The sequence below is a fragment of the Vanessa atalanta genome, chromosome 4 (assembly GCF_905147765.1).
Source record: "Vanessa atalanta chromosome 4, ilVanAtal1.2, whole genome shotgun sequence".
In the NCBI taxonomy this organism is placed as follows: Eukaryota; Metazoa; Arthropoda; class Insecta; order Lepidoptera; family Nymphalidae; genus Vanessa; species Vanessa atalanta.
The window spans coordinates 472,683-544,771 of record NC_061874.1 but is presented as its reverse complement, the minus strand read 5'-3'; the positions used below and the strand labels follow the sequence as shown (position 1 = coordinate 544,771).

General features: G+C 32.9%; 4 protein-coding genes across 5 annotated transcripts in view; 3 read left to right on the top strand and 1 right to left on the bottom strand.

The window, feature by feature from the left end:
• Positions 1-23,224, top strand: part of LOC125077612 — a 40,849-nt gene extending 17,625 nt beyond the window's left edge. The window contains exons 3-8 of the mRNA XM_047689588.1: positions 5,587-5,857; positions 13,947-14,230; positions 14,640-14,996; positions 15,183-15,552; positions 16,515-16,706; positions 19,929-23,224. Coding sequence (XP_047545544.1) covers positions 5,587-5,857; positions 13,947-14,230; positions 14,640-14,996; positions 15,183-15,552; positions 16,515-16,706; positions 19,929-20,065 — 1,611 coding nt within the window. The 3' untranslated portion in view covers positions 20,066-23,224. The remainder of the gene's footprint in view (positions 1-5,586; positions 5,858-13,946; positions 14,231-14,639; positions 14,997-15,182; positions 15,553-16,514; positions 16,707-19,928) is intronic.
• An 8,627-nt stretch (positions 23,225-31,851) lies between these two features.
• On the top strand, positions 31,852-54,771 carry LOC125077725 (monocarboxylate transporter 14-like). The gene is made up of 9 exons (XM_047689739.1): positions 31,852-32,158; positions 46,623-46,746; positions 47,596-47,739; positions 48,382-48,654; positions 49,150-49,306; positions 51,554-51,701; positions 51,999-52,143; positions 53,041-53,229; positions 53,923-54,771. Exons 1-9 carry the CDS (start codon positions 32,042-32,044, stop codon positions 54,042-54,044), a joined length of 1,419 nt encoding a protein of 472 aa, XP_047545695.1. The 5' UTR covers positions 31,852-32,041; the 3' UTR covers positions 54,045-54,771.
• A 1,458-nt stretch (positions 54,772-56,229) lies between these two features.
• Positions 56,230-63,738, bottom strand: LOC125063865 (cytochrome P450 4g15-like). 2 transcript variants are annotated; one of them, XM_047670551.1, is made up of 11 exons: positions 63,718-63,738; positions 62,497-62,708; positions 61,895-62,092; positions 61,364-61,546; positions 59,466-59,535; positions 58,547-58,673; positions 58,275-58,461; positions 57,882-57,994; positions 57,450-57,687; positions 57,148-57,333; positions 56,230-56,603 (listed from the first exon to the last, which is right to left on the bottom strand). In XM_047670551.1, the coding sequence occupies exons 2-11, from the start codon at positions 62,702-62,704 to the stop codon at positions 56,425-56,427; spliced, it is 1,689 nt and encodes a 562-aa protein (XP_047526507.1). In that variant the 5' UTR covers positions 62,705-62,708; positions 63,718-63,738; the 3' UTR covers positions 56,230-56,424. The 2 variants fall into 2 exon arrangements, with proteins under 2 accessions (XP_047526507.1, XP_047526506.1); XM_047670550.1 differs by lacking the exon at positions 63,718-63,738 and adding an exon at positions 63,636-63,713 and having other exon boundaries at positions 56,231-56,603.
• Positions 63,739-69,159: 5,421 nt separating this feature from the next.
• Positions 69,160-72,089, top strand: part of LOC125077709 (facilitated trehalose transporter Tret1-like) — an 8,221-nt gene continuing 5,291 nt past the window's right edge. The window contains exon 1 of the mRNA XM_047689715.1: positions 69,160-69,316. Within this exon, the coding sequence (XP_047545671.1) occupies positions 69,176-69,316 (141 nt within the window). The 5' untranslated portion in view covers positions 69,160-69,175. The remainder of the gene's footprint in view (positions 69,317-72,089) is intronic.

The window sequence follows — 72,089 nt, the reverse complement described above, 5'->3', positions numbered from 1 at the left end:
TCAATGTTTCACTAACCTGGGAATGTAGAGTAGCTTTGTTCATTTTTATTTTGTAATATTATGTCGATTTAAAGTACTTATGTTTATTTAGATTTATTTAGATGTGTATAAAAATAAACAGTAAAGTTTATTTTTTAAGTTTATTGCTGCATTTTAAATATTTTTGTTAAAGTTACAAAGTTACCGATCTTATTAAGTTTCTGAGTGACGAATTTTACAGTAACAACATTTTTGGTCTTATATTGACGTAAAAATAAAAAAAAAGGTTTTAAATTAAAATTAATTTGTTGAAAACCCACACCTGACTCGCAACTTTTTTTTAATTTAAAGGTTTTATTTTTATTTTATTAAATTTTGGCTGTCAGTTTCGTAATTGGGTCACTCGAAGGTAAGCCACCGCCAATGACTACATTGGTTTTGCAATAAATATTAACCATCCTCCAACAACCTTGGAAGGTTAAAAGCCGAAGCCTTTGTGCCTGTTTGGAACACAACAGTATAAGTAGTGTTGTTTAGAGACAGAATATGACGTGATAAGTAGGTGGAACCTAGCTAGATAGCCCTACTATCTAGTAAATGCCAATAGTTCCCTAACTGAAAAACGACTCAACCAATATACATATAACTTTTACCAAAAGATGCAGAGCTTTTTGGAGGGTCTGGTTTATAAAACACGTAAGACAAGTCGCCGGTTTTCCTTTTTAATTTATACAAAATTAAGAACAAATGTCTATGAGTTCCAAACATTTCATATCCATAACTGACTTCATTTTATAGATAAAAAAGTTAACTACAAAAAAAGAGAAATATTTGATTCGTATGATTGTGTTGCCAATATATTATATAACTTGTATACCTATTGAATCGGCTTCGTTAATGTGACGTATAATATACATATAAAGAAACATCGGAATCTTCCACAAAATTCGATTCGACATGACGTCACTGCGCTTCTCTCAATAACTTGAAAATGAGTTAAGTATATTTTAGCCGACTTCAAATAGGAATGATGTTGTCAATTCGAATGACTTGTTTGCGTTTGTTTAGCAAATAATGTTGAATTTTATGTCTGGAGAGTAGCATACTTAAAATTTAAGTGAAGGTAAATCGATGTTTATTTTTTTATTGTGGCATTTTTTTGTGATTACCGGATAACATTTATTTATAAATTTGTTTATAATATATTAAAGAGTACTAATAGAATACTTATTCATCGATTAGTTAACATGTTCCTTTATTATTATTTTCGTTATAATGAAACTTGGCTTAAATCATCTTTTTAACTTGAACATGAATTAATTATTTGATTGGGTAGGTATCACCCACTCATCAAATAAACTACCGCCAACAGCAGGATTCAGTATTGTGTTTCTGTTTGAAGTGTGATTGAACTAGTGTATAACATCTTAGTTACCAAGGTTGGTGGCGTATTGCCGAAGTAAGATATTATGTTCCTATGTGTCCTACAGTGCCATTGTCTATGGGAAGACTACTTTCCATCAAGTTACATCATAAGAAAAATTACATAGATACGCGGACTAAATGTAAAATTAGTAAAATTATTGTATTCTGAATTGTGATTGGTTCTTAATAACATAGTACGTATACACTCCAAATAATTTGGAACTCCATAAGTAAATTAAATAGCAAGTATCCGTTAAATTAATTACTACATTGTGTTAATGAGCGTGGTAAAACAAGTCGATCCTAGATAATGGTCCGTGTAATCGTTGTCAATTTAGTTACTTTACGTATGTATTTTGTATTGAACTTCCTCGCGTGTCCGCTGTCTATCAAACTAATAATAATTACGGTTGCTTAACCGCTCGTCGGCTTGGAGTCATGTGTTCCTCAATGACACAATTATTACTTATACGCATCGCTGTTGAAGCATTTGTTTTGATGTTCACTGATTTTATCATTGATATCACGTGGACTTATCGATAGAGTGCTTGTTATTGTTTTAACTATCAATATACTGTATATATTTGACATGACCTAGTGGATAGATTGCGTTAATTTTAAAAGAACCGCGGGTTTGATATCCCGATTTTTGCTATGGATTATTTCATGCTTAAAGATGAAGGTAAACCATGATGAAACCTCCATGCGGATGATATTCTTACACACGTACTTATATCGTCTATCATCAGTCCGCTCCAAATCGTATTCGTAAGAGACCTTTGCTGTTACTTTTAGGTAATGCAAGAACATTCAATTCACGCTTGTTTCGCCTTGTAAACTAAAAGTTTCTCCGAAAACCGATGATTCTTCAGATATGGTTTATATGTATTTTTTTCTAGTCTTTACGTTTTCTTTGTAATGCCGTTTGGCATTACAAAGAAAACGTATTAATAAATAGTATAGATGTAGTAGAAACAATTTAATTGACTCGTACTGATTTGTAAAGTCATCGACGATGATAATTATATAAGATACCACCAGTATGTTTTATTCGCGTAATATTTTTTGTTCAGTAACAATTTATCGGATAATAAATAGTTTTTTTTTTTGGCAGCATCACCGTCGATTTAATCAGTTTTATTATTTTCAAACTCTTTCTTTTAAATGAAATAAAATAATCGATTATTTTTAACAATAATCGGCTTAAAGATTCATTACGTTAGTAACGAATCTTCCTCTAGTTCCTTTTAGAGTTGTCACATAATTAAACTGATTTACATAATAATAAGGATACGCAAATCGTTATCAGATAGTATTTAATCTTGAGGGATTTAATCAAATAATATTTGTAATATCTATAACATTATGCAACTGTGTAAAAGAGTAACTACTGACTTTAATGTCGGTTCTTCTGTACTTGGTGGCAGGGCTTTGCGCTAGTCCGTCTGGGTCATCAGTCATCAGATATTCTACCGCCAAATACCAGTACCCAGTGTTGTTGTGTTTCGGTTTGAAGGGTGAGTGAGCCAGCGTAACTATAACCACAAGGGACGTAACATCTTAGTTCCCAAGGTGGGTGGCGATGTAGGGATTGATTAATATTTCTCACAGCACCATTGTCTATGGGCGTTGGTAACCAATTACCATCAGGTGGAACATTTGCTCGTCCACTTAAATATATCATAAAAAAACTACATTGCGAATCGGTAGTAGATTTTTTATTAAAAATTATTATGTATATTAACGATTTAAAAACGGACTCGTACGAGTCTGTTTGAATAAAGTATATTTTGGTTTACTATACGAAAATCACCCATTGCTTACTCACTATGAGATGTTTCGTTACAAACATAAGTATTATCTATCCTATATCAAACATATCAATACAACTGAGTCAATTGAAATGTTTTATTGAATAAATCAATATCGAAGAAACAATAGTGATCTTTTTCCAATAGCTCTTTTCCTCCCAGCCATTGTTCCTATTGATTGCATTCGTCAAGCACAACCTTCTAGTTAATTAGTAGAAATTATTGTAATACAGTTTTAATTAATTCAAGACACTCGTTTGATCTTGAATTTCATCATTAAAATACAATCGATGAATTTATTAGTCTTGTCGGTAACCGATGATTCCGGTAACGGTAAGCAGCGGCCTGATTGTTTTATCGTTTGTCAACATCACTAAATGACAATTTAAGTAAATATGTATTATATGGGGGATATTTGCAAAAACATTAACTTTCTGTTGTTTAATAACCATATCTAATTAAAAACCGTTGTAGTCTAGTTTCCATACGTTTTTGGTAATATATATTAGTAACGACTCCTGTGAGGCGTTTCGAATTTATCATTGTAAGTGTACGTTAATTCAAACTTACACCAAGTATTTACATTGTGTGCTGGAATGTACAAATATGGTAGTATTTTGCTCCACTTGTACAAATATGGTAAATAATTCATACAATTTTAAAAATAGAATCTCCTGTTTTCTCTTTTTATAGGTATTTAATTGTTCATGTAATGAGTCCAGTAAAGCAAACATTTGCACTATTGTCTGTATATTTTGACATATTTAATTTATTTGCGAGTTTAGTCAATTTGGGGATGCGAGGACGTCCTATTTGCGAATACACCAAACATTTGATCTAACAATGCGACGCTATTATGCTAACTGACCTTTTACTCGAAATTAATGTCGTATTAAATCATTGTTATAATTTTAAACGACGTTTACATAGCTTGCATAAGACATTTGCTTTATTTATACTCCAGTTCGTAAATAATGCAATAGGTTATTGCTACGCCTTTTCCAAGGGCGTCCTCCCACGCCAGTGGAGAGTGAAGCAACGCAGCCGTGACAACAGATTTAAATAACGTAATCGTAGTCGTAACTTTATCACGAAATAAATATTTATTTTGGAGTCCATTGCCATTCTTTGGACATTCATATGTAACTATTGTATATACGAATGGTTATGTCTTTACCCAGTTGCACTCGAATGATTGGGCGAATTCAAATCAATTCAAATTATGCTGTATTTGAATAGGCTCTTAAAACCCTTGAATCGTCATTCTGTAGAATTGAGTTATGTGAGATATCAATTCGGATTGCAATTTCAAATAACCGTCAAGAAACTCAATAGTCACTCTTTTTTAGAAATAATATAACACAGTTCAGACTTATTATAAAATTTAATCTAAATACCTTGTGTGGAAATAGACAAACACTATTGCCCTTTTGTACTGGGTGTTTTCTTACCACCCACTCATCAGATATTTTACCGCCAAACAGCAATACTTGTTGTTTCGTTTTTATTGGTGAACTAGTGTACCTACAGGCACACTTGACATTACAGTACTTAGTTTCCAAGGTTGTTGGTGAATCAGCGGTATAGGAAATGTTAAATATTTCTTACGGTTCTAGTGTCTATGGGCGGGGGACACCACTTATCAGTAGGAGGCAGTTTTGCCGAGTACATAAAAAAAATATAATGTTAATTCGATAGAATAATGTCTGAAGAAAACGATCATTGTGAAAAAAAAAACTAAAAATATAAATAGAAGTGATTGAATCAGGTGCTGTGCATTCGGGTATTGTAAAGATAAATAGGGTATCTTTTATTGTACACTACGCACATAAAAGGATACTGTAAGGTATAAGGGTACAATAAGGTGACTTTATCCCTTAATTGCGATTTTTTCCAGACGAAGACAGAGGGTTAGAAATTTGCATAAAAAGAAATAGGCAGGTGGTGCAATAAAAAATATGAGTACTATCTATAAGTACATATAAAATAAATAAGTATACATGAAATTACATAATGTACAATATATATAACTGATATAACTATAATTTAACAAAATATTTCTATGAATATAGCAACTACAGGTGCCCTTGACTTGATATTTAGCATAGTTACTCCTTTCGCGCCGGAGACGCACGTGATCGGATAGGATCACTATGATAGGCTTTTCGGCGGACTTCAAGGGCGGAAACGGAGGGAGTGAATTTTGTATGAATTTTACTGTAGAAAATCAGAACGGGCAGCTAGTAATAATATATATTAAATGTTATTTTGAAGTATAACGCTGAATACAAAGATACAATTTATAAAGCGTTATTTAAGAAGACGCTGTTGTAGCGATGTAAACACAAGTGTCGTTTTGTATTTGTTTCAGTTTTCAACGCGTTCCCTCGAGCCGTCCTTCGGTTTATTATTTAAGGACCTGCTGGACGACCTCGGCGTCCACACGACGGGCGCGTCATTCATCGCCAGCACGCTCGACTCCGTCGTGAACTTCTCGGGTTTCTTCGTGGGCCCTGTGATAAAGACATTCTCGTATCGGAAAGTCTGTTTCGTTGGATCGACGATATGTGCACTGGGACTTCTCTTCACCGCTCCAGCCAACAGTATAGGACATATATTGGCCACGTACAGTATATTGGGAGGTAAAGTTTATTTTTATACATTATATTATACTTCACGTCATGTCAAGAAGTGTTAATGCGTTTTTCATTTGATTTCATATCAAAGAAACGGGTTTTAACCTGCGCCCCTTATACATAAATAAGAAATAGTGCGCAAGGTGTTATCGCTTGTTTTATAGCCGTTTTCATAAACAGTGTTCGGTGAGAAGTTTGGTTAAAAAACTGTTAGGAACATTAAAAAAAAATCATTTCTTGATATACGTTAGATTTAGTTAATTTCTATATTTAATCAAAATATACTTTATTCAAGTAGGATTTTGAATCGTCATTTAACAAACTATATTAAGTGAAGCTACGACCGGTTCGGAATGCAGATTCTACCGAGATGAACCGGCAAGAAACTCAGTAGTTACTATTTTTCAACATTTTACAAAATTACAAAGTCACGATAGTTAAATATAATTATATAGGTATGTATGTAATACATCCTGCCTGGAAGTCAACAAGTATTAGCTCCACGCTTTTTTATCATCTATGTAGTCTTGTATTGAATAATATACCGTATTTTTTTACAAATGATTTCAATTTATGAAACGGCAAAGTTAAAAATGTCTGAGGTATTTTATTATAGAAACGGATACCTTGACCCAAGAAAGATTTATTAACTTTGCGAAGTCGGCAACTTGGCGCCATAAGCTTATCCTTACTTCTCGTGCACATACAGTGATTATCACTGATTCTATCAAATTGATCAATGTTACTGTGAATATACATAATACTATTGTAAATATATTGTGACGCAACAGTGAGTTTTCCTACTTTGTTAAAAACTTTTATATGTAATATGTAAAATAAAAGGTTTCTGACGCTATGTTACTTCAGTAAACCATTTACGATATAATGTAAAAATCGATGACTTCTTAATACAGCAACAAGTATATTTAATATCGTACGAGAAATAGCTTTCAGTGAAATAGCCTCGAGGTAAACGTGATTCCCCGGAGCCTGATCGTCTGTCTGTTTGTTTCTAAGAATTTATCCTGAGTGTAATTTTAGGTATAGCAGTGAAGTCATGTGTTGAACTGTGGAAATATTGGATAGTTAATGATGACTAATGGTTTGCGATTACTTTGATAACTTATTATGACTTGATGTAAGAGTCTGAGCTACAAAGAAGTATTACAGTTATAAACGTGCAGGAAAATTAAAAATTAATTAAATCAAAACAATTGAAATATACAGCAAGGACACATGACAAGGCGTCCGTAGAGATTTGTTATTTTTTTTTTATAAAAATAAATAAAAGGAATAAGAATTATCAGAGTCAGTGAGAGTCGATGAGCGATATCTAGCAATTAACTTGTATAAGCCTTGGTTTTGTTATTCTAAAATGTACCTAAAAAGAGAGAAAACCTCTCCATTTGTTATAAAACCTCGTGAATATAATATTCGAGGTCAATGAACCCAAAAGAGACGAGAAAATAGCCGAGATGGTCCAGTGGTTAGAACGCGTACATCTTAACCGATGATTGCGGGTTCAAGCCCAGCCAAGCACCAATTCATTTTCATTTGCTTAATTTGTGTATATAATTCATCTTATGCTCGGCGCTGAAGGAGAACATCGTGAGGAAACCTGCACGTGTCTAATTTCAATGAAATTCTGCCACATATGAATCCACCAACCCGCATTGGAGCAGCGTGGTAAAATATGCTCCTGACCTTCTCCTCAAGGGAGAGGAGGCCTTAGCTGATGCTATATCTATGCTCTTACAAAACCAACCTTCAACAATACCATCCTGCTCGTAAGTCCGCTAAATCACGAAGAAGTTATTGCCGGAAAAAAATCAACAACTTTAATTGGTCCGGCTAATTCGAACTCCGGACCATGGAATCTGCAGCCGTTTATAAGCTTTCACGTGTCAGTGTGATGAAAACCTTTACTCAGGGTGCAGAGTCCAGTCGTAGTACGGGGACGAAATAAATCAAGCTATACGCGTGATTCATGCACAGACGAACAATATTTTTAATTGTATATTTGCAATCGGTATCGGTTTTTTTAATATCGATACCGATCGGTAATCGGATATTTTTAATATTATCTTTAGTTTTAAATTCTTTGTATTGTATGTATTTTGTATAGCTTTAAATCTGTTTAAATACCGGTTTATCAATTAAATTTTAATATCAAAGAAAACTATTAATATTATTTTTTTACATTTTGCTTATACTTATCTTAAATATCTTTCTAAAATTATAAAAATCGATCGGATCGAAGGTTAGTCATCCACGCCAGAACTCCTGAACCGAAAGAAATTCAGCAAAGAGATAGACTGTAGTCTGGAATACCACATGGGTCACTTTTTAATCTGTAACAGTACAAATGATCTGTAACCTCACATCACACGAGGACGGTATTTCGTACGAAAAATAAATTTGTAAGCATTAGGTATAATGTTACGCAATTTTTATATATAAATACACGATTCACATAAATTCCTCGAATACCACAATGCGTGCTCATCAGTTATCCTCATATTCCGGAAACTATTAATTTGTATACAAGTATTCATCAGCTTAGTATTTGAACTTCGAACATCGCATTGTAGTCCTCGGTTAGCCTCGAGTGAAACTCGGTGGCATCTAACTTCTAAGGCATAGGTTATCCGGATCACACGATAACATGAAAGTTATATTTGAATTTTAGTCATAACAATACTTGCACGATCAATTAATTTTCAATATCATTAAACCTGGTAAAGATATTTTTTTGTAGACCACTGTAGAAACAAAACAAGAGTTATTTTATCTTAATATATGTTAACAAGTTGCACATAGGCGCCCAGCTGTTGTGGCGTAATAACTAGTCCCAAGTTCGTAAACTGACTTCTGATTATTTTTTGTATAAAGTAGGTCGGGCGCGCCAAAGGAGCGCATTCTTTTTTTAAATAGTTCCTGCAACAAAGTTACGCTGTTCGAATATTATAAATTGAGTGTATTAATTATTATTGGACTGTTCTTTATTTTATAAAACCTACAAGTGTTAACAGATAGATTAGTTTGCCGTTACGGTAAACGGCAAGACGCTCTCTTATGCCCCCTTTCCCCAATCCCTCTCGACTCCCTTGTGCACGTGGCAGCGTAAGCCGATTTTTGTACCAGTGATTATGGGCCGATGGCTGCTTATAAAAAATCGGTTATTGTCTCGTTTTTAAGAGCTCCATAGATGTGCAATAAATTAAAGAGAATTATTGATTGCAATTTACTAAATTGTTAAGATATAATAAAGAATTCATTTTAAAGAGCGGATAAAAGTTACTGGCCGGCTAGAGAACGGTACTGCAGCTGTATTAGAAACAAAAAGGAAAAACGTAACCAAAATTTAAATAAACTGTTTTCAACATACTCTAATAAAATTATAACTGACTTTTTTATGGCATTTGTTGGCGGACGTGCATATGGGCCACCTGATGGTAAGTGGTCACCACCGCCAATAGACAAAGGCGCTGTAAGAAATATTAACCATTCCTTACACCTTGGGAACTAAGATGTTATGTCCCGTGTGCCTGTGATTACACTGGCTCACTCACCCTTCTAACCGGAACACAACAATACAGTTTACTGTTATTTGGCGGTAGAATATCTGATGAGTGGGTGGTACCTACCCACACGGGTATCTTTTATATAAACGCGAATTTTCGCGAGAGACCCACTAGTATAATATTATTGTAAAAATAAATGAAGTATATTTTCTAATATCGGTCAGAATTATCGTCTGTAAAATTTTACACATTATCGAAATAAAGAAAGTTTTAAATATCTTAAAGGTAAAATAGCATCAATGTTCTCACGTTACATTTTCCTTGATTTGATTTGCAGCGTCTATGTAGGAAAGAATGTCACAAAAGGGGTTTCATTAGTTGAACGTAATTAGCATGGTACGTTTTATTTGAGTCGACTGTTCTGTCTGTAAAGTAAAGGAAATTAAAAATGTTGAGTACTAAAAGATTTGGAAAAAAGTCTGTACAGACTGGGGCATTTGTGTTATTATTTCTGCCTGAGATTACAGGATTCTTGTTCAGGATTAAGGTACAAAATATTAAAATATTAATGAATAAAAATAGCGAACCTTAGTTACGGTAACCGAAAAATCTTCACCGTATATATTAATTTTCTCTTTTTATTAAATGAGTACAATTTCGCTTCGTCTGTTTTTTTTTTGTTCTGGACTTTTTTGCTTATCTGTTTTAGGCTAGCTTGATTGCGGAGACACACTGTACAATGGTTTATTTTTATTGATGTTATGTCAATATGAAATTTATATCTCATAAAATCAAATAAAGTATCTGCGTTATAGATATGTCCCTTACAATATTTAATAACAGCTATTATTGAGTATTGTTTTAGTATTTTGCATAATGGTCGCACTCCGCTATCAGCATGTAATATGATGTAATTGAGAATTGAGATGAAACAGGCCGATTTTAAAAAAAGGGTCCCTAATCACTCGCCCTATTTACTCTTGTTTATGTACAATTTACTTTTACATTGAATATTAGTTTCTGCCCGTGCCCCCTAGTTTCAGCACGAGCGTGGGGTAAGGGGTTAGGTGCCCCACGCCCGAGCTTTCTGTGTCCTTGAAAACGTGTATGCAAAGTTTATTGATGATGGATCGAGTAGTTAAGACTTAAAAGCGTATGAAACATATTTTCGCTTTTATAATATTCATAAGGATATTAAATAGCAACATGAAAAAAATGAATTATTGATTTTGATATATGTTGCATTTTAGGACTCTCGGTAAAATCTCGCCATCGTATTTAAAGCAGCGAAATTTGTTATTTTATTTTTGAATATTCGGAATCAATGCCATTTGATGTCTACTTGATTACATTTGGCTGTATGTCCGATTATGTATCATATAAGATTTTATCATTATATATTCTTTGTTATGCAACCTAAATTCATTTTATGATACCGTAACCCGTGATTCACTTACAATGACGTACGAAGTAAACACGGAGTGATCGCGAATCGTTCTTAATTGATTTTTATCAAAATCGTACTTCATAAATGTCTATTGACAATATCTTAGTCGTTGATATATTATGTTCGACTTCAGAGATAAACAATCAATACAGATAGTATCATATAATAAAGTAGTATTCTTGACACACAAAAACGTCCTCCTTTTTTATATATCACTCGATGGCTCCCGTGATTTCTTGCACGAGCTACACACGTGCCGATTAGATGACTTGCGAATATCGATATGTATTTTAATTTCTTTGAATTCAATATCAAACTGGATAACTAAGACGTCATACAATAGTGTGTAAATGACATGCCTTCTTAATACATAGGTACTTTAAACTGTTAGTTAATAAAGCTTCAGAATCCGAGGTCATGCGTGCATCCAAACTAGATTTTTGTCAAGAATTATATTTTACTTGTTGGTAGGGCTTTGTGCAAGACCGGTCTGTTTCGGATTTTGGTTCCGGCTTGAAGGATGAGCTAGTGTGTAACTACAGGCACAAGGGACATAACATTTTAGTTTCAAAAGTTGGTTGCGCATTGATGTTGTAAGAAATGGTTAATATTTTTTATATTTACGAAGTGATAATCAGGCGATAATGATGTGACACATTTGCTCGTCCGCCGACGTATACCAGAAAAAAAGGATTAGTAAGAAAGTACGTAAAGCTAGATTATAGATTGTTAGAATGAGGGAATAAAGAATGCATCTATGCTGCGTCGGTACTTTTGTTTAGTTAAAGAATATGTCTTTCGCACCTAGAGAGTCTAAGAGATTGGTCGTTGAAAGTTTGGGAAATTATAGGGTTCTCATAATCTGTAATTTACCTGTAAATGTCATAGTTTAATACTTAAGACTTCTAATCTTGGAGTTGATGAGAGAGAATGAAATAAAGAAAACTATGGTCGTAATTTTTAACATTAAATATCTTGACTTGACGAATGGGAACCGATTATAGATCTATTCAGTCATGAAGGTATGCACTTCCACGTTAAAATATTGGTGCTTAAATAAAATATACTTAGTAATATTATTGTAATTTTTATTTTTTGCCGTCTTTACTCTCAGTCAACTCACTCACACTAAGATATCTAGTTAGCATGAGCGTCACTCATACTAATGCACGTCGATAATTTAACATGGAGGGGCGCGCCTTCGCTACCAAATATATGCTAGTGTGTATGTGAAGTGAGTGACCAGGCGAATGGCGAGGCGAATAGCGACACGAATGTGTCAACGGTAAGCTCATCACTCGCCTCGCCACTTATCACGTCGTTTGTGACGCTTGCGTCGGGAGCGCTCTTTGGACGCGAGTCAAAGGGTGGAATGGCGAACTTTGACAGTGTATCCGTTGTGATTGTTCATTGGAGAATAATTGTTTGAAATAATCTAGATGTTTCTACGGTCTTGTCCTCGTGAATTGACTAATGTCTAATCTAGAATTTGTATCATTAATTTAAAGCTGATATAGTATAGTTACATTCGGAAATATACATAGATTAAATTATATTATTAAAGAAATACACCACGGATTAGGCTAAAAAGATGACGTTGTGCATTGTTTGTTTTGGGCACCAATTAATACACTGCTTTGTGTAAGCACTCACTCTTGTCTCCTTGAATGTCCATCGTACGTTTAATAGAGCGGCAAGCCGTATCGTGACCACAGGCGTATTAAGGGCTAACTAAGTGTATCAAAATAAATATCATAAGAGCAAGCGCATGACACTGATGATAACAAAATTGATACCAATAAAAGGTTTTTTTTTATTGCAACAATACAATGATTATATCTAACATAGTATATACTAATTGCAGACTTCGCACAATCCCGAAGATTTTGAGTTTAAAACAATTACTTCTGCTGCGTCACGAACACCTGATCCAAGTTTTGAAATGAAAGCCATTAAATTCCGTACAAAAATTTTACATGAATAACTCTGATTAAACTGGGCGAACTTAAATTATGAGACCGAAATTTAGTATTCCTTTCTATTTCGCCACTTATATAAATATATGTATCATAAATGTATGTATGTATTTGTAATGAATATATATATGTCTTTTTTTGTTTTTTTTTTTTTATATATAAATTCTAAAGATAATGAATATATAGCAAAGCGATATTGGTTATATTCTGCGTCACAATAAACAATAAATTTATCTGGACTGGATTCTTGGAAAAGTCTCAATTGCATCTCTGTGTTCAGCGACGCTAATAAAAAAATTCAAAGATATTGAATAAAAATACGGTTCAATAATAATCCATAGTATTTTCAAGCTTACGATAGGCTTATTATAATTAGGCTCACGTGGAGGATACTTTGTCATTATTAACCAAACAAAAAAAATATGTTTCATATTTAATATGTATATATGTGTATGTTAAACACACACAACACAACGCATATCAGTGTGTATATCGTTTGTATTAATTTAGTGTATAATATTTCCAATGCATCTTACAAAATAAAATTACCTTTCAATACTTCTCCACTGGACGCGTAATTTTAGTAAAAAGGGGGTGCAAAGTTATTGCTTCAAATATATAAAGATGTTTTAAATGTTCACAAAATATTTAAACAAAGATGCAATTGAATGACGTTTATATTAAAACACCAACAATTCGACTGTCGGCTTTAAAACGATTCTGTGCATGCATTGATAATTCATGGGATTAATTTGGAAATTAATCCCATGAATTTATATTAATTTATTGTATAAAAAAAAAGAGTAACTACTGAGTTTCTTGCCGGTTCTTCTTGTTATAATTTACATTCCGAACCGGTGGTAGCTTTACTTTAAATAGTTCGTTAAATGACGATTCAAAAGTTCTTGTAAAAGCCTACTTGAATAAAGTAGATTTTGATTTGGATATTGCTAGGATATTTAATGAATAAAAATAAGAGATGTTATTATTACTAATTAAGTACTGTTAGAATTAAAACAATGGTATTTTATTGACTGATAAGAAAATGACTCATGAAGATATTCGATTGAAATCGTTCCATAGCAATTTTTACATACATAGTTACAGTATTTCACAGTATATTTAATGTGAAACATGTTCTCTTCCAGGGTTCGGCGTTGGTTTGGCATCAGCGTCATCGTTTGTCTCACTCAATCATTATTTCTCGAAGAAGCGTGGGCAGGCTGTTGGCCTGTCTATGGCTGGTACAGGGTTCGGTCTGATGGTCATGCCTCAACTAGTCAAACTGCTACTGAGTGAATACGGGTTCAGATGGACTGTTATTATATTGGGCGCTCTGGCTTTCCATGCTGTACTTGGATCATGTTTACTTCAGCCTGTCAAAAGACATCTTATTGATGCGCCAGTCGACTGTGAGATGCAATTAGTAAAGGTTAGTTCTTTAGGTACTCTAAATTCTATCACCACTAGACTCATATCGTGTACAATAATTTTTATATTAAACTGGGTTTTTTAGTAATAATATTGCTAAAAAGGTCCTCATATAAAAAAGTAACAGTTAAAGTAAAAGTAACGTAAAAGTAATTTGAAAAAAAACCGTTCCATGAAATATCTTTATCAGATACTTTATACATAATAAGAATTTACATAAAAATTCATAGAATCAGTTCACGAATAACAGTTAAATCAGCGTATATCAAAATAAATTAAATATATAATAAATAACAATAACATATAAACTCCGATTATTTAAAGTTTGTTAATTAAATAAATAAATAACTAAGTATACATATTCTTAAATAAAACCAACAGTCGCTTTCATTATTATTATTTTTTCTTAGGAAATGGAGTGTATACACGAAAGTGACGAAGAGGCTGATGATAAATTCGAAATAAATCCGCTCGTCACGCATCCGATGCCGAAGTTGACCAAGCAGAGGTCCAACGTCAACATGAACCACCCCTCGGTCCGGACCGTGGGTCTCCCGCGGGCGAAGACTTGCGACAAGCCGCTCCAAGAGTTCGACGGCACGACCAACCCGATCGCGGGGCTGACGACCGCCGCGTCGGTGGCCGCCATGCAGCGCGTCACGTCCAGCAGCAGCATGACCGAGGCGGCCCGCAAGAGGAAGGTGTCCGTCATATCCAATATATCCAACATGGACTTCACCGGGAGCTACTTGCAGCTGTACCTCGATGTAAGTATTCACTTTTAAAACCAGTTTTTAATTGAGCTTGATAGCGAAATACTAGAGTAGGTTTCAATATAAATTCTTATCCACTATTAATCAATCCGGTGTTGCAATTAACCCAATAATGATTACTATATTACATGTTTTTTAGTATGACTATTGAAATTCGTAATTTTTATGTCTTTATTTCAGACAGTAGATGACGACACATTACAAATGAAAGCGTTCAAGAAAGTCGAGCAAGAAGTACAAAAGAAGCAAGGCTTCTTTAGGAAGTTTATCGCGTTGATGGACTTGGATTTGTTAAAAGATTGGTCCTTCTTAAACCTGCTGCTGGGCCTGTCGTTGTTCTGGAGCGGGGAACTACAGTTTAGGATGTTGACACCATTTTTTATTAGGAGCTTAGGATATAATATGAACGAAACCGCATTCTGTTTGTCCATGACGGCCATAACTGACATCGGAGTGCGCTTGGTATTGCCGCCCATATTCGACAGGCTCGCGATCACTAAGAAGATGATATTCTTTATTTCGGCTTTCTTCTTAGCTGCTACTAGATCAGGTGAGTTTTCTTTTTATTTATATAAGTAAGGCAAACTGGCATGGGCCGCCCGAACGACTGGCACTAAGAAATATTAATTATACCTCACAATGCCAACCAATGCGCCACCAACTTTGGAATTATGTGTTTTTTATACTATAGTTTGATATATTCCTAACACGACCTGGATATTTTACTCTTATCTCGTCCAAAGACATTTCACTTTAATAAATAAGTCCTATTTATTTAAAAGTAACTGTTAATGTGATTGGTATAACTACAGACACAAGGGATAACATGTCCGTTCCCAAGGTGGCGCGCAAGTGCGAGGTAAGGAATGGTCAATAATGTTTACGGCGCCAATGTCTAGGCTGTGGTGACCGCTTAGTGGCTCAGTTGCCCGTCCGCCTACCTGTGATATAAAAAAATATATATAAAAAACGAATTAATAATCGTGTTAATAATTCGGGTCAAATGTGAGATTATAATTTAGAGCGAAAGCGAAAGTTTATAATTTATGTGGCACTTAAATATGTTTTGGCGCAAGGATTCTCGCCCGTTACGGATGTTTCATTGCACGTTACTCAATTTCTATTAAAAGAGTAACGATAAGAAACATTATGCAAAACTAGTTTGCGCATGAGTCGATTTGGCGCAGTGGTTAGAACGCGTGCATCTTAACCGATGATTTCGGGCTCAAACCTAGGTAGGCACCACTGAATTTTGATGTGTTTAATTTGTGTTTAAAATTCATCTCGTGCTCGGCGATGAAGGAAGACATCGTGAGGAAACATGCATGTGTCTAATTTCAACGAAATTCTGCCAAATGTGTATTCCACCAACCCGCATTGGAGCAGCGTGATGGAATATGCTCCAAACCTAGGAGAGGAGGCCTTAGCCCAGCAGTGGGAAATTTACAGGCTGCTAATGTAATGTATGATAGTACCGCTGTATTTTAAAATACAGACTTCGTCTCGCTTCAGTTCTGGCCGAGCAGTCGGAATGGGTGCCGCTGATGGTGTGGCTGTCGATCTGCGGGTTCTTCCGAGGCATGTGCCTGAGCAACTTCACGCTGACGATATCGGAGTACTGCCCGCTGGAGAAGCTGCCGGCCGCCTTCGGCCTGCACATGGTCAGCAAGGGCGTCTTCGTCGTCATCATCGGGCCGCTCATTGGTGAGATACTAAATTTATAAATTAATTGTCATTTCAAACCAAAACCTCAGTTTCCGAAATCCACAAAACAACCGAAACCCCAAACCTCATCCCTGTCTATTAAATAGATACTCCTAGCAACTCTTCAAAGTGACCCAAACGACTTCAACATAAAGACCTTGAAGGAAGATAACGAGAAGTCCCTCAAACCTGCTATCCAGTCACTCCTTAAACCTTAAATGCAGCCATACAATGGGTTCCAACAACGACGGTCTCATCAACATTGGCGATCGAGAGTCTTTCAAGTGACCAAAAAGGTGTATACACCCAAACAATTACTGCGAGACCCAAAGCAGACATGGGACAAGTCAAAGCGCCGACATTCAAACAAGTAGTTAAACCTGTAGGTCACATAGTTGGCTATGTGTTGGCTACGTCTTCGTCGCGTATGTGGCAAGCAACAAAAGCAACAAAAAATCTCATAACAACATGTCATGGCATCTCATCTCATCTCAGGCGCATGACAACCAGCTAAAAGGGCTGTTAAAGGTGAAAATCGAAGAAACGGAAGTTATTATCTATAACAAGGACATCTCAGAGCTCATAAAAGGAAAAAAAAGATGATTTGTCATATGGCAGCCTTTAATGCGCCTGAACGCATCACAACCCTAGGCGAAGATGAAATAAGGCGCTCTGTAAATAAAATTCCACATGATTCCACAGATGAAAATGATTCAGGCTCGCTAAAACCTTATAAATGACGGATAGCGATCCTCCTAAGAACTGGTGGAAGTGCCAAAGATGACGCGGGTAAACGGAGTACCAGTTAAAAGCCCCCACCATAATAGAGGTGAGGAAAGACAAGAGATGAGAGAGAATAGCCTGGCGGGATCAGACGCGGCGAAGAAGATAAAATAGTGTTGATCCTCGCGAATAGCATAATAGAGCAAGAGCAAAAACAATGAAAACAGCTAATAGTCGACGAGGCACTAATGGACCACTTAGAAACCATCGTGCTCATATTGCGTATCTTCGAAATCCGTGAGATTTTATTAATGGGAAATGTCAATCTACTCCGCTAACATTAACGGAAACAATCTCTTTAATATGTATACAGCCAAATTTCTTGTCCACCATCTCACAAGAACTGTGGACACACAGATGCGCAATGGACGTCACGTACTGCGTAGTGAATTCTACGGAGGCATACATCCAGAAAAGTAATAATGTCCCTGCATCTAAGCCCATATAGTGGCGTTGCTATCCCCAAGTCTAAACTCTGAGCTGGACTTACATCCAACCAGAGAAAGCATACAAGTCCAAGGGTACGACAATGGACAAGGATAATAAATAAATATTGGACAACATCACATACATTACTCTGATCCCAATGTAAGTAGCTAAAGCACTTGGGTTATGGAAAATCAGAAGTAACGACGGTACCACATACACCTTGACCCAAGAAAACATAGAAAAACTAATTAACTTTTTCTACATCGACTCGGTCGGGAATCGAACCCGGGACCTCGGAGTGGCGTACCCATGAAAACCGATGTACACATTACTTGACCACGGTGGTCGTTAGATCCAACAGTCACGCAACACATGGGACACAAGGACTGGATTACGAGACAATTTGGCTAAAGATTCCGTGCTGCAGCAGATCCCATCCACAGAGATAGTACTTCTTGGCGATTTTAATGCCCACCATGTCAAATGGCTTGGATCACTCACTACCGATCATGTGGGTAGATCTGTTCTCGACTTCGCTTTAGCATATTATTACAACCGCTCAGACCTATAGCCATTACCTCCTTGTTCTCAAAAGTAATGGAGTCCATTATAAAGTGCCAGCTCCTGCTGTATCTAGAGGAGTACCAGGTGATTAGCGATCGCCAGTACGATTACCGTCAGTGTCTCTCAGCCGGTGATCTTCTGATTGCAGTTGAGAGCAAGGGGGAAGCATTAGAAGCCAGTTCAGACATAGCGAAAGCCTTCGATCGCGTGTGGCACAAAGCGCTTCTTTCGAAGCTTCCTTCATATGGGCTTCCAGGGAAATTATGCAATTGGATCACCAGCATTTTGGCAGATCGTAGCATCAAGTTGACGAAAACCAGAACAAATTTGTGTCTGAAATTGACTCTTCGTTAAACAAAGTTTCGGACTGGGGCCGGCTAAACCTAGTCCACTAATCAAAATCAATCAAATCCAAAAAGATGCAAGTGTGCGCGTTAACTGTTAAAAAAATCTCCATTTGTCGTATCTCCACGATTTGAGAACATGTCGATGGCCACCGCTGCTAGTATCGATATACTTGGCGTTGATGTTTCGAGCCTCATTCAATTCCGCGGTCAATTGGAAGGTAAAGCCAAATTGGCATCAAAAAGCTCGATGCGCTCAGCAAGGCGAGACCATGCAGTGGTTGCGATTTCGAGTCTCATCATAACATTCGTATTTAATACGAACACTGGTGAAGAGAGCGCAAATCTAAAATGGTCATCCACTGTAGAGATGATCCTATAATGAGTAGACTGGCCGAATGCTATCCTAAGGAATCCAGAATCCCACGAAGACTAATAACATCTCTTTACTTCTAATGCAGACAAATATTTACTTTATCCGATAATTTCAAAATCCCGGACTTTAAGATTTTTTTGTTTTTTTTTAAGGGTTCACCCCTTCACTTCCTTAAAATTATAAAAGTAAAAAACTTTTTTTAATAACAAGCTATTATTTAAACGCGAAAAAAAAAAACTTACGTACTTGTATTTACTGAGTATGAAAATTTTAATAGATATAATTATTCACATTAAATTAGAATTTGGAAGTAAATTTCGCGACAAGCTTTTATATCATATAAATTGTATCAAATGTGAAATGACGTTACAAGTTAACTGTAAAAGTATTTTTTTTTAAGCGATATTAAATAAAAGCTTGTTTTTAAAAAGGTTTTTTACTTTTAATTTATTTTTTAGTTTTTAGTAAATAAACTCGCATCCGTATCATCAGGGACACCTTTCACTCGATACCCATTTTGTAAGAGGGCACTAAAAATAATCTCGGGTGTGCCGCCATGCTGGGTTCAAAGTGACGTCACACAGCTAACCACGCACTGTCATCCCAACCGAACGGGTATACAGAATTACAGCTCGATCGGTTAAAGATATCTCCATTTTAAAACTCGACTGCCCGAACTCGAGCCCTAACGTCCCATAACAGTTAGGCCCCATTAAACCTGTGCAGGCTACGTGCGCGACTACACGGGCAGCTTCGCGACGTGCATCCACGTGCAGAACGCGCTCATCATGTCGTGCGTGCTGGTGTGGGGCGCCGAGTACGCGCTGGCCTTCACGCGCCGCCGCAAGCTCGTGCAGATCTAGCGCCCGCTGCTGATGCGGCTCCTGCCTCGTTAGCGTTAGGCTCGAGACTTCGCTTTTTTTAGTTCCACCGGCTCCTGTGGCAAGGTTTAAAACGGTTCGGTGTGATTCCATGACTCGTCGGATTGAGTAGGCATTTGTATCTCTCTTTTTAGAAACGTTTTAGATGACTTTTCTAGGTATTCATTTTACTATGATATTTTTAGACGACTGTACGTAGAAATTTAGATTACTCCTTGCGTAGACTCTTTGTCTGTTGTTCAAATAATTCGGCGCCAAGCGATTGTTTCAGTAAAAAAAGCGAGAGAAAATGTAGGATCCCATCCTATGAAATATTATTGACATTGGTAATTAAACGTCCTTTAAAGATTTAAAGAAACAGTCCATAAACGTTCGATTTAAAAAAAAAAAAGTTACAACTTTTTCATAGTACTTTCTTTTACAATCGTTTCCGTAGTCGACATACTTCCAACGAGTGACATTTATCAGTAGTGAACTTCTCTCTAATCGTTGACAATTGTTACGAGTAGTAAACTAAGACTGTAGAACGAATGAATGATAGGAGTGAAACCGCAGCGTTTCAATCCTGTAAAAACCTGACATAAAATATTATATTTTTTATCTTTATTAATAGAAGGCTATTCACAATCTGTGTTATTATTACCAGAATTAATTATTTTTTAATTGACTTTTTATGCGTTGTTTTATTATAAGATCTCATTAATTGCAAAATCATTAATTGTGTTAATAACACATTTATTTGACAAAATGATTTTAAATGATGCGTTATTATTAAGTTCAATTTTAGGCAGTTACTTTGTAGTTTAACGGGCGGACTAGTGTAAGATATCATATAAATAGTAAAGATTTATTTGTTTGTTATCGATAAACTATGAAACTACTGAACCGGTTTTCATAATTTCTTAACAATCGATTATTCCATTTCCACTTTATTCCACTGCGAATAAGATTTTTTTATTGTATAATATTTATACAACATAAACTGGATTTCACGCGGGCGAGGCCGTGGGCAGAGCTATATGTTAATATTGCGTCGAAGATTCTAGCATAGTACGATCAACGTACAAGAGCGAGTCGTATCGAATATTTGTATAAAAAAAAAACACATTTGAAGTGGCATTATAATGCCGCGCCTTTGCCGTTGATAACTTTTTTTGGGTGTTGCTTTGCAATTAATGATTTCTTGCAGTACGCCGCCAATTATATAAAATATAATAATTGTTTTCATACTGTTAATACATTGTTTAATTAATTGGAAAATGTATTCAAACAATGATTCTAATTAAATATAATTGCAAATTGAAATGTAATAATAATCTGCCAAATTTTTAAACTGTTTAGTTAAGTTCTTTATATTCATGTTATAAATATGTAAACAATATTTTATTGTTATATTTCAAACTTTCCGTCTTCCAAATTTTTTTAATATCGATGTATCGACGTGGGCTTTTCGACATGTGATTTTAGCGACCAAATAGTATACTAACTTTTGATAAATGCGTTATTGTACTTAGAATATAAAAATATTATATGCCATTTTGACATTTGATCTGTCATTTTAATATTAGGCATTATATGTAATCTGTACTTATTATAATCATGCAATCAATTAATGAAATGTGTGTGCCAATCTTTGTAAATAATAATACTTATATTCAAATGTAAACTATATATTTTAATATTTGTATGGTTATACATGACATCGTGAATGGGAAGGATTACATAAGTCATTGAATTATTATTTCAGTGACTTGTACGGTTATGCTGTTTGCTGATAATTCGTATTGTATTGAAATTTAGGTTTCGTTTCTGTATTAGTGTCAGTAAATATCCATATTTTTCTAATTCTAATGAACTTTTTAACACTTAAGCTTGTCACCTTGAGAAGTATATATAATTTTTTTTTTTTTAATTATTTTTTCTTAACGGACTTATAAGTCAGAAACATGTTAGTAGTAAATTAGAAAACATATCAAGTAAATAAATACATATGTTGTTTTTGTAAATATTAAAAATGTTTATCACATCAATTATGTAAACAACTTAACGTGTAGTTTATAACATTTTTGTTATATATTTCATCCATGAAGATGAAAAATTCGAGAATTATAACGACCAGTAACATGGAATGTTAAATTTTATTCTATTTTAAATCATAATAGTAAATTAAATGGCCATATCCTTAAACGGTAGTACGTTATTTCGAATTTTAAATAGTTGTTGTAAAATGACAACTAAATTATTGCCACTTAAAAAAAACTAAACAGTGATGTTATAACAGTTAGTAATAAAACGTATATTAATATGATTTTGTTTCTACTTCTTACAACATTATCAAGTAAAACTTCCGTTATTATTATTAAAAAATAAACTTAGTTGAATTAAGAATGTTATTATGTGGTTAGTGATATTTTAAATGTCGACATTGTTGGTGTATTTTGTATGAGGACGAGTTTTAAAAATCGAATAAATGAATGTTTTGTTTCATTAAAAAATATGCACTAATTGTTTAAGAGTGTTATTATTGCTATACATGATGTTATTTAGAACAGTCGATTTATTTTCTCCGAGTTTAGTAACCAAATCATATTACAACATCTATTTATTTTAGAAAAAGCGAATTTAAGAAATGTATGTAGTAACTGTCAACTGTCTCGAAACATATAAATACATTTCGGTTTACTGTGTGAATTCGAAATACAGTTTCGTAGTGATATCTCTTTGTCAAGGTTAAAATTCATTGGCGACATAATCTGTGCCCTGTCGGCACAACTAAAAACCACTAAACTAATTCACTGTCAAAATTTTATTATCCCATTTACGTGACATTGCCGAAAATCTGTGCCGTCACAACTACTAACCGTTAACTTAAAAAATTATATCTAATCGAATACAAGGGGTGGTGAAGCGATAGTGCAGTTTATTTAATTACATTAATCACATTCGATATCGTTGTCTCGAGACAGTTGCGGTTCAGTCACCTCAAAGGTTAATGAATTATAGAGATAACTTTACATTGGATGGTGCGTGCTGCGAAATTGTCTGTCTAGATATCCTACAAAATATATAACTGTACAACTCTTGTAAACTAGCAAGACTTTTATAAAGAATGACTTAATCTATTAAAGTACTTATTGGTTACCTTTAAATCTGTTTTATTTACCTAATTATATTAAGCGGTAAGTGGTTGAATCTATTATCTAATGTCTGTATGGTACAAGCATGTGAGTGCATGTGTGTGTGTGGGTAGAGGATTCTTATTATATAATATAACATATAGTTTAAGCCCGTCACTAATAAACTTCAAGAAAAAAACACGATTCTATGCATAAGAAGTGCTAATTAAATTAACCCTTATTGCAGGAACCGCTTTGCTTTTTTGTATACAAGGCTTTATTTAGTTTCACCTGTCCCGATGTTTTACCGATTGAGCTGAAATTTTGCATATGTCAAACGCTTGAGAATGCAATATTATGATGACATGGTGCTGATTTGATGATAGAGCTGGAAGGTGGCCATAGGTGAATTTCGCAATGAAACGACACAATCGCATCGAGCTTGGGCTCGTTTGAACCGAGTTTACGAGTATTTTGTCTTTCAATGGTAACCAGGGTTTGATGATGGGTCTGGAAGGTGGTCATAGGAACTCTGAATAAAACGACGCAACCACATGGAGTTTCGGCCTGTTTGATTCGTCTTGATACTTTGTTTTTAGATGGTTACCAGGGTCTGATCTGATGATGAGGCTGGAAGATGGTCATAGGAATTCAGTTAAGAAATGATGGAGCATCGAGTATGGGCTCGTTTGATTTTTGACGAATACATTGGATGTTAGGTGGTAACCAGGGCGTGATCATGGAGCTGAAAGGTGGTCATAATAACTCAGTTATTAAGCGATACAACCGGGTGGTGAGTGGTGGTAGTTTGGTGGACATGACTATGCGAACATCTTTTAGAATTAGTTCGTTCGTTCCGTTTGTTAAGATTGTGGATTCTGTCTTTGATTAGATGGATGAACCAATGCCAAGGAGAACACGTGCCGAAGGCTGTAAGGTATGAGGGTGTATAAACATATCATTTTATTAACTTTGCGCCTTAGGGTACAAGAGTGAACCCTGTTGTACTGAAGCCCTTATTCCCCTACCATGAACCACAAAGAAAGACACGTTTGGAAGAGTTAATGATAGCGATGTCCACATACGACAACGCTTGGAAATAACACGGTTACCAGCAGCTTTAGTATATATCGATAATTTCAATCGATAAAATAATTCACATCAAATCAAATTTTACTTATTTGTTTATCTACACAAGTAAATCTCGAAACAAGCTTTTATACCATATATTAAATGTGAAATGACGTTATAAGTTAAATTTTTAGTGTAAAAGTATTTTTTTTTTCTTTTTAGCGCAATTAAATAAAAACTTGTTTTTAATAAAGGCTTTTTACTTTTTAGTAATTAAACTCTCATTCGTATTCTCAGTTTGTATTGACTCCACGCTTTTTTATCATCTATATAATCTTGTATCGAATTATATGCGTTCTTTACCAATGCATTTTTTACAAATGATTGTATGAAACGAAATTACATTACTATTAAACGGTTACAGTAATATGAAACGAAATTACATTACTATTAAACGGAAGCTTGATATTGAAAAGTCACACGGCTGTTTCACTTGTGTGTGATATCTATTCCTAATAGACGTTGTTTAGAAATGACGAAGTTTGCTTTTTATATGCGTTGATAGTCAGTTTGTATTTATAACGTCGGGACATTGCCTTTTATTAATTACATGTATGATATTGTTGTATAATACAGCGGATTAGTCCGTCTCTTTCCGCCATTTGTTATCATAATTGGAATGAGAAAACAAGAAATAATCTTTACGACTGGATACGAAGTAATAATCGTATATGTATGTATTTCTAAAGTTGTAATGGTAGGATTTCTGAAACATTGTAAAACCTAGCAAACACAATTTATTTAATAATTCGTTTTATTTTAAATAAAAATTACGAAGGACGTAGCATAAACTAAATTTTACTTGGTGGTAGGGCTTTGTGCAAGCCCGTCTGGGTAGGTACCACCCACTCATCAGATATTCTACCGCCATATAACAGTACTCTGTATTGTTGTGTTCCAGGATGAGTGAGACAGTGTAATCACAGGCACAAGGGACATAACATCTTAGTTCCCAAGGTTGGTGGCGCATAGGTGATGTAAGGAATGGTTAATATTTTTCAAAGCGCCTTTGTCTATGGGCGGTTGCGACCACTTACCATCAGCTGCAAGCCCGCCAACCAATGCTATAAAATAAAAACAAAAAAAAAAAAACATTTATTTCTATACGTTATAACAAAAATCAGTATTTTAATAACTACACATTTTTTTTTTGTCTATGACAATTACTTGGAACGAAGCAAATATACTTAAACTAGCAATTACATTCTTGAAATAGTTATTTACAACCGAATTAGATTATATTATTCTCGCAGATAAGCTGAATTGTCAACGACTATGAAAAAAAAACATACTCATTAATTACAATTTAGATATCTTTGCAAACTGATAATTTTATCTTAATCTATTCATCATTAAAGACATATTTCATGCAACTTGTTGATACTTTGTAAATTCAATTATGGTGTAATCTTATGCAATAAGACTAATCATACGTCTTTAAAAATCGTTATCATTATCTTAACAAAGCTCCTCGTTAATTAATTTCGAAGACGGTGGTTAAATAAGCGGTAGACGTATTGGTGTGCAGTAGCATCCGAAGTTTAAAAAACTGACGCGTCAAAACACGCCTTTGGATATTTTTTCTTCCTATCGTCCTGTTAATATATGATCTTTTAGTATCCGATGATTTTGGATTATGATGGTACAGATCATCTTCATCTCATTCTAGTAATTGTTTTTGTCACACCACCTATCACCTGCTTTATTCAAGAAGTGAATTCCATAATGCGTAAACAACTTTCATTCACGGCCCCCAACTTACAGTTTTGTCTCTCATAGTGTTATCACTCTTTTAATGCAGTTTTCCTTCAGAAAAACTTGTTTAAATTATTAAAACGTGGCGTTTTGTTAAATTGCTATAGTACCACATAAATTGGGGTAGTCCTACGTCCAACAGTGGAATAACACAGGCGGGTCATGATGACCACATAGATATACTCCACGGAGCACCCCTTTCCATTCGCTGACTTTTTGAACCCCCTTCGTAAATCTTCTTACAATGTGTTTATTTTTAAATACCGTATTTTTTTACGAGTATTTTGGGTGATTAGTTTTCTGCTAGTAACTTAAATTTTAAATTAATTTTACTTGGTGGTAGGGTTTTCTGCAAGCCCGTTTGGGTAGGTACCACGCACTCATTATATATTCCTCCGCCTAACAGCAATACTTAGTATTATTGGGTCCCGGTTTGAAGGATGAGTGAGCCAGTGTTGCTACAGGCACAAGTGTCATAACATCTAAGCCCCCAAGGTTGGTGGTACATTGGTGTTGTAAGGTATGTTTAATATTTCCTACAGCACTAATGTCTATAGGCAGTGGTGGCCGCTTATCATCAGGTAGGCATTCGCCCATACCACGACAACCTATATCATAAATAACGTATTTTTAATGAAAAGGCGAGACAAAAATCTGAATCGTGTAAGATTTATTTTTTTTTGGACAAAGCGTGCTCATATCTCACATGAGAAGGTCGCCGAAAAATAAGTAACAGTTAATTATTATATGAGTCGTAAATGAATATTTTATAAAAAGAGATTATAATTTTCATATATTTTTATTAAAATATACTTACTATGCTGCCTGACTTCGGACGCATAAAGATTTTACCCATGATAGTTTTTTTCCAGGTTTAAGAGTTTATTCACTTACATGAGAACAATATGATAAATGTAACAATAAAATTCGCCTTATTGGTACTCAGTTAACGGAATAGAATATAATTAAATCGCTGTATTTATTTTAATCGCTAGAAAAGTGGGTATTCTCTAAAATATATTTTGAGAGTTGAGACTTAAACTCGTTAACTGAGTTTACATTTTTTATATAAGAAGGTAATTTGTTATAAAGTTGTGCTCCATCGAAAGCAATATTTTTTTTGCAAATTTCGTTCTATTTTTTTAAATGGTGATATATAAAATAAATAATTTGTTACATATTCTGAATTTAAATGCTCATTTGTATATAATCTTGTGCTCGTGCGGTAAAGGAAAAAATCGTGAGGAAACCTACAGGTATTGAATGGTAATCTAACACGTGTGACCACTACCCGCATTGGAGCAGCATGGTGGAGTAAGCCTAAAACCTTTTCCTCAAAAGGGAGAGGATAGGAGAGGAGGCCCAGCAGTGGGATGTTAACAGTTTGCTATTCCAATGAGCTAAGCGAACGTGCTAACATGAACTAGCAACACCCTATAAATCTTATATTATGCGACATTTTTTGTGTTTCTTATAGATTTCAGATTGTTCGATTGGGGAGTGCCTGGACCTATTTGTCAATGTGAACAAATACTATGCTAATTTTTTAAAAAAATATTCGCAATGAAACTAAACGGCCAATACAACTATTAAGTACATAAACATTAATATACATTAATCTTGTAGTTTTTACGTAAATTCGGAAAAAAAAAACAAATTGCAATACACACTAGTTTTTAAATGTTGCATATTATTTTAATATGTATTTAACAGCCGATTTAATTATTTTTTGGATTAAAAAAGTTCATTGCCATCTGAATCAGTTGTTTATATTTTTCGTTCACTTATATACCTACGATATTTTACTGAGTGTAGGTAATATATCAACAGCTCAACAAAAATCTTATAGGTCACTAGATTTTGTATGATTTGCAATAAATAAAAATGTTCCTCTTTTTATTTACTCAAGTACATAATTTGTAAACTAAACTATTATAATCTTTAATTATATTATATGCGAAAGTGAGTATGTTTATTTTTTGTTTTACGCTTTAATGTCGTAGATACACAATCGATTATTATGAATTTTGCAGATACGTTATCAGGGTTAAAGGAAAGAACAAGGTACGTAGCACTTCCCAGCTTCTTGTGGACGAAGCCGCGCGTGAAATACTTTTTTTAGTCCTGTCAAAGCTGAGTCAAAGAATGGCGCAGCAGTGATTATTAACAGTTTTTTTTTTGTTTCTTTCTTCTTAAGTATTATTTATTGTACTAACACTGGGATAAGATAATTGTTACTAACAAAATGGACATATGGTTTGAAATAAATGATTAATTATTATTATTATAAAGTTGTACTTGTGTGTTAAGCTATTGTATATTGCGGTTCAAGATATACACTATTATAATTTTGTGAGTTGTCGTAATCTATTCTAGAGAGTGGTCGAATTTTCTGATTTTGTTGACTCCAAAATAATATCAACCGATCGTGATTGCATAATGATGTTTGTCTAGAACAGAACTAATATTGCAAAATATATCTATTTGAAACTATTGCATAAAGACGGATAATGTCCTTCAGAGGACCACGGCAAACTAAACGTATAAAGTTTACAAGGGTAAACACAGGTGCACTATCAATTCTATCAATCTGCCATGACAGGAGAGAGTTCAATCCGACGCTTAGGACTAACCAATTTCAATTACCAATTCCTAAGCTTAGCAAAACTAGGTATTTGACGGAGACACGTATTTGGTTCGACATAGAAATAAAACCTAGGACACGGGATCTACTTATAAGCTAGCCATTAGAGCAATGAGACAGGTGAGTATTATTCCTAAGAGCGCAATAAGGATACCATCATCAGTCATAATGCTGTTAACAAATACTAGTAAATAGTGTTACGAATTTGCCATCCTTTGACAATCTTTGTCATGTCATGCTTTTTGTTAAGACCGTCTTCATTCGAGGTGGGGGATTGCAAAAACTCAAGCGCTGGGCTTCATCAAAGGTGGTCAAATCTTGGACCACGGGTGAGGCGGCCCAGAAAATCACTTAAAATTATTTATTGGGATGAGGGTATATTGCAAGAACTGCTTGCGCCCGAGCCCTTGTTGTGCTTAAGATGGGGTGGATTAGTACTAATAATATTCTATTTTGATCGCTAGATACTCTACTAGATCTCAATGTGAATATATTGTTTTGTTAATAAAATGTACTTAAATAAATTAATATTAATAAAATTACGATAATGTTTGTTTGTGATGATGTTTTTGTTTTAAAAGATTTAGATCTTTTCCTGTATAAAATGCCTGCAATGAGAAGAGCTGGTGTAAGAAACTTGTTCTTTTTTTAATCTTTCTATTTTTTAATTTTGAGTTTTTTTAAAGAAATATTATCGGTTTAACATATTATCTTATGTTTTATCATCCAAAATATAAGTTAGGTGAATGACTTGTATAAATGAGGAATAGTAATGGACTAAGAAGACATCCTTGCGGTATCCTGTTTACTAACAGGAGCCCTAGGAGTTCTCTAGCTTCAACATTAACATCAAATTTGACGTTTTTGAATTTAATCGCTCAGGTACGAAATTGAAAGATTGAGTGCGGTGACTTTAATGGCTTCTAGTGTTTCGTGTTGCATACAATCGAAGGTTTCAAGGAATTCATTCCAGGTCTAAAAAATATTTTTGTGAAGCTTTGCACCCGCATCGTCTGTGGAACGACTCTTGTAAAATGAAATTGTTTTTATATTAAAATGTACTGACATTTGAATTAATATATTTTTTTCAAATATCTTCCTAAGAGTTGATATCTATAATTATAGAGTCCACAATTAAGTTTCTCCGTTCTATTTTCAATAATATATAGGAACACACAAACTTTTTATTATATATTTTCTATCTTACCGGAATAAACCTTTAGCCGGTACCGGCTGTGAAAATCAAAAGTAAGAACATTGCCATTACCGTCACAGCTAGTATCGGAATACTTTTCACTTCCTCAGTTACTTGGAAGATAAAGTCAAATTGACATCTAAAAAGCTTGGTGTCCTCTGCTGAGCACACCAAGGTTTTTAGCATATTTCACGTTGATCCATCACCAAGGCTGAAATTAGGCTTCAAATGGCCTCACAGTACTACGCATAGAGATGTCTGGGCGGCAGCAGTACCAGTTCACCTAGTACCAGTTTCTTATATTTGACTGTATTTAACGCAGAGTGGCTTGAATTATCGACGATCAAAGCCTTTCTGACCTACTTGACAGTTTGGCTCTGCGTAGAGGTGTTGGATCACTCTGCATCTTTTAGCTCATTTTTTACGAGGAATTTAAATTGGATTTGGATTTGAAATTGAGTTGGATTAATTCCGGCTGTAAAATTTCACCTTACATCGCATCACAATTTGAATTTTTGTCTACATCACGTAGATGTCCGAAAGTTTACAACAGCGCGATTTTAAATGCATTTTCTGCCTCGGACAACCACACTGGAACCAGTTTTCGCCGTCTTCCGAATGGATACTACTTGGGAACCTTCAAGAAAAGACTCTAGATATTTCTAAAAGGCCGGCAACGCACCTACAAGCCCCCCGGTGTAGCAGATATCCATGGGCAATAGTTGTCACCTTCCATCAGGTGAGTCTCCTGTTCGTGTGCCACCTATATTATAAAGAGAAAAAACCTAATTTTCTAATCGTTATCTAGCACCGCATTTAAAGCGTGAAAAACAGTTGAAATTGAGAACAATTCATATGATATAAGTAAATGCTGGCATCTAGTAAAAGCCTTTTACGACCTAGATTAAATAAATTAACAAATGATACATGTAACATATACGCATACAGTAAGACGTGAAGGCCAGAGTTTTTTGAGTTGAGGAAGCGATGATAATTTTGTAAATAAAACGTAATTTTTTTATTGGCATATTTTTTTCTTAAATACGTTTTTTTTAAATATTTTAAGTTATAAGATATTTAAAACACCCTTCAAAATTCGCCATTTAAATACTAAACAGTCTATAAATCTATTAAGTATCGAAATATTCATGTGAATCTAAAAAAAACTTGTAGTTGTTGCGTAAATCCGGAAAACACATGTAAAATTTAACTTGACTTATATATGTTTTAAGTTATTAGAAGATATGAAGGATATTATTACTGAACTTTAAAAAACTAATATATTATTTTAAAATAATATTTTTTTTATTAAAATAAAATAAAAAACAGCTGTTTTAACATTTTGGATTAAAATAGTTTGTTTCCACCTGATTTCAGTTGATCACATTTTTCTTACACATATACTACCTCGGCTATTTTAATTCATGTAAAATATCAACACATAAATCTATAGGCATTATTTACATACATCGCTGGTTTTTTTAATAGTATTTAATAAAAGGCATTTTAAAAAACGTAATGAACGTTAATTTTTGGTTATCCAAACATCAGAATTTTGTCTAAAAATGGTTACTATTCTGGATATAAAGAGTGGAAAATTAATATCTACCTAAGGACATTTATGTAAATTGTAAGTTACATTCACATTTAATTCATCTATAAATGCGAAATGGTACAAGACGATTTAGTAATAAACGAATTTTATATAATCCTATGAATTTAAAAATTCTTATTTTTTTTTGGCAGTTAGAAAACGATTAAATCTTTTAATTCTAAGCCAGTCTCCAATCCAAAATATGAATAATACAAAAGGCTAGTTACAGACGCCGAATTAAATTTCTTCGGTATAAAAAATCCGCCTAACTGCCTCATTCCGCATCTCGCGGTATAGACTCGAGACTACAGAGAGGACAGAAGGAGGCTAGCTCTTACGCGTACGGGTTGTCTGCAAGCCTTGCGGACAAAATGCAACTTTCCAATAACCTAAAACTACGTATATAATTAAAGAAATTTTGATATAATTACGTTTACCAAATATGCGCATAGTCAGTTAATTATTGAAAATATATAATATATTTATTTGTGCAGTGAATTTTTTAAAAGATTATTTATTAAAAATGGATGAGGCGTTCGCACATCTCGAGGGAAATAACTTAAGGAACAATAAGAAAACCGAGATCCCCCCGGATGGCGGGTGGGGTTATATTGTTTGTATTGGAGTTGGATTTACTTTCGTGAGTATTGCAGTTTTCGCTAATATGTCGAATTATTATTATTTATAATAAAAAAATATTATACGAATTCAAGTATAAATTGCAATTTCATATGTAGCTTTCGCACGATGTTTCTTTATAAATGATTATTATCACTAATTGTGCCCGCGACTTCGCCCGCGTGCAATTTTCACTATAAGAGTTGATGCGTACATAAATAATAAAATACCGAAATATAATGTAGCTTATGTTACTTCTGGATAAACTGGCTTTCTAATGGTGAAAGCATTATTAAAATCAGTTTAGTGGTTATAAATTTAAATTTAAGATTATTTAGGAATTATTTTTGGTGTATATTAGTTGTATTAATTTTTTATATCAACTTAAAACCCTTAAACATAGTACATTTTTTATATTTAATTGTTTGTGATTACAGCCTCTTGGCGTGTATCTTAACGTACGGTACTTCTACTCATATATAATTAATTATTAATAAAGTTTGTCTTTATAATGTCATAAAAGGAATTGTTCTGTTGGGTTTTTATAATATCTCAAGTACTATTCGTTTCTTGCGGCTTCGTCTGAAGGGAATTATCTTTGCCCTACTTCCAGTAAGGTTTATGTAATGCGATGTAGACTACATAAAATGTATTTAAGTTCCATCAAAATTGGTCCATTTTTGAGATCGCTACAACAATAAAGGGACATTTAATTTATTATAATAAGCCTATTTAGCATATCGTAAATATTATAACAATAGCAATTTATTACCAATATAAAAATATAACCTGTTGAATTAATGTCTCACGATTCCGTTATTATATTTATATACTATAAGTTTGTATATAACATATATATATATATATATATCCGTATCGGGCGTTGACATTAGTACTGTATATATGTAAATCATTGGATCAAATGGATTTTATTAAAAATATATATCTTAAAATTAATCTATTTTCAAAAGAAGTATTATATAAATTACATTTTTATTGCATTTTTTTTCTATATAACTCCCAAAGTAAAATTCATAAAACATCATTTATATTCAGACTTAGTAATTATATTTTTGAGAATTTAATTTAAATATTACATTAAGGAAGATGTTAAATTCTTTTTAATTATACTATTTAATGTGGAGCCGAGATGGCCCAGTGGTTTGAACGCGTGCATCTTAACCGATGATTTCGGGTTCAAACCCAGGCAGGCACCACTGAATTTTCATGTGCTTAATTTGTGTTTATAATTCATCTCGTGCTCGGCGGTGAAGGAAAACATCGTGAGGAAACCTGCATGTGTCTAATTTCAACGAAATTCTGCCACATGTGTATTCCGCCAACCCGCATTGGAGCAGCGTGGTGGAATATGCTCCAAACCTTCTCCTCAAAGATGAGGATGCCTTTATCACAGCAGTGGGACATTTACGGGCTGCTAATGCTAATTTAATGTATGATAACTGAATATCTATAGGTATAATATTGAATGTTCGTTTCTTCAAGCGTTGGTAGACAACACAAACATAATACATATTATTCTTCAGTATTGAAGATCTACCGCTAGCCGGTGTAGGATTTGAACTCGAACACTATTAATCTGTATCCGTACAAGTTGAGGTAGAAGATTTCACAATTATAAACTGATTTAAGGCAAAAAACAAATAACATTGATACTCGTATGTTTTGTAAAGAAACTCCGACATAAGCGTCCCCGCGTACCGGCAGTTGTAAATAAATCGCCTTATTCTGAAGATTAAGGTTACCACAACTTACTGGTGAGTGGTTCTAATGTCAATAGACAAAGGTAAACGTATTATCCGAAGGCATATTATATTTTATTGGCGACATTTCTCCATTTAAATTGGTATTGTGGCATGTATCCTAAAATGTTTGATGCGATAGGCCGGTTTGGATTTATTGTAATACATGAAATTACAGTTTCGCAGATGAATAAATAAAAATGCCTCATTTCTCTTTGAAGAAAAGGTGAAATAATTGGTGATTAGGTGTTAAGTTGGTGTTTAATCCTTTTTATTGGCAACACTTTATCTTGTTTTCTTATTTCTAAGGAAGCGTTTCCTTCGCGGTGGGTCGAGACCCGGCGCCGGCCGACGAAAATAAAACACCAGGACAGCGTACTTGCTGCTTGATCATACTCGCATAACTATGATTGAATAGCGTCGCACGACGTTATAGACAACCTTTGAGTATTACATTATTGTTAGCTAACGCTTCAATTGTATTATGTACTTGTATAAGAACATTCCAATGTTCATTTTGCCTATTTATAAAATTACTAAAAGTTTTAGAAAGGCTTTTGTTCTAAAACAGGGTTGATCCATGATTGTTCACCATTGTCGACCGCGATCATACGGTTGTTTATGGATTGTATACCTCTTGGGTTTGGTTGCTAGTTTATGAGTTGGATTTGAATCCTGGATGTCAAGACACTCTCAATAACTTGAAAATTGCTAGTATTTATACATCCGTAATTTGTAGAGCACTTAAGGTTATTATGGCGCCTGAAAATTCCTCGCATCTGTCGGATTAGCGTCTTTATCTGAATACAAGGATACGGGAATGAAGATTGCATATGTGTTCGTGCACAAACTATATTTTGAAAGTTGCCAGTTCTCTATTTCACGTTAAATGTAAATAGTAGATCACAATTATCAAAACATTATAAAGAGCAGAAAATACGTTACATGCACTTTCGATGTCGATAGTAAACGCGCGCAATTGCTATTAATTATTGAACGTGATTGTCGTCTTTGTCATAGCATTGAAATGTTGTAGAGTTAATTTGCTGACGATTATTTTATTCACAAAATCATAAACATTCATTTTAAACGTTTGATTGCAATTTTAAAGCTGTTTCATTAATCTTTGTTGCCTTAGATGAAAATCGTCGTTTCGACGTTCGCGGTCGTTCAACTAGCGATTAACGGCTGTCAATATGCCGAGCAATCATGACGGTCATTGCCTTAATGTTTAATGGATGCATGTCATATAAATATATATTCTCGCACTTGTGACGTTAATAATTAAAATCGTGACTTAAGATTCTACAATTCTCTAGAATCATCTTTAAGATTTCCTTTTCAAAGTCAGATATAAATACATTTAAAAAAACCGGTTAAGTGCGATGCGAGTCGGACTCGTATGGAGAGGGCCCTCTACTTATATCTTGGGAATTTTAGCACAGGAAGCTAAGGCTACTTTTTATGTTGTTTCTAGTTGTTTCCCAATTTACTAAAATTAAGCTCCAAATCACAATCGGCTTATGAAAGTCAAACGTCCGTGATTCAGTTTCAAATCCTTCTCAGGCTAACTGACATACTAGTAGATCCTGAATAACATATGCTGTAACAGACGGACAGATAAGATAAATGCAGTTTAAAAAGTGACGCTACGAAGATTCTGTTTTGTCATACGGAACCCTATAAATGCAACAAATGTCGTTTGCATTTTTATTATAAAGAAGCTGCTTCACCCTAAAAGGGCTTATAATATATGCAGCCTTCGTATCTGAAAAAAAACCGACGTTAATAATTTTTCTTAAACTATTATATGAATATTCGTAAAATATTTGAAATGCAGAAGTTCGTAGTCACGTGCGCGATCGAGCGACGCGGATCCGATTGCGACACCGTCGTGTGTCGTGTGGTATCAGCATTAGTGCTTCATAGCAGACGATAGCAAGTTTAATTCAGATGTAGTTTCAGTTTATTGAACTTACAGCGCAGGTGCTTCGTGCTCTTTTCAAGATGAATGAGTTAAATACTAAACGATTGCATTCAGTGGGACTTCGTTTCGCGTTGAACTTTCCAGTGACCCGCATAGTTTTAAAATTCAATTATAAATAAAGTTAAATTGTTGTATAATGATATTGTAATTTATCGTAGAACATGTTTTTTTATGCTCAGCAACACGTGACCGATGCGAGACCAAAGAGCTTGCAAAACGCGTCAAACACGATGTAGTTACGGCTTTTTATTTTTTTATTTAACTAACTCCCTCCCTATTGATCTTGTATGTCTGTTCTGCACTCAGTGCGTCTCATCACCTAAATATCATATAATTTACCAAATTTTTTATTCGAATTGCTACTGTTTTTATCAAAGGGTTGAAGTTTGAAGTCATATACACAAAGTCCTACTACTCAGTAAGTCAAGCCACTGATCACCACCACTCAGATACCGCCAGAACACAGTTCGGGGTTAAAGGGTGAGTGAACCAGTGAAACTACAAGCACAAGGGAACAGCTTACTTCCCAAAGTTAGAGGAACATTGCCGATGTAAGGAATTGTAAATATTTCTTACAAACCGGAATTGTAGTTTCGGAGATGCGAGCTAACTTTTAGCTTGAATCTTTCTTTTAATTTATTTTATTAAGGCTATTTTTATTATGCTTGACGTATCGACTGATTTGCTTCTGCCCTGCTCGCAAATCGTCGCTCGTAAGTGTAATTGGGCTGATTTTGGGTATTAAGTTTTATACCTACTCCTCTTGGTTCTTTATAATATGCGGTATACGATCTAACGGCAGTAATATATTTATCATTGCCATGCAATTTGACGAGACGAAAATACATGCGCCACTTATAAGGATTCAAGAATATTTACAATATTTAATAACATTAACTCTTCATTTATATATAAATAAAAGTTTGAATATTACAAATGTACATCCATGTCACGAACAGGTATACACCTCAAGGTCGTTCACTTTGATATAAATATAATAAATACATAATAAAATAATGGCATCTAGTGATGCGATTATATTATTCAAAACAATAAATTACAACAAACATTTATATGTTTGTATAAACTAATACTTGGTGATAGGGCTTTGTGCAAGCCCGTCTTGGTAGGTACCACCCACTCGTCAGATATTCTACCGCCAAATAACAGTAAACTGTATTGTTGTGTTCCGGTTAGAAGGGTGAGTGAGCCAGTGTAATCACAGGCACAAGGGACATAACATCTTAGTTCCCAAGGTTGGTGGCGCATAGGTGATGTAAGGAATGGTTAATATTTCTTACAGCGCCTTTGTCTATGGTCCCATATGCTCGTCCGCCAACAAATGCCATAAAAAAAAAACTTATCGATATTAAAAGTGCAAGTCAAGTTTTATTGCAAGTTCATGTTCCACTTTTGGGCTAAGGCCAGTGGCCACCTCTCGTGTTGTTTTGAGGAGAAGCTTTGGAGTTTATTCTACCACGCTGTTCCCATGCGGGTTTTTACAGACAAAAGCAGGTTATCTACCTGAGTTCGAAGTCGAAATCATATTCATGATTCACATCTTCTATCTACTGGGCCATCAGGACTTTTATACTGATATTATTTAATAGGTAATATTACCATTATGAACATTTTCCATGTTGTTCGTTTTCGGATTAAATTGGTAAAATCAAATGTCATGTAGTTACGTTAATTTAATCATATCATAGTTGAGGTTGGGGTATCTTAAAATTACCTTTAATCTTCGGTTTGGAATGACATTTATATTTATACTAAATACGATATTAAAATCAACGAAGGACACAGATAACTAAAGTTTTAAAGATAAAGATAACATAAAGATTAATCTGTATAAAAAAAGTAAAACACGTGTCCTTAATATCGTCATCAAAGAGGTCCAATCGTTTTTTGTTATGTTATCGGTCAAATAAAAAAAAAAAAGCTACTTTATTCGGCATAAAATAAATTAACTTATTAGACTAAAACATTGAAATAAATCATAAAACAAAGTGTCCGTAAGAAATTATATTTTTTAATATAATATTGTGCAAATATATCACCTTACTATAGCTATCTGATATGTTTACCGAAGGTTACGTTCCCACAAGAGTCAGAACATAGTGTTACTATGGCGGAAGTTACTTCATCTGTTATTACGTTAGAAAACAAATTCTTTTACAAATATTTTTTAATATACATATATCTAACCTCTTTGGTCTTGTATCTCGACTATAAGGCTGCTGATAGCTGGTAACTTCAAATCAAATCAAATTAAAAATCAAAGCGAATTATATGAAATAAAGTGATCTTCAATCGTCAACATTTCAACACTTAATAATAATAGTTTATTATTTCAATAATATTTTTTTTTTCTGTTAAGAAATAGTCTGAAGCATACCGGTGCCTGCACGTGGGTGCTAAGTATACAGATGTTTAGTACATAGATACGCTCCTGTGCTTTTAATTCGTCTTCCCTGATTTCAATTCGTTTTTGTGTTGCCGTTCTTCCGGGAAATTAACGTGAATTGACTCGTGGACTGCATATCTCCTAGATTTGCGGTTGTGACTGAAATAGCGTCAGAAGGACAATATTATTTATATATAATAGAGATTTTACGAAAGAATACATTATCTTTAGCAAAACTTTTGTAATTGTGTAAGTGAGCAATTGTCAATATTATCATTTGAAAATTGAAAGGTTGACAAATGATAAAATACGATAAATCCGATTTACGTAACCTTTCATGAACGATTAACTTATTCTTCACTTATTTTTACTTCGTATCAGAAAGTTCATGAGAATCTTTTCTTATAAACGAGTAACTTACAATGCATAATAAGTACTTTAATTAGTGAGTACATTTGAAACTTCGTAAAATATAAAATAACCGATTGTTCCCAAGGCATAAAACTGTACGAGTCGTAATTAATAATGCATTATTGATTGCAGTTATTAATAAAAATAAAGAATACCTTTCAATCGTTTTATCAATTCTTCAATCGAAATAATATAACATTTTAAATTAACATGGTTATTTTTATTACTATTTTTTATTAGTATTTAAAACACTGAACCAAATAAAAATAAAAAGCATGGTAAATATCCCGTTTTAAATACTGTTAGTAATATAAAATTAATCCGACATCAGATATTAGTAAAACCAAATCGATCGTTTCATAATTTGCTTGAATATAAGGACTCATCCATTTCACCGATGTCTTACGATGTCCTTAGCAATATTAGATAGCCGGTACAAGTACACGGTCATTGACCTATCCTAATATAAAGCTCACTTCACAATAATATATATATTATATAATTTTTCTCGAATTAAATGGCAGAAATTGAATGCGTAGCGTTGTGAACGACCTTCGCGACATTTCAATATAACTAGTTGTAAATATTTGTTACATAAAATCTGTGACATACAATGACGAATGCGCGTAATTGAGATAGATTTTGATTTCTCCCGAGTATCGGATGACTGTTTCGTAAGGTGTGTAATATTTACAGAATTATGCATTAATACAAATATATCTTTTGTTATCTTCGGGGCAGTGTGCACGGTGGTTTATAATTGGAATAACGAACGTGGAATGCGAATTTAGTTGTCTCATTTTTTTTTTTTTTTGAAAACTAGTTCCTACCTCGCTTTCGTATAGTTTTAAATGAATCCATATTTTAGATTCACAAATTAGAACAGAAAGAAGAACTTGATAATTTAGTTCTTTATATCAAGTTTTTTAAATAACCTCTAAATTCTGTAGAAAAAACCAATTCCATTTACGATCTTTTCGCCTTATAATTCAACAATAGTTTCTTGATTATTATTGTGACGTTTATAACACGGGAATTGTTAAATATGTTTGTCTCTTTCAGTCATCAGTAACGTCATATTTGAATAAAGAAGGCGAATCATCGCGACCCTTTTAGTAACCGTTGTATAGGGGTTACTAAAAAGGTAGTAAGTGTTTGCATAAAGTAACCATCATGATAATTAACATTGTAAAATATAAGTAATAAATTCGCGTTCAAAATTACCGGTTCCGTCGAGTCTAATTTATAATTGAAAACCAATTAATATTGAGATACACATTCATGCATTTATAATTGAAGTGCAGTCGTGTTAAATTGGTCGTCATATTGTTTCCTTTATTTTATGAATACTAAGAAGGTGTAGTAAATTACGTTAAACTTGCACTTGAAAACGTCGAAGTTGATTATAAAACATTTGTATTAATCGGGTTACATTAACTATGAACCGAAAAAAAATATTGCCTTAATATTGGAGATCAGCTGTGTCCATGAAGCTATAACACTCGGCGCTTCAACAACAAATATAAAAATCACAATAAAAATACAACCGACTTCAAATTTCAATAGGACCAAACAGGAAGTGTGTCCCAAACGAAAAATAATAATCCCAAAATAGGCCCAATCAGTAGATTAATAGTTAGCAGTAATTCCTTATATAGGCAATGCGTCACCAACCTTGGGAACTGAATTACCTCCTTGTCTATTGGCATCAGTCATATTAAGTATAGAGCTGTTCAGCAGTCGAATAGGTGATGAGAGAGAGACCTACCCAAACGGGCACAAAACGGTAATACACACGGGCATATCTTCAAATGCTTAGCCTAAGAACGTCGAAGAAGAAAATATTACAATTCCTTAGACAATCGGTTCATGACCCTGTTCCATTAAAAATATAATCTTTTCTTTCACGTTACCAACACATTATTCCACAAATGGTATTTAAAAATGTAAATTGAGAAGTGTGATACAGTTACGGGAAATACGCAATAATTGGGTTAAGCCGACTAAAACAGTTAAATAATCCACTTTGGAGCTGTTAAGGTCGAATTCACTAATCTTATTTTGGCTTCTTATGGTAATGTGGTAATTACTTTATTCTAACTTAATTTTGCCAAGATGGCCCAGTGGTAGAACACGTGTGTCTTCGATTTCGAAATTAGTGGATTCAAAATCGTGATTTGCGGATTTATTACTTGGTTTAGCCTCCAGTTTGAAGGCTGATGTAAGGTAGATGAAGGATGGTAGTGTAATTACGGACACAAGGAACGAAAGGAAGTGGACAGCTCTTACAGCTTGATATATATGTCATGAAATCGATAATTTATATATTTACCAAGTTTATGTTCGTTAATTAATTGTATATATCTTCCGTAAGCTTGTTTAATTATACATTTTAACAATAAATTGTTTATAATATAAAAAGTCAAAATTTTATACAATTTTTCTGTATTTTGCTAAAATAATAAAAACGAAACGGATGGAACACGAGGTTTTATTTCGTCTCAGGTTCAAAACCGAGTATAAATTTGGCCATTGATTTTTACATAATAATATATGTATATTTGATTATATTAATTAGGTTTACAAATACACGAGCAATATGTTACTCAATAAAATAACTTATTCGTATTATATATTTTAATTGACTTTACAAAAATCCTATCAAGCGCGAGACACTAATTAGACCGATTTATTGTTTACTAGGGTTTTGAAAGCCGCAGCCGCATCAAATGGCAAGTCTATTATACAAATTCAAATATTTTATTATGATACATACATCAATGAGGCCCTGTACCCCTAAACTAGGAGACACCGCATATTAAGGTCATCCTAGCATTTTCTTACATTTGTTAGAGTTATTATTAAGTTTACGTTTTATGTGGAAAATAAAGAATACAAAAATATGTATGGGAATAAATTTAATCTTACTTTCATTTTTAAATTCATAATCCAAAAAATCTTGCCTTGTAATTTCTTTAAATCGGTCAATGTAATCTGTATGGTGATGTGTTGCTGTTTTTAAGTTATTTAAAGGGCCTTCTAAGTGTTCTAGCAAAAAACGCGTCGTTTATCATTTATAAATGATCAACAACATGTCTTTGCGATGGTATATCATATAACCATTTTAATTACGCATGTTGAGTGTGAAATATTATATACGTATTAAATATACATAATTTTACATTTACCTTTAACTGTGTGTTTAAATATTATAGTTAGCTTCCGCGTTTTGTTTTTCTTTGGCATATGTAATGTTCAGTCGGCTTCGACATTAATTAATGGCTATACCTAATAACGTACTCATCGAAACGAGTCACCATAGTACCACCAGAGTATACAGAGGATGTAAGAAACGAATTTGAAACGACAGAAACAGTTATTAAAATGGTTTTGTTTCAATTTTATACATACTTTGAGCTAGATTTTATAATATTACTATTACTGTTTCTACCCGCGGCTTCGCTTGCAAGGGTTTTTTGTACATTTTTTCGGGGTTATAATATATCTTAGTGCAAAATTACATTCAGTTGTGTTTCGCCGTTTTGGCGTATTAGAGTAACTAATATCCATACATCCAAACTTTGGCATACTAACTATAATATTGGTAAGATTTTCCAAGAAGATTAGTCAACGTTCGTGCAATCTTCGATCAAAAGTGGTATTATTAATTGAAGGCGCCCTTTTAATATGTATATATTTTTTCTTATAATGGTAGGCAGACTAGAAGTCGTCTTCACCCACAAAGACTGGCAAGAAATACAAAGAATGGTTTTCAATGAATGTCGTGTTCCTTGTCTGTAATTCTCGTTCACCATTCAAACTGTAATACTGTACATAGTATTAATGTTTGACAAGGTTATGTATAATCTCTAAAATGGTGTCTTCGCTTAGTAACTACTTCTAAAAACTTTGTTGTACAGGTGTAGAAATAACAGCCTGTCTCGTTGTTGGGCAAAGCCCTTCTCTCGAAGAGATGGTTTGGATCTTATTTCACGCCATTCAAAAGCGAGTTTTTTCGTTTACAAGTATAATATGTTATATTTTATCTACGAAGCAGGTTTCCTCACGACGTTCTTTTTTATAGCTGAGCACGCGATGAATTAATGGCACGAAATATAGAATACTAAAATTCAGTAATATTCACGTGTTATAACAACTTAGCCACCTCGACTCTGAAGGTGTACGATTAATTATTATTATAATATAATTGTATATACTGTGGGCTCATTAATTCCCTTCCTAAGACATAATGCCGTGGCTAACTTAACTGATTTATTAATTGAAATCTTTTCTAAAACTATGGTAGATGTTACAGTGACTTGCAATCTTAATATTCATATAACGACTTTGTCAATCAGTAAATAAAAAACATAAAAAAAACATTTTGCTTTTATAATTGACTAGCTGTGCCAGCGACTTCGGGCGCGTTAGAATTTAATAAAAAAGCGTGACTTTTTTACATATCATTCTAAAATAAAAGTATCCTAAGTTAGTCCTTATTACATAAGCTATCTGCCAGTGAAAGTCCCGTCAAAATCGGTTCAGCCGTTCCAGAGATTAGCCGGAACAAACAGACAGACAGACAGATGGTGGCGCAATGATAATGGAAGGAATAGTTAAAATTTCTTACAGCGCCATTGTATATGGTCGGTGGTGACCACTTACCATCATGTGGCCCATTTGTTAGTCCGCCTACCGATATCATAAAAAAAACTCTGGAACCTGTTCTAACAAATGATACTTTCCTAAAGTGTAGTCAAACAGATATGAAGGAAGATAATGAAGACGATGAAGCTTATAATTTAAGCAAATGATAAGTTACATTCCCTCCTTTTTAAGTTACTTGGTTTGTAAGGTCCTCGTCCTCGAATAACTTAAATTTCTAGTAAAAGCAATAAAAAGGCGATTTTCGTAACTTTATCAAGTAAATCTCTTCAGAAGTTAAAACCTAAGAAAAGCACGTAAAGCATTGGTCACTCGGCATGATCTCTAAAATCAAGAATCTATATATTCGTAGTAGTTACTATTTCCACCATTTAAATTACAGAATTTATGTCAGTCATATATTTACAATTAAATTTATAAATGCTGCTAGGTAAACAACAAATACTAAATCCACGTTTTGTATCATTTTTTTTTTTCAATTTTTTTTCGGATGAGATTTAAATGTGTATTAACACATTAACCAATTTAAAATCTCGGATTGCCGTATCACCGGCTTATGAGGAAAGATAACAAAACTTATCTCTTGTCTAGACTAAGCATATGAATAAACTTTTATGTTATACAAATTATATTCATAGTCTTCTGCGTTTTTGACTGCGTTTTTGATTTTAGAGAAAATGAATCCTTTGAAATTAACTGTCATAGTTGTTATTTGTGCAGGAAGCTTTCTCTACAGTTATTTTGATTAACCATTAGTTTTATTATTACTGTTAATAACTGCTTTTAGTATCTTCATGTTATCTTATATAAATATTTCTTCAATCATTTGTAATCTTAAACAAGTAAGTGATCTAGCTAAATCAGCTGAGAGGATTACACAGAGATAAAAAGAGGATTGTGATTTTATATAGTGTAATGTTGTATAATTGTTTATTTGTATGCAAATAATATCTCAGCTGTTTTAATTTTTATACATAATTACGTGACGCAGAACGTGACATTGCCTTATCATTGACATTGACTATGAAGTAAAAAAAATTGTGTATTTTTTCGTGATACTAGATGTACTCTATCAGAACTCGTTTTCTTTTGACTTTTTTCTTTATGTTTGATTTAATATCTATACAAATGAAATAAATTGCTTTTATTGTTTGCTACAAATAAAACCTCTTTTTTAACAGAAAATATAACTTTTACAAACCTAAAGCCTAGAAGAAACTGTCACTTGTTGACATATTATGCTTTTCGAGCAATTATTTTTTACTTGTGTGGTTATATAATATCTCAGTGTTGCCGTATTTGAACAATGATAATGAATTGATTATGAGGTTACTTCTAGTAATCTATGAACCTGAAGTCTGATTCCATCTGAACCGCATGCAGTAGGTATAGGTAGGTATAGCACCAAACAAATTGTTTTCTCGTAAATGAATTCCTTTGAGTTCCTTTTAATGTTGTACTATCTTGGTTCCAAAAGTTATCATATGAGCACAAGCTAAAGATATGACACAAAACATATTATTAGTAATAATGTTTTTATTGTTCAAAACTTGGGCCGATATAAAGGGATTGAGTTTTTCTGTCAACAAAATTCTGAGCAACAGCCCGGAATCCGGAAGTTAAAAGTGTATATACTCCCGTGCCACAGAGAGCACGTATCTGCGCCGGAACTGAGAGAGTGGAGAGTTGAACTGAAGTATTTTATAATTAACTGGTGATAATAATGGATCACTAAAATTATACAAATGCGCTGCAAACCTAAAAGAGAGCAATCATTAATCTAAGCTAGCAATCAAGAGTTTAAGTGACCGAATTAAATACTTAAGTGGGGTGGGGGGGTCTATATTGAGAGTAAATATATTAGCAAGTGAGCTGAAGAGCAAATGGGCCACCTGATGGTAAGTGGTCACCACCGTCCATAGACAATGGTGTTGTAAGAAATATTAACCATTCCTTACATCAGCAATGTACCACCAACCTTGGGAAAATTCGCTCACTTTTCAGACCTGAATACAACAATACCAAGTATTACTGCTTGGAGGTAGAATGAATGATGAGTGGGTGGTACCTACCTAGGCGGGCTTGCACAAAACCTCACCACCAGATTCAGTATACCAAATTCAATATTTTTTACATCTTAACCTTGAATTTATATTCGCCCGTTCAAATACCACCCCTTCTTTAATTGTAATAAATAATGCCACAACAACCCGTTTATATTCGTATGTTAATAAAACACAACATGACAAACCGATTCTCAACACACAATCGATTACATCACACAACTAAATACTTGTTTGTAAATACGAGAATGGGAATCTAATTATCATAATTATAGAAAATATTACGCAATAAATAAAAGTAATCACACTACACAATAAACAGAAAATGTTCGTAACATTATGTTAATTAAAAGTTTAATTTAATTTACAAAAAAAAAGAAGTTCGTCTTCCCGAGTCACGTTGAGGATACCTTGATAAATAGTGGACTCGCAAATGAAACAGAGTTACTCAATAAAAATTAGATGGTTTTGCTTGAAAGCATAGTTTGGTTGGCAAACCTTAGCTACGCTTCGTTATTGATAAATATTTTATTTGATATACGAAGAAATAAAAATATAAAGTTACCAGCAAACATCTCATTTCACCTTGGAATAAGTTCTACACGTTCTCAAGAGGGAAAGGAGGCAAAGGATAAATGTTTCTTTCTCGAAGAAATATTATTTTAATTATTGTTTATATCTGAAAGTACCTACTATTTTAGTTTTTAATAAAATTTTGCATTATTTATGTGCACTACAAAATAAAGTGACCTAAATTTATTCGAATAATAATTTGTTTAAATAAATACTAGAATCGAAAACAATTCCGTGATAAATATTAATATGAAAGAATTAGTTTTTCTGATTAATTAAATCATTTAATTAATAAGGTTAAATGGCGATTTATTCAGCTTCAACAATAAGAAAAATGAGATTATTTAATTAATGACACCAGCAAAAAGATAAGAGATTAATTAATTTCATTCATTTTTAATGAAAAAAAAATAATTGTTACCAATTCAATTTAATTAGGTTTTTGTTCGATTAGCGGAAAATAATTCAACAAATTGTGTCTTTAATGTTGTAAATAAAATTATTTGTCCGCGTGTTAGCTATAGCGAGACCATTTTTTTGTTATGTTGTATCTAAACATGATAAACATATCTATTTTACGATGGAACAAGTTTTAATACACATCCGTATATTTTTTGCAGATGCTAGGCTTTGGGTCGTCTAACGCGTTCGGTATTTTGTTCAACAATTTCTTCCTTGAGCAGGATGGTGCCAGCGGGCTTCCGCTTGTCATAGGTGTTTATAACGGAGCGTTATCGATTGCAGGTAATTTAATATAAATATATTTTTAATTTACCTTTCTATACCATAACCAGTATATTTAAATCAATCTATTGGTTTAGTTTTAATAAAAAATACTGCAGTTGTCCTTTGTAAAAAATTACATTCGTTGTTTAACGGTTTTATTAAAACATGTCTAGGTAAGTAGATTCTGTTATCAATCAGATCGTCTTAATTATTGAAGCGAAGAGTTAATTCCGAGAAATTAATAAAATCAGGTCAAAAGTCAAATTTCAAGGCTCGTGTTACCAACTCCAATTGATGGAAGACTACACACATTTCATTTTAAGCCGTTAATCTAAATGTGAAGTCTTATTTATGATTGTCAATGACGTATCCATTCAGCTGTCCTACTCATTGATTTGACCGATATTTAAATGGAAACAGAGCCAAGTCCAATTTCCAAGTAAGGTGAAATGTCATCGTTATTTTATGTGAATTACGTATTACTCCACGGATTTTGATCGGTGACAAAGTGCCTTGCATATATATGAATAAATATAATATGATTACCTAATCCAATGGGATTTTCTTTCCTAAGCACGGGAATGTCTAGACTGTATACATATACGGAATAGAATAAAATAATAATTAATTTAAAAAGGAACTCGATAATTGCGCCGAATCAAAGTTTGAATGAAATCACAGGGACACGGGGTCTACATTATAAGCAAGAAACACTTGAAGTAAATGTCTAGATGTCTAGACTGAATTGTTACATCAACTTAAAACCTGTTAATATCGCGTCACAAAAAACATATGTATAAGTGATTCCTATATTTTTAATTTCTTAAAAATCTGATGCAACATTAAATAATGTCAATTTATTTTTAGGGTTCCTGAGCGGAATAGCCTTGAAGAAATATTCGTTTCGTCAAGTTGGCTTAGTTGGAGCTGGCCTGTTCGTTTTAGGGGATATATTAACTATATTTGTTCAAAGAACTTACCAACTTGTGTTTACGTTTGGAGTTATACGAGGTATCTATCTTATTGTTATCAAATATAATACATATTTGAGTATTTGTGTTACCTGATGGTTTTCTTCAAATAATATTGAAAATATTTATAAATAATAATAAATATTAAAGTAGTGTTGAGTCTGAATATTATAAACGGTTTGTTACGTTTTCAAAACAGTTAGTATAATGTTTCTTATAATTTCCAATCATTTACATTAATAAAGTTAATGACGCTATTCTATTAAGGGTTAACTTGTTTTAATATCTTTGTCTTGGAGTTGTTTTTAAAGATTTCCTCAGCCGTTATAAGAGAGATACATAAATTAAGCATGTATTTTAACTGTTTAATGTTAATATTTGGATTGGTTTATTGGTATGAACATGTAAGGAGCAGAGAGGAGACACATGTAACTAAATGTGTGATAAGCATGGGAGTAGAGGGATGGAGGGAAAGAGGACAACGTAAGGAGACATGGATGAAGTGTGTCAGGAGGAATATGGGAGAGATGAATGTGAACGATCAGATGACGAATAATAAATAGAAGGACAGTTCGACAAATAATTTGGGTCAAGGGCAGGGAAAAGAAGGAGAAGATTTGGATTGGTTTATCTTTTTTGCAAGATTATCTCCTATACTAAAATTAAATTATGTATTTTTTAGGTGCAGGCTTCGGCGTGATGATACCAGTTAGTTTTACAGCATTCAATTGCTATTTTACCAAAAAACGCACTGCAATGATGAGTGCCAATCAAACAATGAGTAGTATGGCGTCAATAACTTTTCCCATTCTCGTGACATACCTTCTGTCAGAGTACGGGTTCAGGTGGACCTTAGCCCTTGTCATGGCGGTCGACTTACATTTAATATTCGCCATGATTGTAATGCATCCTGTGGAATGGCATATGATCAAGACGGCTGATTGTCCTGAAATAGGTAAGCATATAATACGTATCATATCATCGCTTATTGTTGCGTCCAGTGTATTTCACATAACACTTATTTATAACAAGTACTTCAAAATTACAATTATAAACAGTTTTTCTTGGTGGTGCTGTTTTCCTGTTTTAAGGATGAGTAAGTCAGTCACAGACAAGAAATACCGACATCTCATGCCTTGATAAAAATTGTATTTTACTGCCCTTACTATCAGGAGACAAATTTTGTCGACCACCTCTAAAATTGAATAAAAAAAAACTATTTACGGGATAGACCATAGACCTGATTTTGATTTGGCTTGTGATATTCAAGCCAGTCGATAATAGTTTTAAACGTTGCATGATTATAAACAGGTAAAAACGAATTGAATGACAACTATAAAAAAGTTTACGATTCCGTTTATATTTAATTTAATTGCATGTTGTGTTTTTATATGTACATTTTGTGATCCTGTTTTGTCTGCTCTTCATTTTAAACATTTCACCTTTCTAGAATTATCAGCGACATCCGATGTTAAACGTTCGTCTAAAATAAAATGCAATAAATCGGAGGCCTTTGATGAATCTATTGTAAAAATGTTACCAGGTGAAGACAATGTCGTCGGAACTAAATCTACTAATCGTCATGAGTCCATACAAAAAAGCATAATGTAAGTGACCTGTGTAAACATTCACGAAAAATTTTATCTTTATGATTTGACATTCATTTATTTCACATTTAGTTTAATTTTATGATTATATAATTTAAATTATAATACAAGATTTTTTTTCTATAAATGAAAACTTAAGGTTTTTGATGTTTGATTATTTAAATAAGGTTGCATCAAAGTTTGTAATTAATTTAGGTCAGAATTTTTTACGTCTTTGAAAATATAAGGAGATATTTAAATCTGAGGTGGCTCAATGTATTTACGTACATCTTATTCATTACTGATGAACGCAAGTACAAACTCGGGCAAGCTATACTGATTCATTTTACTTGTTGGCTACCAACTTACACGTCAAATATTCTACCGTCGAACAGCAATATTTAGTATTGTTGTGTTTCGGTTCGAAAGGTGAGTGAGCCAGAGTAACTACAGTAACCAAGGATGTCTTATTTCCCAAGATTGGCACATTAGTGATATAAGAAATTGTGCTAACATCTACGGGCGTTGTTAACGTTGTTAATAAAAAGAGGTTTGACGTGCTAACTTGTGTATTTAATTCACCTCGTGCTCTGCGGTGAAGGAATATACAATGAAGAAACCTGCTTCCCCATCAATCCGCAATGGAGCAACGTGTGCAATAACTTTCAAGGTTACTCCTTGAGACGAGAAGAGGCCATTGCTATATGTCGCAATAATATTTTGAATTGTTAAACTATATATTCGAATTAATTAATAAAAGCTAGCGATTTTCATATTAATATTCTGTATTTTTTTTAAATAACATTTACGTAATATAGTAACCATGCGATTTGTTACATTTATACATAAAATATTCAAAATGAAATAAACTATTGAATAATTTATAACGATATAAACCATCTGGTTTATATCAAAACCAAGTATCTACTTGGTAGTTGAATATTTTTGTTTAAAATCAAATTGTTCTTCAGTCAATAATTATGTTGACATAAAAGCTGCCACCGGTTCCGAATGTAGATTCTACCGACTAGAATCGGCAAGAAACTACCTAACGAACGAATCATCATTATCACCGTCGCCGTTCGCTTGTCTTTAACCAATTTATATCCTATTCCAACCCTAGATTACCTCATTCCCTTCATAAAATTGAGTACTACTTTGGTTTACAAAGCTGTAGGTCCTGAAATTTTGGGTTTAAATCAAGGGCCACGCGAACACTCGCGAGCTGAGTACGTAACGTAAGGATTCCAAAACTGTCGCGAATATATTATAACACACGACCATACATCAGCTGTCCAGAATATCCCAGGATACACAAAATCAAGACGTGTCTTGGGAAACAGGACGGTTGGTAGCTCTAGATTATGAAAGTTCCTTCGCGCTGTATTATTTCCTGCGTCAACGACGAGTTCTTCGTTGACAAAAGCCGCCATCATTGAACTTGTTATATGACATTTATCCTTAAATTAATTCAATATTATTAATGTATTTAAATCTTATGTTAAAAATAAAAACACTTATTGTTTATTACACAATAGAAAAACGTATAAATGAATAAAATATCGAATTCATATTCGTTAAATCCCAATAAACAAACATAAATAAATTTGTTGTTAAAATAAGTAAATAATAAGAACATATGGATCAAAAAATTATCACGTATCTCTGTATCTCGTGTACCTACAGTTTAAGTAGGTCTGTGTCGTTTATAGATATTCATATATTTATCATTAAAAAAAAAAAAACGGTATCCATCTTTCATGCCGGTTCTTCTTGAGAAAATCCACATTCCGAACCGGCGGTAACGCTTACGATTCAACATTACCTTAAGCCTACACGAATAAATAATATTTTGAACGCAATTTATTACAGATCCTTTAATTATGATATCATTAATCATTTATTAATAATATGTATTTATATTTTGTATATATTTCAGTAAGTATTTATTAATTATCGTATTTGAATAATCCACGAAGTTAAGTGTCCTTTACTAAATTCAAGTGATCGTCTAATGCTAGGATAGATTCTGATCAGTAAACGATCGTTTCTATAAGTTTTTATGTCATATACTTTGAAACTTACTCAAAGTTTTTTATTGAAACGCTTTTGATTTACGTCTGGTATTCTACTATCTTTAATCAAAACGAATAGTTTCTTGAATTTAGCTGGACCTTATGAATGACTTATTTTAAGTTTTGGTGTACCTTTAGCAATATTTTTTCTTCTTTATGAAATATTAATTTAGTGGTATTGTGAATATTTTAGCAAAGTAATATATGAAAACGTCGAATTGGACTTACTGAAGGATCCTCGTTTTGTGAGCACTTTGATCGGACTCGGGTTCGCCTTTGTTTCTGATGTTACATACTTAGCTATGGAGCCAATGTTGCTATTCTCATATGGATACTCACAGGTTAGCAGATAGATATGTATATATTATACGTTCTTTTTTTTAATAAACGTGCAACAATCATGAAATATCTTAAGCCTCATGGTGAGCGAAGCAATAACGATTCAAACGTCTGTAAATTGTAGTTCTGTGGGGGTGTAAGTGATCACCTATCAATAGGAAAAATAAAACAAAGAAACGTCGACGAGGTCAATACCCAGCAGCGAAATACATTATAGATTGATGCATTTAGTGCTATGAATGTGATGTGCGTGTGTTTTTGTGTTAATATGTATTTTAATATTAATTTAACTTTTTCAGATGCAAGTAGCGACGTGTGTAATGATTGGGGCTATAGCCGATCTGGCGGCAAGATTCTGCCTCGCAGTGTTTACATATTTTTATAATGTAGATAGTAAAAAACTCTTCTTCGCTGGTACTTGTGTGACCATGGTTCTACGAGTAGGTAGGTCTCATTAAACTTATACCGATAAACAGATGCAAATAAAATAATCATAATGTTTACAATATTGACGAAGCCTTCCGAGTGAATTGATTTATTTGTTTGGATGAGAGAACGGAGGATAGACAATTGCGCAGGAGTGCATAAGTGTATTCTCTATTTTCTCAATCAATTGAAATAACCCGATCGGCCCGCAATGCGACACGCCCTCAGTTCAAGCATACGAAGAAAACTTGAGTTGGATTGTTAACACTTCCAACTTCTAAACTTCGAAATGTCCATGAGAATTTTTTGACGAAAACAAAACGTAATAACTATGTATCGGTTTGAGTTGGATCTCTGGATTTGCAGCCCTATAAGCTAGCCACTAGAACGAGAAAGTTACTTCATTTACTAAAGAATATCTCTATTCCGTAGTTGAACGATTTAATCCAATGATCCTAAGAACGAAACTAGAGCGATAGAAGTATATTATATAGCTATAAACGATTCATTAATACAGTCATAACAAAAAAATAATTGATTATTTATACATGCTTGTGACGGTGCATATTCAAATCGTTAGTTAACAAAAGAATGTTCATTAAATCATTTCTTATATAAAATATACTTTAAATTGATTGTTTCAAATCGATTATACTGACAGGGATATTTAATGTAAAGAGGTGAATGTCATATTGCATGAAGTGAGAATGTGGACAATAAAGCAAGAGAAACACTGGATAAAGGAGCGATGGACTCTGTGAGGAACGATATGTGCAGGATAGGAGTTTCTGAAGATGAGGCTTAGGCTTAGGTCAAAAATAGGGTCGAAAGCAACGAACTCAGATAATTGGTAGAATAACAAATTCCTGATGTGAAATAAAATTGTCTTAATACAAATATTTTCTCCTATTTCAGCTCTCGTATCGTCTGACAATCTGAACTTCGTGATCGCGATCACGGCAGTTTCTGGCCTGGTCAGGTGTTCAGTACAAGTCCTGTTTCCGCTGGTCTTGGTCAGCGCGGCGCCAGACCGTTTCCCGGCTGCTTTGGCGCTGCATATACTGTTTTCAGGATTTTTAATGTTGATGGCTGATCCGTTAATAGGTAAGAACACCGACTCGGGTCTTTTCCATTTTCAAAATTACCAAGCGTTTAAGCGGGTAGCATTTTTCACACAATGTCGAGGCAATACTTATTACCATCACATATTTTAGATATTACTTTCTTAAGAAAGCGCGATCGAGGGTTCCCAACCAGACTAAACAATAGCGTATTGTAATAACTTTAATTGACTTCAAAGAAAAACAGGTTATATGCACTCGATTGTATTTATTTTTAAAAAAATATATCAGCTACTTCAGAGCTCCGACATTTATGAACCGATTAAGATGTTTTATTTGTTTGAACATTTATATTTGATGAAAAAATTAGAAGTCGGTTATTTTTGGTTAAGATGTTAATATTTCATTAAAAACTAAACTTTTTATTTTTATTATAAAAGAAGATACGTTGTTTTTCTCAATAAAAATTAGCAAGAGTAGCATAAGCGTAAGTTGCACTATTTGGCGCGGCACGGCGCATTTACGAGTAGTGCGCAGTGACGCAAATTTGCGTTCTGGCTTAAGCGTGTATAATAAAATTGTATATGCAAAGTGTGCGCCGTCGCAGAAACCTTGCGTGATCAATATAGTCTGCGCTATGCTTTGCCAGATAAAAAACATTTTGAATACATTTGTAATTATGTAGTTTAGTAAGTTCGTGATCGTATAGAAACTAACTTTCTTTTTTCCGTTCCAGGTGTAATTTACGAAACAACGGGCAGTTATGTCAATTGTTTTCTAGCTATGAGTTTCTGTTGTCTAGTTTGTATAGTGCTTTGGACGGTAGAATATTTCGTTAGCCGTAAGCATAGCTCCTAAACTTATATTAGGTAATTGTTATAGATTAAGTCTGAAGGATGTTCAAATATCGAAATAATTATAAGCACAATAGTCCAGACGAGTTACATCAATAGTGAGGTTGTTTAAACATCGTATTATAATAATCGTTTCTTTCATTCCGCGAGCGTCAGCCGCCATCTTGAAAATACGTTACTGCCAATATTTCATAAAAATAGTATCATTCTTGTAATTAGAGCGCCCAGAAATTAAAACTCGGTTGACACTCAATTACGTAGTCCAAAAATATCGTTACTATTAGTGCAAATAATCGTATCTTTGAGTATATTGTCTTTATACAATTGATGTCTTAAAGCACGTTATAAATGAGTTACGATGTAAGTAATAGCGAGTATGACATGGATATTAATTATATAAAATTAAATATGCTCTCCTGTAAACTACACAATTTTGAGATACGACGTTTTACAATTAAGACGATATTCTAAATTAAAATAAGCTTCTTAGGATTTTTAATTTTGTACGAGTCTGTCGTTCTTAGAATTCAAAAGACATCATATCTTCATCAAAAAACATCATTCTTCATTCAATCTAAGGATCTGTAAACGGGGGTCAAGTTCACTATTTCTAATTAATTTCGTATCATAGTATTATTTTTACTCTATGACGACTTTACTTCACTTATAAAATTAAAATAAATAATTAATAATAGAGTTAAGACTAAATTTTAATTAGATATATGTTTGTTTACAAAAGATATTACGATTTTTAAACATTTTTAGCAAAGTTTTAGCCGACATAAATGTTAACATAATTTTGTATTTTTGTTGTTGAAACAATTTATTGTTCACTAAAAATATATCAAAGCTTTAATGATAACTATACAACTTAATTTATCTGATTATAACCTTGTTATTTTAAGTTAAGTGACAATAACTAAGTAAGCAAAATTCACGTACATTTGTTTAAATAATCATTCGTTATATTTGAAATTTGGAAAAAAATCACAAAATAATTTTATTATTTTTGTTAAATTTAAATAAAAAAAAGCTCATTGTTTTTTTATGACACTGAGTATGTTTTTATTTCAATAATTATTTTTGTTTTAATTATTAATAATGACGTCACTAATAATGTATGTATGTTCAATAAATCTTTTCTTTTTTAAAAATTAATAAATGAAAGAGCTGATTTAATTCTGAGTGGTGATTCAAAAACACGCCGAGTGAGTGAATGAATGATAAAAAGCTGGATTATTATTATTCTGGATATTTTATCATTCACTTTGTTTTAATAAATATATAGTTTAATTTTATAAATTATTTATTTATTTCGTTACTTTTATACTAACACTTCCTGATATTATTTACATTATTTAATGATAAATATAATTAAAAATAATAAATACATTAAGTATATTATGTATCTTATCGATCGAAATTTTAAAACATGTTGATAAGGCACACGCCATGTTAACAAAAACGAGTTTGATCGTACTTCATATAAAATAACTATCTGATTGGTATTTTGTAAAACTCGAACAATATATTTTAATGTTACTTCTATAAGAAAACAGACTATGTAATCATATCAAATGTATATTATTTGAAATATATAAATTTTATATGTTGAATTGTATCGTTGTTTTAATATTTAAGTTTTGATTGAATGTTATCCTTCCTTATAAGAAGAAAATCAAGTGAAGCATGTAAACAAACTAGAAAGTCTTGATGTTAAAAGGAAAACTGCGTGAAGAGAACTTTATGTATTGAATGAAACTGCGACATCTGTATCAAAAGTGCATTGAGAAGTGGCGAGATAAGTACCAAATATTCTCCTCAAGAGGAAGGAAAGGTATTATTTTACCAGTGGAAGATTTACTGGCTGTTACATGACAAAACGATAAGTTAAAATATCACATTTATTATTTATTGATCAATTATTGTTACCATCGGGCGATTCGATGACGATTACAGTGATGGCGTGGCTAAAATCTTCAAAGGCTACTGGTAAACCTTTCTTGTTTATGTTCATTTGATTTGTTTCGACGAGTTCTCATAAAACGTTACAGTACTTATCATATTTTTTAAAAATAATTCTGTAATTTTAAAATAAAAAGAACCATTTTTTTTATTTTATATATTTTTTTTATTTCGTAAAGTAACTTTACATTTATTTATAATATAACTCCATAATATTAAAATAAGTATATTTTATGCAAATATATTTCTGATATGTATTAAATGTAATATAAAGATATATGTTAATTCAACACTTATTAGACTGAATAAAAATAATTATATAATATATATAAAATAAACATATCAATAGTTATTTATCATCAGTGGTTTAGTTCTCACAAATACATAAGTAATGTTAAAATAAAAATTATGAAATATTATCAAGCAGTTGACGGAACCCGCTTCCTCGGTTCGATTTGAACCCTGAACCCGTCACTCCTCTTGAGGATAATGTCAGCTTGAAGCACGAACTGGTCCTCGGTTATGTCTGACACCATCTTGTAGTTACGGAGGATTGTAGATAGCAAGATTTTCAACTTCAAGATGGCGTACTTACGACCTTAAATTAAAGCACTCATTAATTAATTATTGTGTATTAATTAACAAATAAACATTTAAATTAACTAATTATGAAAATATTTGATCGGGAAAATTTTAAATTTTATCACTATTATCTAATTCAAATCATACAATGAGGCACGCGCCATAAGTCCACTTTGAAATCTATAAATATTTAATTTGATGGTTTTATATATAAAACTCGTTCTGCTGTCGTCGCTTACCGTATAAAAAGGCGGATCTATTTTGGAAATTAATGGCATTATTATAATTTAAACATTAACGCGTCTTGAAAATTTAAGAATTTGTATCAAAATATTCATGTGACGTCATAACACGCGGTTATTACTATGTTGCTTATGATTGGTTTTCGTTTACGATTTCTGTGTAGTGTTCCTGGATAAATTATTCTTCTATATGTACTAGATCTTAAACTATCACACGATAAGTTTAATTAAAAACGGGAACTAAATTGCAATAATTCATTTTTAAACTCTTATTCAAACGAGTATTTTTATTTTTTAATAAAAAAAAAATCTACGTACCCACACAACTCCTGGGACCAGCGCTGAATGGAATATAACTGTAATAATGCCTGTTCTGAGTATTTTCTGGTAAGAAATTGTCGGGATTGAACACTTTAGGATTTGTGTAGTATTTTGGGTTTCTATGTATTTGGAATTGTCCAATAACAACGGTAGCTCCAGCCGGAAGAACATAGTTTTTGGTTGCTGCAAGGAAAATCAATACATTTGAATTTAATGTTCTATTAATGACTGTCCATATGGAAATAGTATTTCTGAATACTTTATAATTTTATTGTTATATTATTTAGTTATTTACGCACCGATTTTGACATCACGTTTTAACTTCCTAGCGATAAGTGGTACGGGTGGGTACATCCTGAGAGATTCAAAAATGACTCTTTCCAAATATTTCATTTGGAGCGTGTCTTCAAAAGTGCAAGGGCGGTCCGAATCACCAAATATTCCATACAGCTCATCGTAAACTCTAGTCTGGATATCTTGGTGGATACCGAGAAGACACAGGACGAAGCTTGAACCAGCTGCAGTTGTGTCGTGACCCTATAAATATACCAAAATGTACTTTATTTCATTTCCATTTATTCAAACACGTACTTTATTTCCAACACATGTGTGGTATTTTCTGGATTAAGATCGGTCTCGCGATCGGTCTCGCGATCGGTTAAGATTCATGTGTACATCCACTGGGCTGTTGTAGTTTTTATAATGTATTATATAAAACTTTCGAAATTCACCTCAAACATAATCGTATCGACCTCTTCTTTGATCTCGTGGTCTGTTATTTTGTTGGTTCCATTTTGCGCAGATTCAATCATCAGATCCAAGAAAGCCAGACGTTTCTTTACACCTGTAAAATATTTATTTTACGCGTCTGTAAAGCTTAAATTAATTCTAATACGAAAAATACTGTGCTATTTGTGCGCTACAAAAAAATTGGTCGATTTATTTGTAGATCTAAATATTTGTCAAGCAAAAAGATATCTTATTTTTGCAGTCGATTTTAGGATAGTAGACGATTTGAGATACTAAAGATGATTTTCTAAATCAATGAATTAAAATAATTACATTGACATCACCGACGAAATTCGTTAAAACACCATTAATTAATTATACTTTACATTACTTACCAACATCGTTTTCATCATTGAAGTCCAAATCGTCACGGTAGCCCTTGAAAACTGTATCAGCAAGAGTTTTGACATTAGCTAATCCAGTATCATTTTCGGTAGTCTCTTTAGTTACTTCTTCAATAGTTGGTGGAATGATTCCCTTTGCTTTATTTTGTATGTATATTTCTTTTTTATTCTTAATTACCTAAGTAAAAAATAATGATTTCATTTATAATTAAAATTTCATAGTAATTCAGATATTTCATATCGATGGTCAGTAGATGTCTTACCTTGTTAGTCAGTCCGTGAATAATGCCAAGAAGTTTTTTCTGTTTCTCAAAGAAAGATGTGAACTTGAATATAGAATCGAATCGCAACCAGAACTTGTAATGTCTTTGGTGAATAATGTCGCACATCCTGGAAACATGAACAAATGAGACAAAGTTCCGATTACTCATTTAATAATAAATAATTTTACATTGTATTTAATCAAGTTACATATATTCATATAAACGACGATGACCTAGCGTGATTACAATTAATATAAAACCAACCGCAACACATAAATGAGCACGGATTTACGTATATACAAATATGTATATAGGTGTACATAATAATAAAGAAAAGTAGAGTAGAGGTGGAGTAAGAGCCAGTAAGTTTTCTACTATATCTACTGCTAGTAACCTCCTCTTTTTCTTTTAAGCAGAAGATTTGGAGCTTATTCCTTCAAGCTACATGACTGGGGTTGGTAAGGATACGAATATATGAGAACGTAATCTGGCACATTAGGTTTCCTCACGTAATCTCGCTTCACGAGTAAAACACTAATTAAGAAGCATGCTAACTCAATAGATTGTGACATGTGTAACAACTCAATCTTAATCCATGATCGTTATCAAGGACCTCGACTAGTTAGAGTTAATATCCATTTTTAGAATACTTTACTCAGTGTTGTTAATAAACACGGATCTACGAAACACATAGAGGGAACGTCCTCCAAAAACGGGTTTCAGATATAACGATTCCCAGACATTTCTGTTATCTAACTGCCGTTTTTTTCAAAATCTAGAACACTAACGCTAAACTGACATTGAAGGTAGTGTTTCGATTCAAAATCAGACCGCAATGGCGCTACACGATATACTCTGCCCTACTTAAAGGACTTACAACGATAAGTACAGAAGCCGTACATTAAGTACTAACACTTACTTCATTACCGCCATGGCGTAGTCAAACCCGGCATCGTCTTGCGTGTCCTTCGTTATTCCCATTGCAGTTTCTATAAAATAAAGTTCAATTTTAATTTAACAATAATTGATTATAATACGATACAAAAAATAAATTACTCAAGAATAATTTTATTTAATTTGGTTATACAGTGTTTAAATTAAAATAAGGTTAGATTTAATATAATTACGTTAACGAATTATTATTCTGTTTTTTTTTGTCATGAACTTGAAATGAGACTATCTAATAGTAAGTCACCTCTGCTTAGACATTAGTAATATAAGATATCTTAATCAGTCCTCATAACACCAATGCCCCACCAACCTTGGGAACTAAGATGTTATGCTTGTGCCTGTAGTTACACTGGGTCACTCATCCTTCAAACCAGAACATAACAATACTAAGTATTGTCATTTAGCGGTAGAATATATGATGTATGGTACTCAGACAGGCTTGCACAAAACCCCTCCAACAAGTAAAACTTTAATAATAATAAACATCAATTTTAATCGGCGAAAAATATAGACTATCTTTTAATTTATCTTCCTTATTTTTTGTTACAAATATCTTCAAGAGATAAGCGTACCGTTTATAATAAGAAATTGACATTTTAATATCTACATAATTTTCGATAAAAGCTGTTTTAAATCCATTAAATTCTTCAATATAACTTCTGACAGGTACAAGACGAGCTTGGTTAAAACTTTCGTTAATAATTATAAAATGAATATGAATGAATATTCAAATACCGAATTAACGCAATCATCAAAACACAAAGGGAATTGTGTAATTTTATTAAAATGGCGTGTAAATTCTTGAATCGAGAATTAATTACGGAATCGTTCATAGTTCCTTACGTTTAATCCACGTTGTTCGTATTTCATTCGAATTACATAAATCAATAAAAATATATAATGAAGATAATAATTAAAACAGCTTTATATTTATTTATTCGTATGTAAATATAATATAATTATATGAAAAAGGCCAAAGTTTGCCGGGTAATTTTTTACTTTACATATTTATTGCGATGAAGTGTTCCAGGTTTGTAGTGTAAATTAATTCGCGATGGAAATTTTGAGCGATTTGTTGTTTGTTGAAATAAATATTATCGCTATATATATTGAGGATAGTATATAAATGTAATTATAATTATATAATAGAAATCATTTTTAATATTGAATACACGAACTTTTTTCTCAATAACCGAGTTATTTATAATTTTACGAAGAGTTGATTTAAATCTAATTTAATGACTTCAATTTTTAAACTCTTACTTAAAAACATGATGTATTTATTATTTGAAATCTAACAATTCTCAAGTAAATTAAATTTTTATAGTAATGCATCTTTTGTAATCAAGAAAATGTAGTTACAATTTTTCATAATGCTTAAATATTTTAAATTAGTTCAATTATCATCCATTATTACTAAAATATTCATTGAATATATAAATGTGTCATTATGCCGACTACAAAATACTTTCATATATTTTAGTACGTATCAAATCAACAGAGGGAATTAGAATATTTGTCAAATCAAGGTACGTGTACACATATATTGGTGACGTCAATCTTATCCAAATTAAATAGCGAGATCGGTAGAAAACCGGATGGAACCCTGAGCTGACGCAAGTCACCCTTGACCGTTTATTTGGGGTCGGTACAGTATGGACCAAGCGTTACAAAAGTATGTATGTATGAGCTCCATGAAATATAGATTTGGTAGACTTTGTTATTACACTTATCTTAAGCGTATCCTCCACCACGTATTATATAAAATGTGAGACTTATACGATTCGAAATAATGTCCCTTAGTCAGCTCTTCATCGCCCGAGGGTGGACCTTGCCGCTGAAAGCCAACGTGGCAGATAGACTTACCTAAGAGAATGTCGACAGTAACACCGCTCATGTAGTCGTGGACATCGAATACTTTTCCAGTTTCAGTCCTCATTTTTTCGACAACATTCTTGCTGTTTTGGTTGAAGATACCAACGAACGATTTGAGGATGTTGATGTGGAATGTTGGTGCAATCATTTTACGATGTGACCTCCATTTTTCACCTAAAAAGTTAAAATTAATTATTTAGAAAAAAAATGGAAATTAATTATTCACTGCAATTAATTTTAAAGCTATATAAGGGAAGTTGGCACCTTTAGTGTTTTTAAGGCGTTTTGGTTACAAACGTTTCTGTAATACAACATGTGGTATATTGCGAATAAAAATTTACCCAATAGCTGTTGGTAAACAATTAAAGAAATTGCAAACTATTACAATGTAAAGGTACCACAATAAACTAATATAACATAACACAATTTTAAAATTGATGTAAAATTTCGCACCAAATATTTGATGTACCAAATTAAATTATAATGATAAAATCTTAAGTAATTGAGTTGCTTTCAAAGTACCTGAGCTGATTAAAAGACCTTCACCAAGCCATGGCTTGAAAAATCTGTATTCTGAAGCCTTATCGATGTGAACTTGACTGTTCAGAATGACTTCAACGTCATCGGGGTCTGACAAAAATATTAGTAGCTTTGTTCCGAGCCATCCTCGGACTACGGTTCCGTATTGATCTGCATACTCCAACGCCATTGTTATGAGTTCTGTTATTAGGAGAAATTTGAATACAGGATATTTGAACATTATTATTAATTTATAAATATTGTAAATATTATTATCATTTTATTAGAAAGCGGACTGCCAAGCAGGCTATCTGATGGTAAAGATGTGCATGGGGCGGTTCATATCCTTTAAGCAATATTTACTATTCCTTACAACGCCAATGTGTATCCAAACTTGGAAACAAATAAATTATACCCGAAATACACCAATACTAAGTAGTAAGTGTTTAAAAGACAGCGGTGGACTTAAAATGCTAGTTCCAAATTATACTATGATTGTTACATCAAATAAAATTAATTGTCAACAACTTTCTGAAGAAAAAAAAGTATATAGGATATCACTTATAAGACCCAAAATATAATGATGTATTTATTCATAGTCTTACCTTCTGGTTTTTTTCCCAAAGCCAAAAGAGCGTTTCCAAATACAGGAACTGGTAATGGACCCGGCAGCTTGTTCCCTAGTGTGTGGAGTCTTGACTGTTGCTGCCATCTGTATAACAGCCACAGGCCAGTTGCGAGTAGAACGAGTGGATAGAAGATCAATCTCGTCGAATCCAGCGTGTACGGGCTAACGTCGTCGACGACCGACATTTTGCTAAATTAAATTAAATATAATCATCAATATTTCGCCGATTTTATCCTATAATTATAATATTTTATTTAACTAACATGACTGTATTTTTAGATGTTGAAAAAGGTGTTCTCAGGTCCGAGGTGTTAAATTCCGAACCGGTGGTAGATTTTTGACTATCAATAAGCAAGTGTAAACACTTCTATATTGAATAAAGATTTTTGAATTGACTTTGACTTGACTTGAGTAACTATTGAGTTTCTTGCCGGTTCCTCTCGGTAGAATCTACGTTCCGAAACGGTGGTAGCTTTACTTAATATAGTTTGTTAAATGACGATTCAATGACGATTCAAATGTGCTTGTAAAAGCCTACTTGAATAAAGTACATTTTGAATTTGATTGCCTTATGATGTAACTTATGTACGCTTTAAATAAATATTCCTTAAAAAAAATGTTTTTGTCTGATGATTAAAAGCCTTGTTTTTTTTGGTAAATGATAGATTTTCTTGGTGTGATGCATGAAATATGTTCCAATTTTGAAATGTTTTCCTTTTAGTCAAAACTCGTTCATCACATAGATTTTAATTTATTTTATAGCGCAATTAAACTGAAATATTACATACGAAAATGTTAAAAGAAATAAATATAAAAAAAAACTCATAAATTCTAGAATTTTTTTTTTAAATATTAATCTGTATTTATTATTCGAGGAATAAGTTTGTTCACCAATTTTTTGTTACTCAACCGACTAACTTATGCAATTTGCAAACCACTTAGTATTAAGTAATTTACTAGTTCTCGATAAACCAATTAAAAATTAGAACAATTCTAGACTAAAATACAGTTTTAGCAAATTTAGTATAAAGTTTATAATTTGAAGTATTACTAGGAAATCCGTTACACGATATAGGTCAGGAATTTTAAGGTCCATAAAATTTGATTTGAATGTACCTGTTATATTATTTCCTTACTGTCTTAAATTGTCTCTTTCGCACTCCACTGACCACCACTAAACTTAACTAACGACACTTACCTTGTATATGTGCACTTTTTATATAATAAACTCAGCTAAGAACTTCTGTTTTAATATGCAATAAATAAGTGTAGTTAAGGCGAAGACTGTAGATTATTTTTAATGTTTTTGTTTGGATTTACATATTTATTTTTAAAAATGGAACAGTGGAAAATAATTTTAAAATGACGACTTGATCAACCGATGCTACGACCTCGTCGGAGTGCGTGCCGGTTATGGCGAACTTTGCCATTTGAGGAGAACCTGGAAGACGGAGGTGTACCTTACGACGAGGGTAACAGTACGATAGACAGCGTTCACATAGCAGTGTAAGGGCATTTTGGGATTTTATATAATAATATATGATTATGTCTTTTCTTAGCAAAGATGGATCATTGATACAACACACGGATTTTAATTCATAGTACAAATTCTGACAAATCTCGTAAGTTGGTTAATTTATGTTCATTGGATCGCGCCAGACGCGCCGTTTACTCGAATTCTTGCGTCTAGCTTCATAATATAGACTACGCGTCAGATGGCAATAGGGTAGGGTATCCTGAACTAAATAAAAAAATTAAAATCTGTATCACAGGGTAACAATTTAATAACACCGTAAGGACAAAACAACTCTTAATGTGTTTTTTTTTTAAACAATTAATAGAATCTGTTCCTTAATGGAATACTTTAATTTGTTGTGATAATGAGTAACCTTTGACCATATATTTCACATTGTTTGTTAATCGGTGATTGTAGCCACAAAATAATTGCCAATAGAATGACTGGCAGTAAACAGCGCGTACTATTTGGCGGCGAATATAATATATTTTAAATTATTTTTCTAGGCCAACAAGACCATCTTAGTTTTAGGTTAATATTGAAATATTAGACTTGACATTATAGTTATTAAAAATAATAATAATTAAAAACTTTTGATATATATTTAAGTTAATAAACATATATTGAATACGTGACTTAAGCCACGCAACGCTATATTCAAATACTTTTGGTGCGATAATAAATTTATGTAGTTAGTAATTATATTTTGTTTTTGTAATTGAAGTATTTAGAAAAGCATCGTTTTCAACTTGATTATTTATTTTAATAAATAATAGTACGGTTATAAAAAGTCTAGTGAAAAGTGAAAGCATCAAATAAGAACTAGATTGTCGTGTTAATAGAGTCTCTGTGTGATACAATATTTAACATTGGCTAAAATTAAATTTGTAATATAGCCACAGTTATAAATACTATTCATTATTTGACTAGTAAAAAAAACAATATTTTGAACTGAGGGATAAATTTAATTTATAATATCTAAAAATATCCTAGCCCCTTCATTTTCGCTATTATTTCCCTAAATTTATATTTAAGTTTTAAATCTCTTTTGCTCCTTATGTGTATGTGGCATTTTTCGTACCTATATATTTTATGAGGTATTTTGATATCTCTTTATTGCATTAATTCGATATTAAATGTTATTAATATGAAGAAATTGATATAGTAAGTCCACTGTACGGACTCAGTACACTTACAATAAATGTTTACGGTAGTTAATATTAATCTTTAAGTTATTTAAACCTTTAATTTATCAAAATATTAAGATATTATTTTCGTTAATAATTTAATGGTTTTCATTAAAGTGCCATAATTCAGGGTAATACTACCAGAAGCATTATAACCATGATACCTCTTCAAGTGCACGTAATAAATCTAGTTTTTTTTTAATAAGTATCTACTTATAGCTGTGAAGAGTATTTCTTCAACGAGCATTACCCAATATTTCTATGATAGAAGTGCTTGGAATGTTGGCGAATATCCGCAAGTTCGACACATTTATAGATTGTCTTATTGGTAATATGATCTAGTGGCTAGCTTGTAAGGCTGCAGAGACCAAAGTACATAAATCTAACCCTGGGCTGGGCAAATAAAAGCTTTCGAGGTCTTCAGCTAAGAAATTTTCAGTAAAAGCCTTGGATTTGAAAATTGCAAGTATTAACACTCCTGTGCTTCGGAAAACACTTAAAGTGGTAGGCCGGTGAATCTATGCGATCCCATCGTATTGAGTGAGGGAATAATTACTGCACATGAATTGACCGTTGTTGCTGAAAACAGATACATCAAGCAATTAAATTAAGATACGGATGCTATGCTTGTAAGATTTAAAAAAGAAACACATTAAAATATATTAATTATTTATTTGTTATTCTAGTAATGTTGTATTAAATTACAAATGGTGCACTCTGACCGAACTCTTATTTTCTTTACTTTGATAACTATCATACTAATTTTATGTTCTTGCGCAATTGCTTTAAGATTTATTCAGGCGTTTTGTTGTATATTTATTAATATATGTATATTGTGTTTTTATTAAGTTCTTAGTAATATGGGCTTTATGTAACTATTTTTCAATTTACGTCTTAGTTTTCCTAGGCTTTTGCATACATCAGGAAACATTAACTGGAGTGGGAGTGGAGGACTTACTAGTACAGCTTAGGAGAACCTAGAGGATTTTATTCAAATATATTTTTGACCGTATCAATATAAGAAATTTGTAAAATAATATGTATCTATTTGTATATATCTTTATACAAATAGGTACAAGTTGTAAATAACATTTGTTAAAAAAATACTATTATATTTAAATTATATGATTTGACAATCAAATTAAATGTATTTAATGATTTAGAAATTAATAACCCAGTTCAATGCTAGTATAAAAACCATGAAGTATTTTGGAATAACATTACCTAATTAATTATAAAAGTCTTTGAATTTCAACGGAATCGAAACCGCTGATAGCGTTGACTTAATTGTATATCTTATACATTACGATTTAAAAGTGCTTTTTGAGCGCACTTGAATAAAGAATATTCTGATGTATATAAAATCATGTATATTGCTTCATTCATCTGTGGAAGTGAATTTCAGTTCAATTATAAAAATCCGAATCTAATCTCACCTATAGATTTTAAACCTTTAAAAATTTTGTAAGTTGAAGCGCCATTCGTAATCTGTAGACAGTTTACAAACAGTTTAGTTTGTTATATAGATTATAATGTAAAGTTTTTTATAGTTATACGATGACATATATTTTAATAGTGCATATGTGATATATAATATACGATTGGTATATAAATATAGTAAATTGCTGCAAATATTTTGAAAGAAATCGTTCCTTTGTAGCTTTTATGCCAATAACAAAGCTTATGAGGGGTTCTTAAAAGCAGTTCATAAGCCTTCATGTAAACAATATCATGTTACTACCTGTGAGAAGCTAGTTTATTTAAATATACCCTTAAGCCTTTTTATAATAAGGTTAAAGTCGTCTCGGGTGAGATCCGATAAACAACTCCTTCGTGGTCATTTTATGATGTCCTTTTTTTAATCTGAGTTTTTTGAACTTTCGCCCTTGTCCGAACTTCATTAGATTCCTAATGGACGTATGATTTCTGTTACTATATTTACTGTATGCTAGAACACAAATTAATTAATTGTGTTAATTTTATATTATATTTTGTTTAAAGTATAAGTGTCGTAGAAGCTCTTATTATGATGTGAAACTATTGGCGCGCTTTGGGGGTTAAGATCGACTCTTGTGACGAGGCGGGAAGCATGATGCTCTCTTATGTCGTCCACCGCTTATGTGCGTGGATAATTTACTATATACTTCATTTATATGTAAAATATTAAAAAATACGTATATATTTCAATAACATAATTTTATATTTTTAGTCAGTGTACTCCATATTTGTTTCTTGGTTTTCTTTGATTATTACCTTACCAACGCGCCCCGGCTTCGCACAATTTTCGGGTTTACATTAGGTTTTATTGCCATAAAACCTAATGTAAACCCGAAAATTGTGGCAGGCTGTGACGATTGTTGTTAATGCTATAAGCACGTTAACGTCTTAACCACTCTATGGTGTTTGGTAAGCCCAGGACACCAGCAGCATGCACAAATCAAAGATGCAGCTTACTTTTCTGTGCAGCTAACTCACAGCACTGATAAAAAAGGTATAATTATACATAAGTACTAAACCAAGGACAGGAAACTAAGTATTTGTTCAGTATAAGGACTTCTTTTATTATTACTTTTCGTGTCATTAAGTTAAGTCGAACGACTGCAGAAATTTAATTAATCATATGTTCCAAATTATCGAATATTTTGCTGTCGAACGTTTTTTTTTATTGTGTGGCAAGTTAACTACTGGTTTGTTAAAGGTAAAGGTTCATCAGAAATATAAAAAAAATATCATAAACCTGTATCATATTACATAATATAATATGTGTGTCAATAACCTCATTAGAATTATAAGAATTCAACATTCACTGCAAGTGTTCACTTCTTTGCTTATTATATCAATAAAATTAAGTGGATTTAAAAAGTAAGTTAGTCATCATTAGGTTATATATTTTAATTTACACCTTATTACCTTTATTTACGCTTACAACTAATAAAGTCACTGTGAGTCATTATGTATACAAACAAAGGAACGCGATGTTAACCTACTTTTATATTTTTTATACGAAACTATACAGCAACTGAACCAGGAGAATAAATCTGTAATACAAAGCGTGTAAGTTCTTAACGGGTTCTGTAGGGTTTTGTGCCAGCCCGTCTGGGTAGATACCACCCGTTCATCAGATATTTTCCGCGTCTGAACCAGTATAACAAAAGGCTTCTTAGTTCCCAAGGTGGCGCATTAGCAGTGTAAAGGTAATAACAGCGCCAATATCTAGGGGTGGTGGTGATCACTTACCGTCAGTTGGCACATTAGCTAGTTGTCCTACTTAATTAACATTAAAACAATCTTATTTTGACTTTCTAATAATTACGTTAATTAAATTAAAATGTAATGAACTAGTTGCACCAAATAAACATTAATTTTATTTAAGAATTTTGTACCAATATAATATATGTAAATTGATATGAAAGTAACATTGTATGTCGATGTTTTCATGTTGAAGAAATTTAATATTACATTTCAAACAAAATAAAATAAACGATAAGAACGCAAAGATAAAGAAGATTCCAGAGATAAAATTTCAAATGAAAGTAATAATATCGTTGACATAATATGTATAATAAAACAGTTATACAAAAAGGTATAATAAAGTATAAATCATAAACGCGTTTCCTTCGTTTTGGTCGTATAGACGAGACCACCGGTCATTTTTCATATCAGAATACTTTACCGAGCTTAAAATACGCACTTTCATATTGTGGTTCCGTTAGTCGAGAGCTTATAACGAAACACGTTTTAGAATGAAATAGAGATCCTCCAGCTCGGTGCTCTAAAAGATTTCTTTAAATTTTCTTGATCTTGACAATGACGGTTGAATTGAAACGTGAAATGATCTTTAATGCGAGTATTTACGAGTCAGTGATAAGATAGTGAACATCAAACATCTGATTGGTTCCATAAAACCCTCGTTTCGGACTTACGACACAGTATCACCACTGATTCGGAACGCGATGGACCGCGCGACCGCCTCTGAGTTAGAAAAAATAAACGTAAGTGAACACGAGAATGGTAACGCTAAGAGCAACGGTGAACAAAGGACTTCGAAGACCTACGATGAAGTACAATCCAGTCATTCGCCGTTTTGGAGACAGGTGCGTTATATAATGTTTGCGTATTTGTTAGGAGGCTGAGAATTGATGTGATATCGTTTTCATTCGCTCGTAAACCTTCAATTGAACTTTTCCAAATAATGTAATAAATATTATTTCTTTTTGAAGTAACATAAATACAAATACAATGAAATAGATTACTGATTTTGGGGTCAATTTTAACCGATCGTGCAAAGGACGTTTGTTTTTTTTTTTTTAAATTAAATTAACATGATTTATTCCAATCAATTTTACAAATTCAAATATATTTTTTTAAAAAAATCAAAAAGTCGCATTTCAAAACGAATGTCTTAATTATCTATTCGGACCTTGATTTGATGTTAAATACAAAAATAATTAACGTTTTAACCGAGTATGCAAGTCAACAACTGCCTCGGGAAGCTGGTTTGAAGTCAACAACGAAAGGTTATAAACCAAGCTACTTTTAAATACTTATAATATCCTTTGTTCTTGGCATATACGTCTTAAAATACTTATGAAATTATTGTTTACTTTATTATTTGGACGTATTATTAATATTCGAATAAATAAAATAAAAAAAACGCGATAGCAAATCATAAAAATGATACAACTGGTGTTTTAAATTTCAACATGTAATTTTATGCTACTGTTTTAAAGATGATGCATTGTGAGTTATACTTACATTAATTATTGTTCTACATTTTAGCGGAAACAGCATTGCACGTCATTGTATGAACTTTAACCCCCTATTCTATAATGCTAATTATTACAATTGCTTAGAAAGTTAATTAATTTAATAAATGTGAATATTAAATTTACACGACGTTACGTCAGTTGACTTCTGGCCTTATTTATTTTGAAATGTAAATTATGATAATACATAACACAAGACACATTTGTTCTGATGTTTGAAATATATACAGTAATTTATAACGATTTTGATAAACTGTATAGCTCTTAACACTCCCCAATATAATTGTTAATCTTATCGATTTTATGTGTGGAAAATTTGTCATAGTTATCCTAATTTTAGCACAAAACATTTTTTTTTTGTATCATATATATGAAAAAAATATATCTCAACAATAATATCAATATATTTATATAACCCGACCTTTGTGACAGCGCTGTTCCTTTGTCGTGTGGGTCAGATAAGTGTTCGGAAAAAATGACGTGTTTTGCAATAATAACCTACAAAACTAAACAAAGATAAACCGATGGTATGTTCGCTATTGTTCTTTGAATACACAGTTGAACATTCCCTAGAAATACTCTCCTGTTGAATGAGTGCAGGTGTTGTAACTGTTACAGTCACAGTCTTTAGGCCTGTTAATCCCACTACCGGGCTAAGTTTTCCTCTCCCACGGGGAGAAGAATTGGGGCTAATTCCATCACGCTTCTCCAATGCGGGTAGGTGGTACACATGTAGCATGACGATGTTTTCCTACATAGAGCACGAATTGAATTATAAAGACAAATAAATCACATATAAATTCAGTAGTGTTTGCCTAGCCTTGAACCCGCAATCATCGGTTAAGATGCACACGTTCTAACCACTCGGCCATCTCGGCACAAATGATTAGAAGTTATAGATATGATGATATCAATCACTACCAAGCACGACAATATATTATAATAGATGATGACCAAATATGGGCTAGTTTGAATTTGGTTAAACAATAATCTTGCATAAATTAAATAGAGGTTTACGTTTCTATTTACCATAAAAACCAATGTCAAATGTTCCACCTGTTTTCGTTATCTCATGAGAGTCGTCTGTATATCATTTCAGAAGTGGCTTTATTGGTTAGTAGCAAATTTATAATTTATAGGTGTGAAGTTTCCGAAGTCTGGAGTTTCAGTCGGTCGATTATAAGTTATTATGTTTTTCTGTCGCGAAATTCTCTGTATATAAAGAATGGAGTTTGTCTGTTGGTTGTGATTACATTCCTGGGACTTAAGAACGTAAAGTCCTGCGTCTAAACAATTCCGGTTTTATGGGTTCGCCGTCCCATCGGATTATTAGAGTGACGGAGTATACTACAATATCTCCCAAGGGTCGTTGGGATTGACCGTCATCACCGAATCGGTCAGGGGAATATAATTGTCACTCATTATCTTTTTTTGATAGGGCGACTTGAAACATTTATTTCCTCAGTACAGTGCACTGCTACGATAATGATGATTGCAACGTATGCGTCGTGTGGACCAGATACGAGTATAGAGGTGTTTTTTTTTTGGAGCTCCGTGTATTGTAATCATATATTTGTAACGTATAACGCAAAATGTCTCGCGAAACAAGCATATATATGTTATATAATTAGTAAAATGATTAAAAGTACTCTTTGACCCTACATCTTTGGAACTTTACATTTTATATAATCATACTAAGTATTACATTGTTAAGAATGAGTTTTTTCTGACAACCGTGCTTAGCAAGAGATGCCTCTTTCTCTAAACGTAACCTGGAGGTTTGTAATTAATTTGTACCACCCTCTCATTAGATATTTTACCGTCAAACAGCAAATCTTAATATTGTTTCCGGTTTGATATTCCATCTTAGCTCCAAAGGTTATTGGCGCGTTGCCTGTGTGAGGAATGGTGAATATTTCTAATAGCGCCGATGGGCAGAGGTACTTACCACCAGGTTGCTAATTTGCCAATAATCCGATAAATTTCGCAATACGTATAACACAAAAAAAAAAATACAAATACCTTAAAAGTTCTATACCTTGGCTCAGAAATGATGTTTACACGAATATGTATACTCGTATAATAATAATAATCGTATAGT

Coding starts and splice junctions, on each gene's coding strand:
- LOC125077725 (XM_047689739.1), top strand. CDS start 32,042: ATGGATGAGGCGTTCGCACATCTCGAGGGAAATAACTTAAGGAACAAT. Junction 51,702..51,998: donor TCTCATATGGATACTCACAG/GTTAGCAGATAG, acceptor TAACTTTTTCAG/ATGCAAGTAGCGACGTGTGT. Junction 52,144..53,040: donor GACCATGGTTCTACGAGTAG/GTAGGTCTCATT, acceptor CTCCTATTTCAG/CTCTCGTATCGTCTGACAAT.
- LOC125063865 (XM_047670551.1), bottom strand. CDS start 62,704: ATGTCGGTCGTCGACGACGTTAGCCCGTACACGCTGGATTCGACGAGA. Junction 61,547..61,894: donor AGGTCTTTTAATCAGCTCAG/GTACTTTGAAAG, acceptor TTAACTTTTTAG/GTGAAAAATGGAGGTCACAT. Junction 57,334..57,449: donor AAAACGTGATGTCAAAATCG/GTGCGTAAATAA, acceptor TTTTCCTTGCAG/CAACCAAAAACTATGTTCTT.